General features: G+C 43.7%; 7 protein-coding genes and 1 long non-coding RNA gene across 10 annotated transcripts in view; 4 read left to right on the top strand and 4 right to left on the bottom strand.

Annotated features, from left to right (window-relative positions):
• Positions 1 to 1385, top strand: part of LOC147240934 (uncharacterized) — a 9500-nt gene extending 8115 nt beyond the window's left edge. The window contains exon 18 of the mRNA XM_086192587.1: positions 697 to 1385. Within this exon, the coding sequence (XP_086048713.1) occupies positions 697 to 766 (70 nt within the window). The 3' untranslated portion in view covers positions 767 to 1385. The remainder of the gene's footprint in view (positions 1 to 696) is intronic.
• Positions 1386 to 1548: 163 nt separating this feature from the next.
• Positions 1549 to 5764, top strand: LOC147240933 (peptidyl-prolyl cis-trans isomerase FKBP14-like). Its single transcript, XM_086193941.1, has 4 exons — positions 1549 to 1877; positions 2554 to 2705; positions 3105 to 3232; positions 4039 to 5764. Exons 1-4 carry the CDS (start codon positions 1585 to 1587, stop codon positions 4195 to 4197), a joined length of 732 nt encoding a protein of 243 aa, XP_086050067.1. The 5' UTR covers positions 1549 to 1584; the 3' UTR covers positions 4198 to 5764.
• wipf3 (WAS/WASL interacting protein family member 3) lies at positions 4841 to 13801 on the bottom strand. 2 transcript variants are annotated; one of them, XM_086193939.1, is made up of 8 exons: positions 13672 to 13801; positions 11130 to 11224; positions 9958 to 10093; positions 9348 to 9509; positions 8596 to 9270; positions 7124 to 7258; positions 6325 to 6429; positions 4841 to 6233 (listed from the first exon to the last, which is right to left on the bottom strand). In XM_086193939.1, exons 2-8 carry the CDS (start codon positions 11205 to 11207, stop codon positions 6193 to 6195), a joined length of 1332 nt encoding a protein of 443 aa, XP_086050065.1. In that variant the 5' UTR covers positions 11208 to 11224; positions 13672 to 13801; the 3' UTR covers positions 4841 to 6192. The 2 variants fall into 2 exon arrangements, with proteins under 2 accessions (XP_086050065.1, XP_086050066.1); XM_086193940.1 differs by having other exon boundaries at positions 6325 to 6426.
• On the top strand, positions 7134 to 12457 carry LOC147240932 (uncharacterized). The gene is made up of 3 exons (XR_015111305.1): positions 7134 to 7270; positions 7409 to 7531; positions 11645 to 12457. It is a non-coding gene; the product is annotated as an uncharacterized LOC147240932 (long non-coding RNA).
• A 5057-nt stretch (positions 13802 to 18858) lies between the features above and the next one.
• LOC147240930 (uncharacterized) lies at positions 18859 to 20858 on the bottom strand. Its single transcript, XM_086193119.1, has 2 exons — positions 20468 to 20858; positions 18859 to 19645 (listed from the first exon to the last, which is right to left on the bottom strand). Exon 2 carries the CDS (start codon positions 19637 to 19639, stop codon positions 19259 to 19261), a length of 381 nt encoding a protein of 126 aa, XP_086049245.1. The 5' UTR covers positions 19640 to 19645; positions 20468 to 20858; the 3' UTR covers positions 18859 to 19258.
• A 7311-nt stretch (positions 20859 to 28169) lies between these two features.
• oxnad1 (oxidoreductase NAD-binding domain containing 1) lies at positions 28170 to 35820 on the top strand. Its single transcript, XM_086192826.1, has 8 exons — positions 28170 to 28306; positions 28697 to 28812; positions 29127 to 29190; positions 29270 to 29373; positions 31507 to 31648; positions 33700 to 33945; positions 34034 to 34142; positions 34229 to 35820. Exons 2-8 carry the CDS (start codon positions 28703 to 28705, stop codon positions 34384 to 34386), a joined length of 933 nt encoding a protein of 310 aa, XP_086048952.1. The 5' UTR covers positions 28170 to 28306; positions 28697 to 28702; the 3' UTR covers positions 34387 to 35820.
• Positions 35307 to 62087, bottom strand: rftn1a (raftlin, lipid raft linker 1a). Of its 2 annotated transcripts, XM_086192825.1 has the most exons (12): positions 61861 to 62087; positions 57322 to 57391; positions 55691 to 55820; positions 55238 to 55390; positions 47026 to 47209; positions 44744 to 44852; positions 40661 to 41390; positions 40375 to 40578; positions 39250 to 39359; positions 38037 to 38140; positions 37539 to 37614; positions 35307 to 37238 (listed from the first exon to the last, which is right to left on the bottom strand). In XM_086192825.1, exons 4-12 carry the CDS (start codon positions 55383 to 55385, stop codon positions 36837 to 36839), a joined length of 2067 nt encoding a protein of 688 aa, XP_086048951.1. In that variant the 5' UTR covers positions 55386 to 55390; positions 55691 to 55820; positions 57322 to 57391; positions 61861 to 62087; the 3' UTR covers positions 35307 to 36836. The 2 variants fall into 2 exon arrangements, with proteins under 2 accessions (XP_086048951.1, XP_086048950.1); XM_086192824.1 differs by lacking the exon at positions 55691 to 55820.
• A 513-nt stretch (positions 62088 to 62600) lies between these two features.
• Positions 62601 to 68980, bottom strand: dazl (deleted in azoospermia-like). Its single transcript, XM_086192827.1, has 10 exons — positions 68834 to 68980; positions 67472 to 67594; positions 67264 to 67355; positions 66591 to 66642; positions 66435 to 66501; positions 66200 to 66339; positions 65763 to 65843; positions 65527 to 65577; positions 64133 to 64205; positions 62601 to 63784 (listed from the first exon to the last, which is right to left on the bottom strand). The coding sequence occupies exons 1-9, from the start codon at positions 68834 to 68836 to the stop codon at positions 64161 to 64163; spliced, it is 654 nt and encodes a 217-aa protein (XP_086048953.1). The 5' UTR covers positions 68837 to 68980; the 3' UTR covers positions 62601 to 63784; positions 64133 to 64160.
• Between the last annotated feature and the right edge of the window lie 456 nt (positions 68981 to 69436).

Below are 69436 nucleotides of genomic sequence, written 5' to 3'. Positions count from 1 at the left end.
CTGCCTCAGAGTCATTGTAATTTTTGAATTAAATGACAAGCTTCAGAAAATTTTCTAAGCCTTGAAAAATGTTAAAAATAGTGTCGCTTACAAGTGGCGAAACGAGACTGCAGGGGATGCGGATATTAAATGTCAAAAATGGAAGAAGTTCAAAGCTCGTTGCAGTGACATTAAAGTCATGCATCTGTGGTGTAGTTCATTCACTGCAAATTGTTTGTTTTGAACTTATAATGATTGAATTTAGGCTGCAAAGTTGTGTTCATTTGTGCAGATAATCTTGTGGACAAACATTTAAGTCTCATAAAGGTTTGTTTGCCCCAACTTTATTTTCGGCAATAAAACAGAGTAGGAATCTTACTGACTTTCAGGCGAGGGAACCCATGCTAACAACAAACATGTCAACCCTGTGTCCCTCTGTCGTGACTGAATGTATCACAAATTTGTTCTAAAAGTATCAACTTTTTACTGTCTCTCCCTGTAAATCACACAGTAGCTGTGTTTATATCCTGCCCCAATCCTATTATTTTTCCACATTGTCAAGGTTTTTCCTTGACTAAGGGCCTCAATGGCAGATGGTCATTGAAAATCCTGGAGTGAAAAGTTTGTTTCTCAGTCAGTGGGGCCCCCAGAGGATGCTTGAGTATAGGGCCCGGGATTTTTGTGCTTGCTACAAATAACGATCCGTGTCTCTCGCAGATCCTTTGGGCAGCTCAAATGCACTGAATCCTGTCTCATCGATTCCACCGGCTGCAAGTACTTCACCTGAACTGAACGCAGGTTGCAACACTGCAATCAGTCTTTATGATGAAGGGGATTAAGATTTCACCTGAGGTCTCGTCTCCGCCCCCCCCCTCCCCTGAAAATAACAACTGGTCTGAGAGAGTACTAGGAGGAATCTTCTCTGTCTGCTCTGAGCCATGAAGGTCACGGGAGACCGATTTGAATGACTGTCCCATGGCGGGGTCATTGTTTTGTTGGCCTCAGGGAGCAGCTCCCTGCTACCGACACACATCGGCTGCAGCACTGTTATGACCACTGGTGATTGTAGGAAAACCTTTTAATGATTGTATCTTATAAACTAGTTAAAGAATGTTATGACTTACTGACTGTTAATGCAGAAATAAGCTGAGCTATGAACTTCTTTTGTAAAGAGGGAAAGGAAAAGAGATGATATATGTACTATATGCAAATCACAGTGTTTTATTCCTGTGCAATACATTACAAAACATATATTTATGAAGTGCAATGCCGTGTTACTGCATGTGAATATGCTCTGCTGCACAATAGACTGCGTTACTTGGTGCTGTAAATGTATTTGCCCATTTGAACTGAATGTACAAACAGAAAAATTAATGTCATACTCCAAAATAAAATAGCAATAAAGAATATGTGATGAAACAGTGGCCTGCATGGCTGAACATTTTGTAAAACACATCTTTTCTTCATTCAACGAATGCCAAAGGAATTTATAGGAGGGGTGTATGTAGGCGGGGTTTATGTAGCGAAAACAACCAATCAAATGAGCACTTCCTGACACCAAAACAGCGATGAAACGTCACTGCCACGTAGAGAGGAGCAACTTAAATGCACGCCGTGCCGCTGCCACGTTCCACCCAGGATAAACTTTTCTACTCACCGGTCTTTATCCCGCTGGGTCTCCGTGAGGTCGAGGGCATGGTGGTCACGGTGCTGGCCGGGTTCTCCTCCATTTTGCTGTTGCTGCTGGTGTCTGTCAGCGGCGGGAAGCTGCCCGAAGCTGAGGTCCAGATAGAAGTTCTGCACAAACCTTTCCTTTGTCACCGGAAGTCCAAATATGGGGACATTCTGCTAGTGCATCATGACGGATACTTTGAGAACGGGACCATGTTTCACTCCAGGTAGGCAGTTTAAAAGCTATAATAAGAGTCCAGCGTGAAAGTAGAAGTTAATTTCTTTAGTTTTACTCCTATGTAGATAGTCATAGACATATAAAGTTAATAGTCTAAACAGTTTCCTGGCATTGCCTTTGAGGCATAGAAAATTACAAAACAAATATTTCAATAGTGACATACAAAAGGTGTCGAATGTAAAACAAATGAAATGATTTTTTGGATACATTTAAACAATGAATAAACAATACAGTACACAGGGGAGATATTTCATACCAGTTGTCTAAATCAGCAACATTTCATAAAACGTTTGTAGTTTTGCTCCTCTTTGTAATTGCAAAAATTTCAAGAGCATTTAAATTCATGGGGGGCTTATTATCACTTCTGTCTCCGGACAAGTCACGTGTTTGAAGGCTAAGACTTGGTTTTAGGGTCGGGGTCAGGATTAGGGTCAGGCATTCAGTTGAGAGGGTGCTGGTAAGCAGTAAGGGAATGCATTATTGTCAGTGAAAGTCCTCACAAAGATGTGTGTCTGTCTAGTGTGTTGATTTAGGTGAACTGACCCTCTTAATTTCTCAGTTTAACATCAATATTGTGAAAAAATACTAAGTGTCCCAACAGAAAGATGAGTTGGTTTCACCAAAACGCCTCTCGTCCTCTCTCTCCATGTCCGTCCATGCACCAGTCGAGCTGAGGGGGACAAGCAGCCGATGTGGTTCACGCTGGGCATCAGGGAGGCAATCCAAGGCTGGGATAAAGGCCTGCAGGACATGTGCTCTGGAGAGAAGAGGAAACTCATCATCCCTCCAGCCCTGGCCTATGGGAAGGAAGGGAGAGGTACTGTAGCTTCTCCAGGTGTGAGAGGGTCTGTGTATGTATGTTGATGCCTGCTGCTTTACTTTGATATTCTATAATGCATGTGTGCTCTGAATGGCTCTCCAGGATTCCAGTACTGAGCAAAGGTCTCATTCCGTAGCCTTTTTCTCAACGTGGAGCACGTGAGATATCTATGCTTTGTCCTGGTAAGAACACATCCCTCACTAACAACATTCTAACCTTCGCCACAAAACACTGCTTCTCACTAACATTCACTTATTTACTCACAACGTGCTGGATTCGGATGTGGCAGCATTCAGGTAGTTCCTCTCAGTACTGCTAACCAAACCAATGCATGTGTGCAGGAGCCCCAGTCTCAGTTTTCCTCAGTTCTTGTCTTATTGTCTCATCCATGTTTAGGTAAAATCCCCCCTGAAAGCACCTTGACCTTCATCATCGAGGTGCTGGAGATCAGAAATGGACCGAGGTCCCATGAGTCCTTCCAGGAAATGGATCTCAATGACGACTGGAAGCTCTCCAAGAATGAGGTGACTTCCAGGCTTTCAATTTAGACATAGGAACTGGTTGCCTGTCCTGTTAAGATACTGGTTTCCAACATCTATGGCTTGTTACACATATTAGATTAGTGCAGAAATGACAACTAAAACCCAGAGGTAATTGGCAAGTCCAGATTTTTGAATTGTTTTTTGGTAAAATGCCTGGAATAAACTCTGGTTCAAACAAGCTTAAGATACTGAAACAGTTTTCTCTTCTTTATGAAATATGTCAGTAAATACGGCACTCTGCTATTGTTATGTTTATTAAAAATGGTGGTTGCTAACAATTGGCTAAACAACGCTACAGAGAATAAGTGGGAAGTTACTTGTTTTGACGTTGCTGTCACTTATTAGTGGTGTAGTTTGTCGTTAGCACAACGTTAGCTTTGTACTTTAAATGACTGCAAATTAAAAATCCCAAGCGGTATTCATTTGGGAAGATTGTTTTATGAGACAAAGCGTTTGAATCTCAAAAGCCTTTGTTTACCATTTACCTTTTGGTCAGGGAACCGGTGGTGATGCTAACTTCCTGGCTTGAAAGATAATCACCACTGCTTTGTAATATGAGAAGGATGATCAAAGATTGTTGATTAACAAAAATCAGTTCACGACATTTATTTTTTATCTTATACAGGACAATATTTCCAAATGTTTTTGGCTTTGTTTTCTGTTTCTCATCTTTATTTTAAATATGCTGTTTACTTTAAGCTTAGTGTTCTCTTTCTGTTTTTATATTTTGTTGTTATTTCTATTTTCTCTTCCTTTTGTAATTTAATTTCCTGCTCTCACCCTGCCAGGTGAAAATATACCTGAGGAAGGAGTTTGAGCGTCACGGTTACCCTCCCAACGACACCTTACACGAGAATATGGTGGAAGACATTTTTGCCAAAGAAGACGAAAACAAAGACGGTTTCATTTCCTCTCGGGAGTTTACTTACAAACACGACGAACTTTAACGCCACTTCCTGTCCTGCTGCTCCCATTCAGTGGCTTCCAGTGTTCATTCATTTGTGGTTGAAATATTTCAATGATTCTCTCAGGTCACGGTTGTGATTGTGTGGTAATATTTCAAGCGAGTGTTGTGAAAAAAGTGGCACAGTTTTGGTCATGTGTTAATTTTGCAATGATGTTTCATGAGCAGATCTTTGCAGAGAATTGTGAGTTTGCTTCTACTGGCACTGATGACTGGTGAACCAGCAAACCAGGACCAGAATGAGATTTGTAGCTTAAGAAATGAGACCAAGTAGGAGTTCCTTCTTCAAAACAGTACTCATTCAACAAATGCGCAAATTTGCATCAGGTTTCAGATCGCCACCAGGCTTTGCTGTCTGTCTGCAAGATTAAATTGAGGGATGAAAGAAGTCCCTTACTGAGTAAGAAGAAAAAAAAAAAAAGAACATTTCCTGAATGTCACAGAATCTCTGGGGGAACAGAGGAGAAGCCCATGCTGCAAGGAAAAACACGTTTAAGTGTAATTAAGTGTTAATTTCCTTGACACAGTGTCACCAAATTTGTGCGGCTTTTGAAGACTTCATTAGAAGTAATTAAAGTCAAGCAGAAGTCCTTTACAGTGACATTTTTACAATTATATAGCTGTCTTTATTTCAGCAGACTTGATGACCTTTTTTTTTCAGTGTGGGAAAAGCAGACGTAAACTAATGACAGAATGTTGTCCCGGCATGTCTGATGTTATTAGAGACGTCAGTCTGACAGGTCAAAATATCTGTGACAAAGAATTTCACCATTAAAATGTGTTTAATATTGAATAATGTAATCGTTGATGTAGTTTTGAACACTGTCCTAGAGGCTGTTCTGATTATTACAAACAAGTTCAAACCAGATAATTTCCCACGGCGCTGGCTCCAGTAGAAACTAGACGGTCCTGTTGTTACCTCTTAAATGAGAACATGTCAAGAACCAAACTCAATTAGCAGATGAGGTGGCACACGTGATCAATAAAGGTTTTCAAATAAACTACAAAATACTGGGGTTTATTTAGTGGTCACACCATGGTGTATTTGACACATTTAACCAGCAGGTGGCACTGTTGTCAGAGGTAGAAGTCCAAAAAGTACTCAGGGTAAACCTTTAATTTTCACTCTATAAAGATACGGGTGCGCTCTCATTATCCTCACAAGGTCAGTGGTCTCTATGTTATATTTACTGTGACTTTTATGGATTACTCTGGTTTAAAGGGGAAAAAAAGTCAAACAGGACAGTGGGGGATGGTTTCACCTGTCAATTTGGTTTCATATGGTTTGAGCTTAAATTAGAGTTTTGCTGCCTGCAAACCAGCTAAACAACATAGTCGCCTGCTATTATCTAATGCACAGAATTCCCCAAAACATCAGAAAGGATACAACTTGAGAGGATTGTCTTGCTTGAACTCCCAACTGACATTAACAAGGTTCTGTAGCATCATACGAAAAACACATTTACAGGCTTGAGGCTTCTATCTCCAAGTGTATTAAAACGATGGTTTTGAGTTTCACGCAGGCAAGACGGATCAAAATATCAGACCACAAGTCTCAGGTGAAATAAAATTCTGTGCTGTAAACAGATAATGAAATGTTTGGACTGTTACAAACTGTGTCAGGAGAAGAGGAGTCTGTATGGAGCCTCAGAAGATGAGTAGGGAGAGCCCTCCTCTCACACACATTCAAAACATTCCATAGCAGAAAAGGTCAGAGGTCACAGAGTCACAATAAGGCGGGACTAAACTTGACACATACAGCCTGCATCCAGACTTCAAGTCCTTGGGTGCCACTTGTCTGTCTCAGCAGGATTAAACAAAAACTGCCATGATGATCACATCACATAAACTTGCTGGAGGGGTTTAGAACGGTCCAAAGACAAAGAACACGCAATATAAAAAAAATGCACTTTTTTAAAACATGGATCTGTTCCCCGATAGCATTTCTTCACATCTAGGAAGCGAGTGGGAGGAACGCTCATCGGAGGTGTGTCCTGACCCCTGGGGGTTTGGGGTTCACTGTTGGCAAGGAGAGAAAAAGACAAATCATGAGGAAAGGACATCATGCGAGGACTATTGAGACGACTCTCAATACTCCCATCTCTACCACCTCTGGTTTCTTTGCTGGGGTAGACGCGAGGGAAGGGCTTGAATTCATCAGGAGGGGGAAAATCTTCTATCGGGTGGAACTGGAACTTGGACTCAAAGTCATCTGCTAAGAAGGAGAGAAGACTCAGTCATAGGTGGCCAACAGCGGTTAGAAGAGTTCTCCGACAAGAAACGTCCCAGTAAATACCAAACTTTAACCTCTTCCTTTATCTGATCCCAAAATTAAGAACTCTTTCCTGAAATAGCCCAATAAGCATTTTATTAGTCCCTACAATGGTGAAAATGGCAGAGCTCCCACAATAAACAACACATAGTACACGCAAAACAACACAAATACTGTTAAACTTGAGATGAAATGCAATCAGCGATGGGCTGAAGGACATTATATCGACAATGTTGAACATTTTCAACACTTAAAAATGTATATCCTTAAAAAGTTCTCGTGTGCTCTAATCCCATGAGATTAGAGAGAGAGAACTAATTAGTGAGAAATGAGAGTGGCATGAGATCTGGTTCATAGTCTGACGATTTTTTGAAATTTTTTTCATTTCATTTTATAAATTGTAGTTTTGCAAATTAACATGTTATAGCTGCTATTAACGTTAGCTCATGAGTGGCCCAGTGTTGCTATCTGGTCAAAACAAGCTTGTGTGGTATGCGGCTTCTCTTCTAATGAAAATATACAAAGTGTATTTGCCAAAATTTTGACCTTTTCTTGTAATGCAACAGTAATGTTTTAGTTTGAAGACCTAACTTTAGTCATGCTGAGTAACTTAAGCGTTTAATAATGTCCGTCTCACCCAAGCTGTGCAGGTGTCCATTCCTTAGGCTGGATGGGGGCAGGGGAGGCGGTGGAGGGGGAGGAATGCGACTGGACAGCTCAGTATTGGGGGAACGTGCAGGAGGAGCCGGCGGAGGAGCCAGTCGACCCACACCTATTAACACAGGTGAGCAGAGAAGTGCCAGTGATCAGTAATATGATGATAGTATGAAAAATACATTTAACTCTGATGTGTTATTTTCTAGTCCCAACTTGGTTGACACCAACAATTACTTTAAATATTTCTTTTGTTTTCTTGGTGTAGGTGCAAATGCTCAAGTACCTACACCAAATGAAACATTCTCTGCTTCTATTCCTTCGCGTCAGTCGGATTGAAAAAAGGCTGGTTTCCAGGGTTAAAGCGACATGTCACTAAAAATACTGCAAGGTAAAATGTTTGTATTTCGCCTTTCAAGTACTTGCAAATAGGAACCTCGGTTCATGTGGCACATGAAAATATTCCTGTATCACCTCATTTTGACCGCAGAATGCAGAGAGAGCCAGCCGCGTAAATGTAGCTTGAAGCTAACGGTGACTGAGGATGGTACATCAATGACGGAATGTAATAATGAGAAGTTAACAGACCAAAGTCATAGCAGCTACACAATAATAAATATGCTTGTCAGGGTAGCTGGCATGAGAAATATAGTCTTTTAGAAGTGACGTGAAATCCTGCAAAATGGAAACGAGTCCAAGGCTGTTTTGTCTGAGGATGGAAGAAAATGTTTTCATCAGAAGATGGTGGTACACAATCATACACGTGGCTGTGACAGACAAAGAAGAGGTTGTCCAGTGTTGCTGTCTGGTCAAAACAAGCTTGTGTGGTATGCAGCTTCTCTACTAATGAATATATACAAAGTGTATTTGCCACAATTTGGACCTTTTCTTGTAATGCAACAGTAATGTTTTAGTTTGATGATGTAACTTCAGTCATGCTGAGTAACTGAAGTGTTTAATAATGTCCGTCTCTACCAGTAAACAAATGGGGCAGAATAACTTTAAGCTTGTTCAACTAATATGTTGCTAATATGTGCCAGCTTGTATCAGCCATGTTGCATGCTGTCTTCGGAAAAAAACAGCTGGTCACATTCAAGCTTATTCTAAAAAGGCACAAAGTACCTAAAGCAAGCATAAAAACTTGCCAAAAACTAACCTGAATTTTTTTTTTTTTCAAAATTTTGCCATTTCCACCAAATTTTCCCACTGTAACACTTAAAAATGTGCATCAAAATACACAGACACACACACCATGACGACTGGTAAGGCTTATGGTTGTGCATCATGTTTGAAGGTGAACGTCACATTTATGTTCAGATTTGAAAATTATTAAAAAAGATATATATTTCCACACTGCCAAAACATTGACCAAAGATGATTTTTTTAACCATCTAAACTTGCAGACTGTCTGTGTACCATCATGCATTGTGCATAGAGATGAAAGTTTATATTCACCTGCTCCCCTGGGTATAGCAGGTGGCCGCCGGGTGGGAGCGTTGCAGGGGTATGAGGGCGGCAATGAGCGCATGGCTGGAGAGGGCACCGGGGCAACCTTGGGTGGTGGGGGAGGCATCATGGTTGGACAGCTGGGGGTGAAGGAAGCTGGGAGTGAGGGGGGAGGAGGTGGGGGAGGAGGTCCAAGAGGGCTGTCTCGCAGGATAGGGAACCTAGAAGGTTCTGAGTGGACTGGGGAGGGGGGTGGGGGGTGGAGACACCACGAGGAGCGGTCCCCTGGGACAGAAGAGGCAGGTATGTAAGGAGGAGGAGGAGGAGGAGTAGAGGGCTGGGTGATGGTTGTGTGGTGAGAGTGCTGGATGGGTAGCCAGGTGGGTTTCATAACCTGTGATGGAGGGGGAGGGGGAGGGCAGGACGGGAGAGGCGGAGGCTTGTTAGCCTGGCGGTCCTGGAAAGCTTGAGGTGGGGGTGGTGGGGGGGGAGCAGAGGGAGGGGCAGGAGGGGGTGGAGAGGGAGCAGGGAAGGGAGGTGGGTGCTTGCTGCTGTGAGATGGGGAGGGTGGGGCAGAGGAGGAGGTGGGAGCAAGTGGACGCTGGGTGGTGCCTCCACTGGAGTCTGGTGGCGTGGGGGGGTTCCACTGAGGCTTGAGGGACGCTGATGAGCTTGAGCGAGACACTTGGACATGGACACACAAAAAGATTTAGATGGACTCAATGCTGAAATGATAAAAACACATAGCATTGTCTACCAACCTGGGGTCTTGCCAGCCAAATCTCTTTTAGTTATAGGCCTGAGGGTAGGAAACCCCCCAGCAAAGAGCCCACCCAAGGAAGGACCCATGGGTGCCATCCCTCCTGATGACCCCTGAGAAGCACCAACACCGGTTGACCCATCTCCAGAGGTGGCCTTGGGCTCTAGGAAGCAACACACACTCCGTGACACCATCCACCACTTCATCAACACTCCAAACTGTTTTGGGGTGATTTACTTCAATCAGTGACATTATTCCTGCGTTCTTTGGTCATTTATGTAACTTTCATGATGTGAATCCTTAAAACTCAAAGCTGCTCAGCAGAGATACAGCGTGTGCCTAATGCTCGACTGTGTTTGCCACTCCAGCAGTTTCCTATTCTGCCCGCATGCTTATCTGCATCCTAAGGGCATTCCTTCCTCAAGTGTGCACTTGTGTACGTCAGTGCTCAAACACACAACTCTTTTCTCCTTTTTTCCCCCCTCATTGTCTCTCATGTCCTTCTACTGCATGTCAGGATACAAATAAACATCGTAGAATCCTCCTTCCTGCTGAGAGTGAAACTGGACCTATTGTCTCTACATATAGAGCTGAGGCTGCTGCTCGCTTACTATCCACAACAGGGGCACTGCGGTCGTTGACCTGCGTGACTTTCCTGAGCCTGGTTCCTTTCTGGATGTCGGCCAACAGGGCATTCCTTCCACCGCCGCCTCCACCAGACTGGAGCTTTGGGGGCTCCGCTGGACACTGTCACACAGAGAGAAAGAAAAAACACTTTTATGTTTCTTGCTGTTGTCGTGTCTATACTTTGGATCCCGTCCTGTCACCACAGCATAATCACTTTCCCTCACATTGAGGGAACATACTGACATTTTATGAAATACCCTTATTGTTCAGCATTTTAGTACAAAACAAACAGATACGCTCCTCTCCTCTGTGTGTGTGTGTTTGTGTGTGTGTGTGTGTGTGTGTGTGTGTGTGTGTGTTATACGGAGCTCCAGACCCCCACCTGATGGCTGACTGCTACTTAGCTTAGCTGCAACTTTAGGAGTCTGGAACTCCATAAAGCATGCTGAGAGAGGAGAGGGGTATTCATCTGATTATCTGATAAACTTTTTTTTATTGTTATTGTCCTATTGTTTGTCTCCGTTTAACAAAATGCCAAGTATCAAAAAAACATAAGACACACCAAAAAATACACAACTCATCATCCCTGTCGACAACATTAGCATTGCAGTCCACAAGAGAGCTGATACGGCTCCATCACCCAGCCTGTAAATACACGCCCATACCTCATTTCCCTTCCATGGCTTTGTAATACTTTATTAACTGGAGCTTTGGGAGCTGGATCCACAGACCCCCACTAACAATTTGTCAAGTTTCAAATATCTAAATGTATTAGACCGGGAAATCTCACCGACTCTAACGATGCGCTTTTTCCAGCCAGACAAAAAGGAAACGTACCAATGCGAAACTCTGGATTGAACACAAACAGCGAGACACAGAAGGTACATGCGGGGTAGACAAAGACACAGAGAGACAAATGCACAGGGAGCTTCTCTCATGAAGACTTTATGAAGCACATTCAATCATGGACACGTCCAGAGCTGTTTCTGCTGAGCGAACTCATTTAACACAGGGACACTGTGCACCTGCAGAGGAAACCAAACACTGCCATGCTGTTAATAATGCAAACGAGCTCCTGGTGTTTGGTTGAAGCTCACAGAAAACAATGACAAGTGCATGAGAGAGAACTCGAGAAAACGAGGAAAGTCCTTCTTACCTGTGGCAGGGCAGTGCTGGGCGGGGGCGGTGGTGGAGGGGGTGCCAGCGGAGGTGGAGGTGGAGGGGGGACTGACATGCCAAGGCCTCAGATACCTGAAGACAGTCCATACACACACACACACACACCAACACTGTAACTGTGGGCAGTGACCAGCTTGCTTGAAGCTGCTACTGTGTAAAGGAACATATTTGTTGACCTCTTGCCTGATTCTCTGAACAGGAAGTGCTTTCACCACCATACAGCACAAAACAGGAAACAGAAAGCACTCCATCCTCTCCAGAGAAATCAAACACATCCCCCACCATCCCCTGTCCTCCTCTTCTTCCCACAATGCCCTGTAGTGAGACTTGAGCGAAGGACAATGGTGTGTGTTGTATGAAAAGTAATAGAACCCTGTCCTGCGGTCACTCAACGGACCCAAAGATCTTCAGTGCAGCAATGTGGAACACACAAAGGGACAGAAAAATGCTACAGCATGCAGACATTGTTCTTTTTCTCTTTTTATTTTACAGATAATACCGAACATCTACATGAGAAGCGCTACAACAACTTTCCAGAAACAGAAGTCTCCCCCTTGACGGCACACATTTTTTCAAAAAACTGTCCAGGACCAACGACCCTCTTTTTCTTCTCGACTCTTTTTTTGTATTGTAGGATTGAGCGTACTCAGCTCGCGGTGAAGCATTTGCACATGATCCTCCTAAGAATTTCATTAAAAACACAGAGCCTGTTTTTGTATCTCTCCCTCTCCTCCTTATTTTCGTGTACGCTTCACGCCTCCCCTCTCAGCGACTGGTAGACTGTCCTCCGTTACTATTTCTAGCCTCATATCTGTGTCAAGCATCTGCGTAACACTGCCAGTATGGATTTTTAAATGGGCCGAGGCTAGCCACCAGTTAGCTGACCTCCGGGGGAACAGGTGGAGCATGAAAGCAAGGCACCTCTTACTGCAGTTGCTGTTCCTGTTTTTAACTGTTGTTCCCTAAATTAAGATCATCTGAACAAGCACTTTTTTGGGCTAATTCACAAAAAAGACGGCAACCAACACGCAACTTTGGTTTCAGACAGCAAATACAAATTCCTTGTGCAGTTTGAAGTTCTGTCTCCTCAACGTGGACTTTTTTTCTGAGTATGTGGTTCTTCCTGCAAAATAAAAGCTTTGTAAAGGCATGATTAAAAGCTGCAGCATCAGATCCCGACACCCTTCGTTGGGCATCAGCTACATCTGATTATTTCTGTTATTTTGCTTTGATGTCATTGTTAGTCATTTGTTGTCAGATGTCACACTGAGATTTCCACATAACGGATCCCTCATGGCTTCTGCTTTACTGGAGACAAAATCCACCGGTTGTGTAAAACTGGTTCTCCTTTGGCTTTGGCTTTTAATTTCTTGTGCATCACAAACTTTATGCTTCCATGATATCTTCTTTATGATGTCATTGATGTAATATGGACTGTCCAACACTTGTAGGTCTCAAAAAAAAAAACAAGGAAAACCAAGTCGAAGCGTCTCTGTCTCAGGTTTTTATCAATCATCCCAACCTTCATCTCGTCTCTGTGCGTGTCAGCAATCATTTTCGGGGACTTTTCATAATCATCCTTATCAAGTCCGGTGGTGTAAACTCTTCTAAAACACATCGCTGGTGACAGCTTTTGAATTGATTATAGCCAATCATAAAACATCTGATCTCCAAAGACACGATGGCGGATAGCAAACCGGAACGGAACCTATAGCTCCTGGACGATGGACGACCGCGTTCCCTCTTAATGTCCGGTGCAGGCTACATCAGCGCAGGACCAATAATACCTTCGACAAACATGATCATGCAGCTTCTCCTGATCCAGCTGAGCCTTCATGAGTAGCTGCTAGAGCCATGAAAGCAGCTCTGTTGGCTTCCTCTATTTTAACGTGTGCTGGATGCTCATGCTGTCTTTGACGCATTAGACACAATGTCCCCTCATCCTCATGTTGACTAAACCCATAAACGGCCTCCCTGAGCCCCTCCGTCTCTTCATACTCTGACCTTCATGGCGGAGGGACTTATTCTCCAGATTGAAGACATTTTTATGAGTCCACTGGAATCTTTCAATCTTCCAACCTTCCTTTCACAACAACTTTGATTGTGGAAACTGGAGATTCAGAGCAAAACACTTATCTGAGGTCCAGGTACACGATGATATATTTAAGAGAATTTACTGTATATAGCTAAGTGCTGGTTGATTCACTGTGAATTATTACATTTACGCATGTGGATGAGTTTAAAAAAGGTTTATCACAAGTTATATGTTCTACATTGTATATGTTTTGGTGATTTTCGTCTTCAAAAACTGGATTTTGTATTATATTTTATATTATATGAAACAAACAAATCAAACGAATACAAGAGATCGACATCTCAACGTCATTGGCCAAAAAAAATTGAAGATGCTGTCAGCTCACGTGATGCAAAAAAAACTTTCTTCAAAAAGACATTTTTGTGGGGAATGTTTACAACTAGTGAATGTCGGACAGACGTGATACATCCAGAGATCACCTTACCTCCAGTAAACAGCAGATGTCCACCTGTTTCCAGAGAGCCTCAGCGAGGAGCCCCGCGGTAGAGTCCGCTCATAGCGGGGCAGCGAGAAAGTTATTTTTAGTCAAATGGGGAGAAGACTAGATCCGAGAGCTTGGGGGGGGGGGGGGTGGTTAACTGAAGATAAAACTCCTAAAAAAAAAAAAAAACTTTCTGGAAGTGTCTATTTTCTGTGTCCGTATAGGAGAAGAGTGAAAGCACGCAGCTGCGGACCGACACAATGGTGTCTTTATGGCTCCGGCTGTTTACGGTTTATTCCCCTGGGAGGGAGCGCACTGACCGAGCTGCAGTGTAACGCCACACCTTACCGGCCCACACTCGCCCCGGGACACACACACACACACACACACACACACACACACACACACACACACACACACACACACACTAACGTTGGTCCTTGAAACTATTAACCGGAAATTATCAGTTAAACAACGACGTCTCTCGGCTTACTAAAACAACGATGTGGTGATGTTTGAGGTGAGCGGCTGCTATATTTGGGAATTCGAGTATTGATTCCTGATTACTTGGAGACACCAAGAAAAAGGTGGAATAACTTAAAATGCTCAAGTGGGAAAAGTCACTGTCTGAAATAAATGTCCTCTTTTTTGTTGTTGTTTCAATTGTCTAAAAGCGTTTCTAATTGCAGATATTTCATGTGACTTTCTACATTGTAGATACATACTGAAGACATCATAAATGTGAAGCAAGATATACTATGGAATTGTGCAGCAAAGTAAAAATTGTTAAATAACTGTAAATATGTTTTATATTTTAGATTCCTCAAAGTTGCCTCCCTTTGCTTTGTTGGCAGCGCTGCAAACCCTTGGCCGTCTCTCGCTGAGCTTCATGATGTCGTCACCTGAAACGGTTTTCCCTCCTCAGGTTGGCCTTGTCAGGGTTCACTTGTGGACTTTCTTGCCTTCTTGACGGGTTGGGACCATCAGTTGCGTTGTTCAGAAGTCAGGTTGGTACACAGCTGACTGCCCTGTCTGACAACTGTTAGAATTCATATGTGGCAAGGACCAATCTGCTAAGTAAAGAGAAACCACAGTCCATCATTACTTGAAGAACTGAAGGTCAGTCGGTCCGAAAAATTGCAAAAACTTTGAATTTGTCCCCGAGTGCAGTCGCCAAAAAAAAAAAATTTAAATCAAGCAACGACAAAGCTGGCTCACGTGAGGACCTCCCCAGGAAAGGAAGACCAAGAGTCTCCTGTGCTGCTGAGCATGAGTTCATCCAAGTCACCAGCCTCAGAAATCACAAGTTAACAGCACCTCAGATTAGAGCCCAGATAAAAGCCACACAGAGTTCTGGTAGCACACACATCTCTGCATCAACTGTTCAGAGGAGACTGCGCCAATCAGGCCTTTATGGTTGAATAGCTGCTAAGACACTACGACTAAGGAAAAACAACAAGCAGAAGAGATTCGTTTGAGCCGAGAAACACAAGGAATGGACATCAGACCAGTGGGAATCTGTGCTTTGGTCTGAGGAGTCCAAATTTGAGATCTTTGGTTCCACCACTGTGTCTTTGTGCAAAGCAGAAAGGGTGAACGGATGGTCTCTACATGCATGGTTCCCACCGTGAAGCACGGAGGAGGAGGGACGATGGTGTGGGGGGGCTTTGCTGGTGACACTGTTGGCGATTTATTCACAATTGGAGGCACGCTGAACCAGCATGGCTACCACAGCATCCTGCAGCAACACGCCATCCCATCCAGTTTGGGTTTAGTTGGACCATCATTTGGATTTCAACGGGACCCCAAACACACCTCCAGGCTGTGTGAGGGCGATTTGACCAAGAAGGAGAGTGATGGGGTGCTGCACCACATGACCTGGCCTCCAGTCACCTGACCGAAACCCCATCCAGATGTTTGGGATGAGATGGACCGCAGAATGAAGGCAAAAGAGCCAACAAGTGCTCTTCAAGACTGTTGGAAAACCACTTCAGGTGACAACCTCATGAAGCTCATTGAGAGAACGCCAGGAGTGAGCAAAGCAGCAATCAAAACGAAGGTTGGGTATTTTGAAGAAAGAATCTAAATATATATACAGTATATATACAGTATATACGTATACATTTATATCATTCTTTTTCTTTTACTACATAATTCCATGTGTGCATTTATATATATATTATATATACAGTATATAAATATACTTATATATTTATGTCATTTTTTTTATTACATAATTCCATATGTGTACATTTGTTGTTTTAAAAAGTCATGAAAATAAAGAAAATCCATTAATTGAGAGCGTGTCCAAACTTTGGACTGGAAGTGTATCTAATCAAAGTAGTAAGGTCACATTAAAAGGGATGTGACTCATTTATCTGGTAGTGATATGCAGTATAGATATTGAGTCACTAGAAGCTACTGGGAAAAATGAATTTTCCATTAAAATACTCCTCATATGAGCAGTTTTGTTGAAACAAAGTTTTGTCCTTTGTTAACTTTTCTTTCTTGTGGATTTCATCTTTTTCTGTTTAGTGTGTTTTCCGTTTTATTGTGAAAGTACATCCTGTTTTACTTCCTGTCAAATTTCCCTCACGCTTGATTACTTGTGTACATGTGTTTGAGTACCTCACTGATGTCCGTCAGCCTCCCGTCCTTTTGTTTCATCTCTGCTGTCTCCTGTGTCCGATTGTCTGTCTTGTCATTCTCAGGGTGCTTTGCTGTGTGTTTCATCGCTTCGTCTTTAGTTCTTTGTGTAGTTGTTTGCACCTCCTTTGTTTTGTTTCTTCCACGGCCGGCCAAGCCACCTGAAGCTGAAGCTGCAGGTGCTGGTCAAGCCTCCAGGGGCCCTTCACTCTCCTCCAGAGGGGTTCCCCTCTGTCTCCTGGCACCGGCCTGCTCCTCAGTCTCCAGCTACAGGTTACAAAGGCACCTGGATCAAATATGTCACTCCTTGTAACTTTATACACGCACACACAAAAAAAGAAAAAACAAACACTTGGTTGTACGATATTTCATGTTCTTTTCATCAATCTTGTCAATCCAGCATTTGACTTCTAATCTTAAAATAACTTTATAATTTTACTGAATGAATTATTTGATTTGTTGTGTTTTGTTCTCACTTACTGCATCTTTAACACTTCTGATATGATCTCCTCTCCATAATAGTCACACCCTCAATTATTCCATCCATTTTCTTCCACTTGTTCCTTTTAAGGGTCGTGGGGGGTGGAGCCTATCCCAGCAGCTATGGGCGAAAGGTGGGGTTCAACCTGGACAGGTCAGCAGTCCATCTCAGGACCAACACATAGAGACAGACAACCATTCACACTCACAGTCACACCTACAGTCAATTTAGAGTATCAATCAGCCTCGTCCCCTCTTGATGTCTTTGGACTGTGGGAGGAAGCTGGAGTACCTGGAGAGAACCCACGCAGGAACAGGGAGAACATGGAGACTCCACACAGAAAGATCCTGTGCCAGAGTAGGGACTCAAACCCGCAACCTTCTTGCTGTGAGGCCACAGTGCTGACCACTGCACCACCGTTTTTGTAACTGCACAGGCACAACTGTTCACACCAGCATATCTGTAATCATATCCAAAAAATAAATATCCACATTGTTTGTTTGTCCTCCTGGTCCGAGCTCTCCCTGCTGATGGTTTATTGTTTTTAAATCCTTGACTTTCTTTTTTTCATTCATTTTGCTTCCTCCTTTTGATATTTAATGTTATTTAAATGAAATTCTCACTTAGTTTTCCCATTTGGAGCACACAGATGTGACGTTTTGTTGGGAGTTTCCCGTATCTACGACGCTGCTGCCACCACGTCGCCCTCTTGTGTTCAACAGGTGACACTGCATGTCATCCCAGGGCAAACGTCAAAGACTCCAGTGCACGTTTCCTCCGGTGGCATGCTCGTCTTCTTTGAACATTAAATGAGATTTCATCGACTAAAAGGTTTTTAACAGCGACTCTTCATTTACATATACATGAATGCTGCAGGCGCAGACGCACACACCCCAGACCTTCTCGAAGGAATGCAGTGATACAGGCATGTTCCTCCCCTTAACCAACAGAACATTCACTTCAGGCCTTACTTTGACCCAACAATCAGTCCTTGTAATTGCTTTTTTTTTTTTTTCCAAATGAGAATCATATATTATGCTCACTAGTTGCAGTTAGGTGAAGAATAAACAGGAAACCCAGCTGATAGGAACCCAGTCAAGAGGTGACCCTCAAGACCTTGCACCTTTTGGTCTTGAGGAGATCCATGTTTCTATTTTTATTTCCTGCAGAATCTCTTTAATTAGCTGCTGAACCCATCTGGAATCTCGATGATTTACAGGCTTTTGTCTCCTTTTCCTCTGTAAGATGTTCTTACTGTATTTCATGTTTTCTTACATGCGGTTTGTGATTCCACAATTTGCCTGACAAGAGTTTTGATACTGTATAACAAACCCATTAATGACATCGTTTGCTCTCTCTTATTGAATCTGTATCTTTTCTGCGGTTGATCAGGTTTCACTGGTTGTCTGCACCTGTTCAACTTTGTACATTTTTGACCCGAAGCAGCAGATGAACCACAAAGAAAGCTGCTGAAATATTATTTAAAAGCCTCCTTTTTTTTTTTTTTTTTTTTTTTTTTAAATCAAAGCTGGAGTGTGACACTGTTTTTTACCAGCCTGTTACTTCCGTCACTACAACTCTTAGGATCATGAAGCATACACACAACCAAATGTAGTAATTATCAGATTTATTTCTTCATATTTCACCTTCATTTAAGTATTGACAAATGATCTGTAATACAGTCGTCCTACATACCGTACAAAGAAAACTACAATTACATGCTTCCTTAGCATATCGTGGCCATTTTTCATTCATTTAGATACATTATCTTCATTGTCAGAACCTTTGTTTAGAACCAGTAGAACACGCTGGATTTCATCCTTCACAAAATTTAAAAAAAAAAAAAACTTTCGACATTAAATGTTTCTCGTATCATTCACACCCTCATGAGCATCCTTCTTATCGTTTAGAATCAACGGTTTTGTAAAAGCGTTTCCAAAAAGCACATCCTTCATTCATCAACATATATTCATCTCAAAGCATGTAAACGTCTCTCGAACAATATTGTCTGGAAGCTCATTATTTCAAGCACTAATGAGAGAAAATGGCGTTGGAGGAATGTGGGTTTTCGTTTTTTTTTTTTTTTTTTAAAGGATTGTAGGTCAGTTTAGGAGCTAAATGACACTGCGGGACATCATAGTTTGGGCAAAAATGGTTCAATAATCATCATAAAGAATAAATACGTGCTCCATTTTGAAGGCTCTTATTGTTTCTGTGGACTTTTAAGGTGGGCGGCGATGAACAAACGTCCAAATTTGCAATCAATCTGGTCTTATTTAAACAGCAGCGTCACAAGTGTACCACTGGACCTCACTCCCGCTGCATCGTCACGCTCGTCATCTTCATCTTCCAGTTCACCTCCTCAGAGAATGAAGCCTCTTCTTGTACCCACATGCTCCTCTTTGTAAAAGTTTTTGAACTTCCTCATCCTCCATCGCCGCCTCCTCCTCCTCCTCATCCTCATCACCGGACGTCCTCTTTCCCCGATGTCACCTGCTCTGTGCCTTTCTCCTCTATCGGCAGGCTACCACGCACCCTCCTCTTCTCTTTAAATCGACCTGAACGGGACACCCTCATATTTCTGCGACACGACTGCTCGTTGAAGACCGACTCCAGTTGGGAGTCATCATAGGTGTCGTCGCTGTAGATGCAGGAGCCATTGTTGGCGTCCTGCTGAGACTGGTCGCCGGTAGTTTTTGAAGGCGCCGTGGGATCTTTTGGCTTCTCAGGCTTTTGTGCAAAAGGGTCAAAGTCTACATCAAACACCTGGGATGTATTTGTTTCCTTTGGGTTGCTGCTCTTCTTCCTGGAAGGCAGGAAGGCCTTCCACCATTTCTCTGTCATCGTTGACTGTGGAAGTGGAGCGGACAGAGGTGTCGTCAGTGATTCAGCTGTAGGAACGATGTTATATTCCACAGTACTACAGTACGTGAGGGATTGTCCCCTTTAGGGTCACTCCTCAATTTGCTGGTACAACACTGATTGCACTCAAAAAGCTTGGCCTCCTTCATGAAATGTTCTTATTCACAAATTTGTTCTTACGCAGTGTAGCCATTGAGTTAAACCCCCGACTAGGTCTTACAGGCAGGAAGAAAATCTGATGGCTGTGTGTAACTACTGTCTCCTTGTATCTATTGTGCACCGCTTGTAACTGGCAATCACTTGGCTCGCAAAGACTTAGATGTTACAGGAAGGACACAGTAGCTGTCAACCTTAAGGAGACAATTAGACAGTTAAATAAACTGACACTTAAAAAAAAAAAAAAAAGACGGGAAAATTCGTGTTCAAGAATAATTCCAATGTCACGGCCCAGTGTCAATAAGACCACAATTTATTTTTATCATATTGTTTTATAACCTAAAACATCAAAATTCGCGTAACCCATCCTGCTCAGCACCTTTATTTTTGCCTTCATAATCATTATGAATCCTATTTACAATTTTTAAAAAAAAATACCCGTTAATCCGAATCCGAATTATTTGATTGATATCTAATTCACCCCTGTGATAACAATGCTTAACAGTGAGACCTCTTCTTACTTACTAATCCCACGAATAAGCAGCATTTAGCGTTTTGGTAAAACTGGTTTAATGAGTCGTGAGAACGGAAGAGCAAACCCAAACCGTGATTCACAAGGGAACAATGCGCCTAAAAGCTCCCACGATTGCTTACCTGAGAAAGTCCAGGTGATGTGGACGCTAATCTTTTATTAAAAAAAAAAAAAAACAACCCTCAATTCAAGAGAAGATTCTCTACTTGCTGATATTTAACGCAGAACAGGACAGTTGGGTGACTCCTTCGTCGGTGGCGGTGCACATAAAACAAGTGTGACAGCAAGTCTTCAAAGCGTCGGAGCAGAGTCCATTTTACGCACAGGTAGGCCGCCCTGTCTCCTCATATCTCCACCCTCCCAAACGTGGATTTAGCTCCTCTGTTACTCCTCTCAAGTACCATGACTCTTCTTCAGTAAGTCATCGGTAAATTGACAATTTATAAGGAGCGGTTTTCTCCCACTGAACCAGCAGGTTTCTTTCTCCAGAAAAGCTCATCTCGGAGCACCTGTACGCGCTCCTGATTGGATGATAGCGCAGAGTCGGTCACGTGAGCACCGCCCAGGTGTATTTATTGCAACAAAAAAAAAAGGAGGTGGAGCTTGTGGTTACCCGGCAACATACCCCAATGGGAGCGTGCACCTCTTCAGTGACAGATAAAAAAAAAAAAAAAAAGTCTTTTGTATCAGTACGCAGTGAGCCAATTATGATCCGGTTCTGGACGCCCTGTAACTTAGGCAACAATAGCTGGTGAATTCTCATGCAAAGGAGTGGAACGGGATGGTCAGGTGTTTATTTTGGCTAATAATAACTGGTCTTAAGTTCCCTGAACTGAAATTATTTCAAGAGGGTGTGCTGCAGGCAGAAGACAGGAGTCTGCTCAAGTGACAAGACGTGCAATTGTCTTAAAATTCACATTAACTGAGAGGAAACAGCTTAGCCTGGCGTCGGTTTTGCTTCACATGTTCAAGATGCTTCTGCTATCCTGCAATTTGAACTTTTCCTATTCTTTTTTTTTTTTTTTTACCTATTTATTCTTTTTTGCCTGTTATTCAACTTTCAGTGCTACGAAACAGAACACACTGACTCAGTCTTAATCCAGGCAGGCCAAAAAATGTCCAGTACACAGACAACATTTGATAGGTGCCTTTCCCAACAGCCATTTTGACTCATGATTATACAGGTTTAATTGATCATATTAATAATGGCCCTGTTCCATTTAGATCAACCAGGGTTCTGGTGTTATACATGCTGCCTCCCTGGAATGGCTGTGACCCACTCAGTAGATTTGGACCATAATTAAAATGATATTTAACTTGACTTGTAAAGCGTTCAAGTACTAATTAGTCCTCACAAATAAGTGTCTTGAGGTCACAACGCTTTGACACTTCTGTGTAACTCCAGAATGCAGAAAGAGCCAGACACATACTGTACAGTATATTTAGCTTAAGGCTAATGGCGCCCCATAGACACCAGTTACAAACAACAGCAAAGCTGTCAAATCATCTCGTTGGTTCTTGTTTACACACTTTAAAGCTCCCTGTCCAGTATAATCCATGTCTTCTTTGTCCTGGTAGCGCTAAGTGTTACTAGCCGGCACACCATGCTCATTCATTGAAAGCAGAAGCAGAAGGGTTAGTTAGCGTGTAGCTGAAATCAAAGTGGCTATGGATTACTGAGTGTAAGGCTGGATATAGAAGACGGGGTTGATACCTCACTTGAGAGTTTATAAACAGGTGATTTTGGACACTTTTGCAGAAGTTTGTTGTTGGTGGCCAGGGAGTCCATTAGCATCAAGCTAAATATATAAGTGGCTGGCTCTTACCGTATTCTGGGGTCACAAAGACGTGACAACAAACGTCTCTGTGAGCCCAAGACACCTATTTGTAACTACAGTACACTTTGTGGGTGAAGAATAGCTTTAATAGAATAGAGTTACTATCAATTAGCACAAGTTAGAGAGTTAGCATCCAGTGCATTAATAAGGCTCATAGTCAACTATATAAACATAATTGCCAATAAATCCTTCACAACATCACGTGTTCTTATATTTATTACAATAATCCAAGTAGTTTGCGGCTGTAAATGTTAATGGTTAATTGTATTGAGGTACATTCGGAACTGCCACATACTTATTATACTACTGGAGTATTCCTATTATTGCTGCTTCATACTTCAAGCATTAGCAGCAAATAAACCTCTGAAACATGAAGTAAATACAACCATACATTTATATTTGCATACTTATTGTATATTTCTTACAACGTGCTCATAGTTTGCTTCACCAGAAGCAGTAATGGGGTACGATATTTAATCAGTATTAAGACATCTGTATTAACAATTAAATTACTAAATATTCAATTATATGACACCAAAGGGCTTGTTCTTTGTGCTCTTAATAATTGTGTTTTAATTATTACGGTTAAACTGTTGTATTGCAAGTTCCCCAATAAGTAAAATATCAGTTGGTTGGTAAGTGGCGATTTCAATGGGAGAGGCTTTTTTCTCTGACAAAACAACTTTTAAATGGGTTGCAACTTACGAACGGAACATGAAAAACTCAGTCCAACGCATTAAGGGTGTCTTATCAGAGAGTGCTGGACTTGTGTGCTTGGAAGCTTGATGACTGTGGTGAGTCCATAACTCATATCAAACAAATACAATATGACACATCACTTAAGTTTAATTTCAATATAATTGCCTTCTAAAAGAGAACGCACACAATTCGCTGAACATCAACAGTAAATGTCTCCTCCGTTCCACCCATGAAATCCATCAGTAATCGTTTTGCTGTCTTTTTAGTAAAAGCCAAGTTTAAAGTGTCTCTGAAGAGATTACATCAAGATGAAGTCAGAGATTATCTCGGTATTCCAAATGGTTTCTGTGTAAATTGATGCCAACTTGGAAACCACTGGAGGAAGGACTCAGGGAATGCCTTGACTTTGTTTCGCTCCACCAAATATAAAGTGAGAGTGGCTACAGGAATGTGAAGCACTCTCTCTCTCTCTCTCACTCTCTCTCTCTCTCTCTCTCTCTCTCACTCTCTCTCTCTCACCTGCATACCAGGGGGACTCCCTCTCCTCCCATCCCAGTCGAAACTCTGCCGTGTCATTTCCTCGCTGTGCTGCACAGCCTGCTGCCCCTGGTTGTATTTTAACCCTCAACACACGCACAGGTGACCACAAATGCACCGGAAACACAAATCACTGATGATGCAGATGATCCTGCAAAACTTTGTTCTTCATGTTGACTGCGAAAATTTGTATCGTATCATAATTTTTTAAAAAAAGAAAGTTAAAAAAGAGAATTGGTCATAGTTTCCCAGAATGTCCCAAATTACACCAGTGTGATGTTGATACAGTGATGCATATACTGAAATGGAATAAATAAATAAAAAGTCAAAATGTTTTAAATTGTGAATTAAAAATGTATTTATTTAGTAACTAAAGATGAAAGCACAATTGGAAAAACAGGAAGTCCTGATATTCGTGAGGCCACAGGCGACAAACATTTGACATGTGTGTTTTAGTAAAACTGATCAAAACTTTTGTGTCGACAGTTTGACGACTCCTGTTGTCACGACTTCATTTCCTTTCCCTCCAACATCCCACACAGATGCAGAATAATTGCAAGGTTTGATTTATCACATCACCGATCAAGTTTGTACTGCCAGCTCTGTCTCGTATCTTCTCATCTGGCTTCCATTCTGTTGATTACAGGCAGTCTCACTGAGAGTTGATCATTAACTTCAACCTGAGCAGATCAGGGCGGAGGTTGGTTTTCTTGTTGTTTTTGTTTTGTAGATAATAGGAGCATGAATCTCTAAGTAGAATGTATTTGTCATGACTCTGTGGTTGTGCTCTCCATGGCTTCTGTCTTTTTGTCTGTCAGCAGAATGAAGCAGAAACAATGAGGCTGGGCTACAGCAGATGTGGTGGAGGGGTCTAGACTGGGCCAAGGAGGAACCAAGTACATTTTTGGGCAGATTCATCATAGTTCCACTTGGTGGCAACAGGAAATTACATCCATCCATCCATCAATTTTCTTCCGCTTATCCTGTTAAGGTTCACAGTGGGGTTGGAGCCAGCTTTTGGGTTTCACTCTGGACAGGTCTCCAGTCCATCACAGGACCAACACATAGAGACAGACAACCATTCACACTCACAGTCACACCTACAGTCAATTTAGAGTATCAATCAGCCTCGTCCTCTCTTGATGTCTTTGGACTGTGGGAGGAAGCTGGAGTACCAGAGAGAACCCACACAGGAACAGGGAGAACATGGAGACTCCACACAGAAAGATCCTGTGATGGAGCCGGGACTTGAACCTGGAACCTTCTTGCTGTGAGGCCACAGTGCTGACCACTGCACCACCGTGCAGCCCGGAAATTACGTGTTTTGGGCTTTTTTTTTAAACCTGATCCCTCAGATTTGGTTGGACACCATGTAAGAGCTTTGTGATGGGCCACCGTGAAGACTCTAAGTTTGTGTTAAATAGCGTTACCATGGTGATATGTCCACCTGTGACGTTTCACCATAGAACAGGCAGCTGTTGTTGTCAGGTCTCCTCCCAACTTCCCACGTTTGATGAGCATCCTGACGTGAAGAGACCTACAGGCTGGATTTCAGTCCTAACGTAATCCAGTGCACACAGGAAGTGATATTTGCTCTGCAGTTCACATATTAGTCTGCTCCTTCATGTAAAAATTCAAATATCATCAGGTGTCACGTCTAAGGTAGAGCCACCAAGGCAGGTGAGAGGGCCCCCTCATCACTGCTAGCCACATTAATTAGGGCCCGGGCATGGAAGCACCAGGAGATGAGGGCTCACCCCGGTGGGGCTCTCCACTCTCTGGGTAGCTCTGTTTGATCATGTGTTCCAGGTTTGCCTGGTAGATCTTCTTGAGGTGGGTAAATCGTGGGGAACGTGTTCATAAAACAGGAACATATCGATACAGTGACGGTTAATTATTGGCCCTACACACGTCCGTCTGAACTGCCTAGTAAATGCTTGTTTTGTTCCCAGTATAAAACACAAAAAAAGAAAATGTTTGGAGCGTGAGTTATGATGAAGGATGGACTTTAACAGACAAACGATCTACGACGGCTGCAGTCAAGACCTTTAATGCTACTTTCATTTCTATTCCTTCATCACATTAAGACGTGACACACAATTGACACACACAATAACTGGAAAACTATTAGTATGAGCCTGTAAATAACATAATTAGATGTATCTATTATTTGCATGTGCAAAGTCAGAGGTTAACACACACACACACACACACACACACACACACACACACACACACACACACAGACCAAGGTGATTATTCAGGTGTGGACAAATATTTACGTTGTCTCAGGGTTACAGTGTCTGTCTACGTCTGTGTTCTAGTGTGTGATGACAGCGGCGTCTGCGCACCGTTCATGTGCCGTGTGCGTACGAGTCTGGCTTGTCATTGTGAAATGGTGAACCTGAAAGCGTTTGTTTTTCCACCAAGCAGAACTGAACAACAGGTTGAACCGAGGAGTGCTGATCATGGGAACGAGGAAGGCAGCCAGTTGGACAGGTAGAGTCAGCTAACAAAAACATGTCAAAGGAGGCAAGCGGCTACTGTATCGATGGATTGTAATGACACACAAAAGCAGACCGGCCCTCTCAGACAACACAAACATTACGGGCCCTTTAAAAACAGACCATAACTCAAAAGAGCAAAAATGTGCGTGTGGTTCACAGCTGAGTTTTTTTTTTTTTTTTTTTTTACAATTCCAACAGCAGAAGTTATGACACCTCTCCAAAAAAATAAACAGCTGTTGCCTCTGGAGTATTTGGGAGGAGTGGGTCGGGCTCTGTTCTTGTAAATGAAGTGTGTTTCAGTGTGTGTCGCCGAGCGTTCAGTTTGGTGATTGCATCATTTAGCCGGTTTGCTTTTGGGAGTTATTAGATTGTGGGGAAAAGAAATACTTTCAGATGAAACTGACAAGCTCTTCCCACACAGGAGATGAAACCTTCTGGAATGAAGAAGGGAATCCAACAGTTCCTATTTTCTTTGCCATTTTGTGTGTGTGTGTGTGTGTGGGGGGGGGGGCTTAAGTATTATTTGGAGCATGGAGCATGGATGGATACACAGACTGAGTGGCTTTTGTACTTTAGAGGACAGTATTTAGTACACAGAACCCTCATATTTCAAACGTGTCATGAATGCTCAGAGGTAGAGTGGCTGTCTAGCAAACGAAGGGTCGCTGGTTCAATCCTCACTTGCCTCGGTGACCATGTCCAAGTATCCTTGAGCAAGATACTGAGACCCTAATTGCTCCTGATGGCCCTGCAACAGACTGGCAACCAGTCCAGCATCCAGGGTAAACCCCGCCTCTCACACAGTGTCACCTGGGATAGGCTCCAGCCCCCCCCCCCCCGACCCTTGATAGATAAGCAGTATAAAAAAATGGACAGATGGACAGATGGATGGATGGATGGATGGATGATATCATGGATGCATCCTTAAACCTGAAATCAGTCTTGGGTTAAAAGTGACTTCCTCACTGGATCGTTGTCTCTATAATTCTACATTTCTTAGAATGTCTTGACAAGGACAGAAGTTCAAATCTAAAAAAGAATTCCTCCAGTTGTTAGATTAAAAAAAAAATTCAAATCAAAATCACCATCTGTCCCCCCCCAAAAATATCCCTTTTAATTTTCAAAGTTCAATAAAATCTGTTTGGCAGGCAAATGATGACTTGGTGTTCTATTAGGAAATAACAAACATTTCCACTGTCACGTACAGTGTTGCATTCATTCCATTATGACGCTACCTTGTTTCACCAAAGACACCAATTTCATATTCTCACATTTCAGACGTTTTGGTGTTAGCTTGTATGCAGACAAAATAAACAATACAATCACACCAAAACAATGCCATCCAGCAGGAATGAAGCACAACATAAGGACCTTTGTGTGCCGGTTGTGCCGAGAGGAGTTCCTCATATTTGTCGTCTGAATTCAGTTTGACTAACCATTAAAATAATTAATCCATGTATCATATGAATGTTGTTGAGGTTTTGTTTTTTTGGTTTGTATTCTAGTGTGTTGGCGCACTGTGTCATGACAACCAACATTTTTTTTTCCACCAGTGTTGCCCTTCACACAAAACCACTTTGGCAGTGCATCAGGTAAACTGGGTATAATTAATGAGGCTGGCGTCATTTGTTGTCGTTGTATTCTCCTTTGAGAATTTCACAGGTGAACTGAAACGGAATAATTAGTGGTGAATAAAAGCATTTTCTCTACTCAAAAACATCGGGCATTCCTCACAGTCATTTACCAACTTTTCTATACCTTGAACAATAATAAACACATTGATCTGCAGCAACCCAAACATTTCATGTCATTTGAAAGGAAAACTGCTTCAGAATGTTTCAATTATTGATCCAGGACAAACCGATAATTGAGAAGATTCCTGCTCTTTAGTGGTCCATTACACCTAGTTAGTTTTATCTGTTGATAAGTTATGTCTGTGATCACTTGGAATGATTTCATTGGAATGACATCAGGAGGAAAGTGGCTGAGACGATCCAACAATACCCTTTTTTTTGTAGAAACAATGCTACAAGATGAGGGCAAGTGGCCCTAAGGAGCACTAGTAAAAGGTTAATTGTTGAGTGATTAACTACCAGTTGTTAATGTAAACTAATTAGAAAATGTAACCAGGAACACTAATTTGTTAAGTAAATAACATGAATCCACAATCAGTGGTCCGAAAGGCTGTTTGTCAGCCGTCCAGAAGAGGGCGCTCTTGTAAACAGCGAGATGCAAAAGCGACTCGACATACGAGAGAAGAAGAAGTATTCATCCGCGTTCACGAGCAGGATCCTGTGCTGTAATCTAAACAAGGTTATCCCGAAGACACTGGAGCAAAAACATGAACAGCACTTGACAAAAACTGTGTCTTATCATCTTGGTAAGAATAATAGTCCAGGAGGTCATTAATGGCTGAAGTCTTATTTCTTTTATCGTTTTTGTTTCTTAGCTTGTAGCCTAGCTAAGGTAGTGAGCCGCATGACAGATGAGGTCAAACCAAATTCTCTCAAAAATTATTAAAATAACCTACCGAGCAGAAGAGTAACGTTTTATACTTGACAATAAGTAGTAAAGACTCAAATTGTTGCTTCGGGGCTTGTAGTTTGTTCGATAACATACCTGACGTAACGTCACTGGTGAGGAGTTTGGTTACCTCATGAATGAATTTCAACCTTAAAGAAGAAGCTGAACAAAGATACTAACGTTTATATTCACCCGAGTGACACCTCGGCTATGGCGAAATGTTTTTATCCTTGTGATTCCGCCGCAGGTCGCGATGAGCGTCCCCAGCATCCTGTTAACGTCCGCCGGCCGAAGCTTCAGTCTGCCGCGTTCCTCCGCCGGTCTGCTTCGCTGCCGTCAGCCGGTCTCCCACTCCATGACAAGGTGGGTTTACTAGGAGTTTACCTGTGTCTTGCGGACAAGTCACCAACGTTGTGACTTTCCGTTGGGTCAAGTTTCCACGTTTTGCACGTGTTGTACTTTTATACTTACAGTAGCACGACATGTGTAGCCACCTCACGTCACCTCAACTTCAGAAGTGAGTCCACACCATTAACATCTACATTTGAGTGTACTGGCCCTTTAAATTTGGTCAAGTGCGAAGTTCACGTTTCAGTGTCATAGCCTCTGACCACATAAGGCTGTTTCTCCTTCGTCTGCAGCGTTCAAGACAAACGTATCTCCTTTGTTATTTGTAGAAATATGGCCTCCAAGAGACAAATGGACCATCTAGAAAGGACGGCAGGCAACAACAGACAAAATGTAAGTTGATACATTCTTCCCTTATGGTGCAGTATGGCATGGTGATAAAGCAGTGAACTTGTACCTGAACGCTACACAGGATCTGTACCCAGCTCAAGTGTGCGGGATCATCAACGAGTCAGAGACAGTAAGACGTTTGAGGATAGCCGTCCATCCAGACTTCAACTTCAAAGCAGGACAGTGGTGAGTAGACACACATTGTCCATCTCATTCTGACAAATTCTGGAAATTACAGAAAAGAAGTTTTAGAGGGGCCGATGTTGTAGTTCTCTGAGAATTAACAGGATGTAATGATTAAAAAAAAAGAGACCAGCGCTGTGATGTAATCTTCAAGCAAATAACTCAGTCTGGCTGTTGATTGTTTACCGCCAATGTTTGCCCTGCAATTGTCACATTCCACTGCTCGGGTATCATGAATATCATGAATAGACATGCCGACTTGCTGAAGAACATCAGCACAAAGAATATTTATTTGATTTTACCAGATTAAAGGTCTGTTGCAGTGTGAATTCACAATATTGAGCTTAGATAACAGAGATTGAACAAATCTGCGCTTCCAAGTTTTATTCCAAATGAAACGTTGCTTTAGCCTTTAACAACTTCAGAAAGTTGCTTCATTGAATATAATAAGATGAATGTCAAGGAACTCACCGACCTTTTGAGGAAACACAAAAGTCCTCCATCTTCCCAAGAGTCGCTGTGAGCATCACAGAGACCGACTGTCCATTAGCATAGCACGATGAATGGCAGTGGAAAGGAAGTGTTAGCATGCCTCTGTTCTAGTTCTCTGCTCTTCTAGTCATCAACAAATGTTCTGTTTTGTTTGCTGAAGTTTTCAAGGGGATATTAGTTCTGCTCATGTATCTGATTCTACTACTGTGTCACAAAATTAGAAATTGTTATTTCATGAGGAATGTTGTGTATTTAAATGTTATATTATTGCAGGCGATGACCTTGTATTCGATTTTGCTAACACTTCTCTCCCATTACTAATCTTTGCGCTAAGCTAATTAGCAGTCAGCCTCTTTCCGCGGGTCTCCCTAATACCGACACAGAGGAGAGAAGAGTAGTTATCTGTGTTCTTATCTGGCTCTGCGGAGGGTAGATAAATGTATGTTCCAAAAAGTTGTCGTGTTCCTTCTAAAATATACCCACCGACCTCTCTTACTGAACTAATTTCATAATGGCTGTAGTGCTTATTCACACCACAAGATGGTGGCATTGTGTGATTTAGTAGTGGACCTGGAGGCTTTCACAACGAGTGAATTCCAATCTGATTTATGAATCTATATTTAAATCAGCTGAAGAGTGTGTGTTGTTGAGCAAGTCAGGCGAAGCGAAGGATCTGCTCAAGATCTTGTAAATGATTTGGGAAAGAAGAATAAGCCAAAGAGTTGAAGGGGTCTGAATGTGTTCAAGTGTGCGCAAAGTTTTGCGTTGAACAACAGGGTTTACGTCTGATAGTGGCTCTGACTTGAGGGGTACCTGTTGGCACACGGTGGCTTGTTCTTCAAATATTTCCAGCTGACTTCATGTGATTCCCATAAACATAAAATGCATGCTAAGTATTAGTAAGAAAACAAGTTCTGCCTTCATCAAAGTGTGTTTTTCTCAAATATTGCCGCCGATGTGAATTACTGTATGATGCTCATGTGGTCCATGTGCACAAGCCCATACTGTCAGTGGGCGTTGGCAAGATATAAAACCAGCAGCCAGTTGCCCTGCAGCGACTGCTAATGAATGTAAATAGATGGAAATCCGGAGTTTTCAGTGTTTTTGAGAAAAGGGTCTGTTGAGTTGTTTGTCTCCAGGTGGGCGAGGAGGAGGAGGAGGAGGAAGTGGTGGGTGGAACATATGTGTGCATCTTAGCAGCGGATCCATATTTATGATGCCTCTCAGGGTTGTGCAGTGACTGTCTTTCTAGTGTAACAGCAGGTCATTGTTTCAGTGGAAGCGTGGCGTTCATCCTGTCCCCTGCTCTACCCAGTGACGGACAGATGACACCATGTTGGGTGTGAGACCAGGACAGGACACTAACCAGCAGGCAACATTCCGTTTGGTTTGGTTTTGTTGCCTCTGTTTTCTAGAACATGCTGACTCCCTAGCCGGGGTCAAAGAACACGTCTACACACAATCACACTTTGACCTTCAGTTGAGTGTGTTTTTACTCTTCACTTAGCTATTGTTTAGGAATGCGAACAGCCGGGTTGGTTCTCGTGTGTGCTGTGGCATTACAGCGGAGAAGAGGAGCAGTAGCTGGTGGGGAAGTTCACAGGTTGAACTGAAATGATTGTGACAATGGTGTTTTGTCTGCAGGGTGGATTTCTTCATCCCCGGCGTGGAGAAGGTGGGAGGTTTCTCCATGTGCTCCAGCCCAGGTTTGCTGCAGAGGGAGGGGGTTATCGAACTGGCTGTCAAATACACCAAACACCCCCCAGCACACTGGGTTCACACCATGGTGAGTGGGATAGACACTTTGAATTCTACACAATGCCCAGAATCAGTCGGGTTTTGCACCTTAATTGACACCATGCCACAAAAACAAGAGACGTGGTTATGTAACACATGTCAAAATCAGCAGTCAGGAGGGTGTGAGGAAGTGAGGTTCTACGTACGGTTACACTGTTAAAAAGTTCCACCAGTGAAGGGGCTTCTGTTTGGGTCCCAAACTGCATGAGTTTTAAGGGACTCACCTGTATGAAATTACCTGAATTGCTGTTTGGAGGATTACTTTGAGTTGATCGTGAAACTGTTGATATAATAGCGCTGATATACTTGCATTGAAGGTAGTAAGTTGGGTTTGAACTGTATAGAGGGAGGATTCCGGCTCAGTGTTTGAGCCTACATAGTTGGTAAAAGTGGGGAAGAACAGGGTCCCAAAACTTGGAGGTCAGCGGGTGTTCAATTAAGTGCGAGAAAGAGAAATGTGTTTCTGTCCGATGGTGAATCAAGCAACAGGAATTCCAAACTCACATAGACGCTAAAATCAAACCAAAGGTCCCTTTCAGTTTAACAAACAGATTAAAATGTCAAAAACTGCTCCAAAACAAAAGTGAAAGCCACAAAATTGCTCTCGCAGCTGTGAACTCTGTGTGACCCAGTAAGAGGCTGTCTGTGTATTGTTGCCACGGAGACAAGTCCCGGTCAGTATATCGGGTCGGGAAACCTCTCAAACCTCCCTATGGCCGCCATGCCTTGATGTGCCGACCCGACCAGAACACACAGTGAAGGAACAACAGTTCGGGGGGCCGTCTATTGAGCATCGCTGTGTTACATTATTAGTTGTGTTTTTCTTGCAGAGCAAAATGTGGAAATGTGGAAACCCTCAGGGGGAAGCTGTGGTAATGCTAACGCTGGGTTAGCCTGCAAAAACATGTCTCCCCTGCAGCACTACAGTTCACTGGGTTTGGCATCAACTTGTGGTCACCAAATGTTTCATGTACGCTGCGCCCTTTGTCCACCGTATTGGGAGCCTTTGCTGATGCAGCGCAGCAGTTCCACCAGCGTCCGGATCCCTTTGTACCTTTAAGTTGGACATGGAGTGAAAACCTGATGTCACTGTCAGCTCAACAATGCTAGGCCTGCTTTAGCTGCTAACTTGACCAGCAGGAGAACCAGAAAATGTTGAACACGACACATGAGCATTTGACGCCTCAACTGATCGGGAAGTCTCCGTTGTTGTTTTTTTTCATCAGTAACAATTTCGACAGGAAGCGCGACAGCCCGTTTATCGAAAAGCTAGACGTCGTCGTTGCTCCATCTGAGAGGACAGTGGGAGAAGGTGATAAATGATTGTTTGATATAACCCCTGGACTCAAATTTAGGCCAACAGTTGGGTGGGCTTGGTGGTAAATATTAGTCCCCGGTTAAGTTTGCATTTCGTCACATTTCATCTTTATTGTGCCCTACCAAGAATATAATCCATTAAATCTTCTTTTCTGTGAGTAGGTGTTGGAAAATGAACAATGTATCCCTCCAGCTCCCTCTCTGTGTTTAATGATGGGTCTTAATAAATAGCTCTGAGCATCTACCGAGTGTGTACATAGCAGAAAAAAGTGTGGTGTGTTTTGAGACTCACAGCTCTGGGATCGTTTGATGATCCTTTTCTGTTTGATATTGTTTTCTTCTCCGAGCAGGAATAGTGTAGGGACCATGATAGCGGATTGTGTGTGTGTGTGTGTGTGTGCGTGTGTGTGTGTGTGTGTGTGTGTGTTACTGTGCTCACAGGCTCTCTCTCATGTGTACAAAAGCAGAGGAAGGCATATTTACTGCTCCTTTTGACTTCAAAAGACGTTGTGTGTAACTTGGTGTATCACAGGATTGTTGTGTGCATGGATCGTGGATTATCAGGACTTCCTGCGGCGAGTCTTAGCGGCAGTGGAGTTTGTTTACTCTTTTCATTTAAAAAAAACAACAACTGGTGACCTGCTGAGTCATGTCAGGAGGTGAAGCGTCCAAGTGTCTGTCTCTATTTGAACTGTCGTTTCCTCTCTCCTGCCTTCCTCCCAGTGCACGGTGGGCTCCCAGGTGGTCATGCGTGTCGGCGGGGACTTCTTCTTTGACCCATCAGTCTCCGACCCCTCTGTGGATTTGCTGCTGGTTGCCGGCGGCGTCGGGATCAACCCCTTGTACTCTATTTTATTACACACGGCAGATCTGCTGCATCTCAACCACGCGTCTGGTGGGCGGGACTACAACATAGGCTCTGCGCATCTGTGTTACAGCGCTAAGAACACCCAGGAGCTGCTCTTCAAGGTGTCCTCTTACATTCTGTTTCTGAGTGCCACTGTTGGCTGAACACGCAAGAAGAAATGTCTTCATTTCCAACCCTCTGTTTCCCCAGAGCTCAATCTTGCAGGCGTGCAGGGAGTTTCCCGACAAGTTCTCCTGTGAATTCCATGTCACACAACAAAGCACAGATGTCGAGCCGGACCTCCAGCCATTTATCAACTGTAAGTAACACACACACAAACGCCTTTCCACTTTCGTTTACAGTCTGTGTCATCGTGTAGTAACTGATCAGCTTTTCTGTCCTCAGGCAAGAGGGTCACCGAGACCGAACTGCGCACTCATGTGGACCCACAGAGGACTTTGTGCTACCTCTGCGGGCCCCCGCCTATGATTGAAGCCATTTCTAAAACCCTCATGGACCTCGGCCTCTCAGAGGACAGAATCCTCTTTGAGAAGTGGTGGTAGAGGCTCTTCTCAGAACACTTCAGGGCTGGATCCTGCTCCCCCCTTCAGGACGAGGAGGCCTCGGATGTGACGAGAGCGGAGCGAGATATTTGCAATGATGTGGACTTTTACATGAGTGCGCAGGCGGTTGAGTGACCTCATCCTTCAAATGCCTGGCGATACTCTGCTGGGACCCTGGACTCTTCAGCTAGCAGCTGACTCAGAAAGGCGGTTTTACGTCTTCGAATCGATGAGAGCTCAAGCGTTTCAGATTCAAGTCCCAGCTTATTTCTGGTCTCAACTTGCCTGACTGAAGTGCTGCTTTAACATTATTGCTCATATTTAGATCTTTTTTCGTATCTGAATCATTGACCTCACCCATGCAATCATTTGTTTTTTTGGAATGACCACTATTTGCATTCTAATTGTGCATTGACGCACTTAATATAAAACTAAAAACATGCAGAAAGAGCTGTAATAAAACCCAGCTCCGGTTAATTTAAAAGACATTTTAAGTTTGATTTACACACAGAACAAAAGCTTCAACTCTTCTTTTAAAGGCTGTTTGAGTGCCTCATTTCTTCTAACAACATACCTCGGCTTATTGTGTTTATTTATTTGCTGATTTTACTCATGCAAACCTTTCAGGGGGTCAAACACTCCCACGTGTCGGCCAGTCGCTTGTTGTTTTTTAACTCACTGCCTACATCACACTTTTCCTCCATCACACACATTCACATAAACAGTTTCTCATCTCACGGTGGAGTGAATATCCCATGGTGCATTGTAATGGAAACTCCAGGTGGTCTCTGATTGGCTTGCATCACTGAACAACCCCTCAGAGATGGTCGCACGCGCCTTACCGCCTTCTGTCGGCGGGGGGGGGGGGGTTGCATTGTTGATTCATCTGTTTACGCTGGTAACGGGATATTTAAAGGAAATAAAGGAGATCGAGAATCTGTTCGAAACACTTTATTTACCTCTGTTTTTATGTGAAGACTTAACATGTTACTACACACAACACTGGTGGTCCAGAAAAGAAGCCAGTTTACCTAAACGGCCCCTTACTCAATGATATGTAAGCGTTCAGTCTGGAGAGGTTGGAGGCTTCCTCTCCTGTTCCTCATCACAAATTCCTAAACATCAACAGCAGTCCCAGCTACTCCCGGTATTCCACACAACACGCATGGGATAATTTATTTGGCAGAAATTTGTTCAAATAAATCAAATGAGGTCATTTATCCGGCGTGACTTTGAGATTTTCTGAAAAAAATTCCAACTCTTGAACTTTATGTTGAATCGAGCTGTAACAAATAAACTCGGCGTCATTCTACCGGAGAGGTTTCAGAGATTGATAAGCAGGCTAAAACCCCAGAATGGCATAACTTCATGGCTAAATACCATTAAGTTTAAGTGATGCCTCACCCAAAGAGTTGTTTTTTTCCCTTTCAAATACTCTCAAATAGGTGTTTTAAGCTCATGTAGCGTTTTTCTCTGCCGCATCTTTGAGACTCCAGAATGCAGGAAGAGGCAGCTACGTGTGTTTAGCTCAAAGCTACTGGTACAAAAACGAAGCAAAAGCATTCACTTTCAAGCTTCTCCTCCGGTGTAACCCCCGTCGTCTTTATTCAACCGTACGCTCAGTAATCCATTGTCACTTTGATTTGAGCCACAAACTAACCACCACACTTTGCCACTAATAGCATGAATGAAAGAGCTGGTTTGAATGATTGTGCGAGCTGGTTGAGCTCAGTGAACAAGCGCAGAACTACCAGGGTTCGAGTTTCTCTTTAGCTTAAATCAAGTCTTTTTGGATTACTAGGAATTCGGGTGGGCAAAAGAGGTGTGGGTGATGTGCTTCAAAGTTTGTCAACTGACATTTTTGGCAGTTGTACTGGTGTTAGCGGTCAGTCTCCATTAGCTGCAGGCTAACTACACGGGGCTGGCTCTGCTGTCTGGGGTCTCAGGTGACACAGGAGGGAAAGACAACTTTGTGAGCTCTAATCATCGATTTAGGAGTACAAGAAAGGCATCGCTTTAAGATTATTTTGTAATGAGGGAGACGAGACCCTCCGACTTAGTACACTATATTCTCCACTAACATTCACATATAAAAGTACAACAATCCTGGTGAAATCAGTATTCCCAAGTAATAAATAGGACAAAGAGCGTGAATGTAATACTTGTGGCTTGGACAAGAGACTTGCTCCGGCTTGTGTCGTTTAGCTTTGTACACTCTTTTCATATTAAACACATTTAATAGCAACACTGAGCCGAAGCAGCGAACTGCACAACACTGCTTCCCACTTACAGGAGCAACAAGCTCACACACTCGCTAACTCCCTAAACAAAGCAGACTGACGTGTTAGCAACAGTACGTGATATGGATACGCCGTTTTTATAGTCCACAGAGAAACTACGGCTCGACCAAACACCCTTCTTGAAACCAACCAGCTCTTTGTTGTGATTTGTCAACAGACGCCCGAAAACAGCTGCTGTTTGATGCGCTCCTCTGTCTTCACTTCATCTTTGACCCCTCCAACATCTCTCTGACACACATCTGTCCATCTGACTGACTTTTCCTGTTTGGATGTTAGAATACTGTCAATATCAGTTTCCTCTTCCTCTACAGAAGCCCTGCTGCCTGAGAGCAACGAGAGGCCCTTTTGAAGTTGAGGATCCCCTTCACCTTCCCGAGGGTTCACTCCTTCACTCCTTCCGTCGGCCCAGCTCTCCATCACTTCGACCTCCTCCTCTTTTATGTGTCTCCTCAGCGTGTCCATCTCCATATCAGGGGACTTGTTCTCCCTCTCCTCCATTGCTTCTCCATTAGAGGTTTTTTTTGCCTTGTTTCGACCCCTGAGGTTCAGCATCTGAAATCAAAAAGATGAGTTTGACAGTTTTCACGCTTTGTGCCGCGTCTTTATCCTCTTCCTCTGCCGACACCTGACAAATCACATCAAAGCGTCTCTCATTGACGCCTCTTTCCTGTATGGTCTGAGGCAGAACGTTTGCCTATTATTAGATTACAACTATCTGAGGGAGTTTATATTTGCTGTACATCCCATATTTAGAAACATGACTTTTTAATGGCACCTTCCGTGACATAAAGTCACAAATTTTAATGCCACAACAAAGAGAGGCGACAGATTTGTTGCAGAGAAGGAACAAACCTTGAAGTCTTTTCTCTTGCGCTGCAGAACAGGCCTCTGAAGGAAAAGGATTTGCTTAGTCGACAAACTCCCGTCACTGCAGGAAGAAAAAGAGCAGTCCCCATTTTTTTTTTTTTTTTTTTTTTAAGAGTGAGAATCGCAGGAGTTGGCACTTCGCTACACGTATTGAAATCAAGTTTCTCTTTGCTGCGGTTTGAAAAGTGACAGGTTACAAGACAAAAGCGCGTCAGCAGCTGTGTTTCTGTTCGCAGCTCCGAACAGATTTCAAAAGCAGTTTCATGTTGAGATGAGCATATGATCATGGTTTGTCAGATCTTGAACCATCTGTCGGGTGTAGATAAAGTTTTCCTGTCAGTCCTAATCCAGGAACAGAATGAGACAGGTAACAGAATAATTCTGGTTATTAGGGAAACAATAATTAGGCCCTGTTTGATGGTATCCAAGGTGATTGAATGTAGAGAGGCTGGTAAAGGGAAGGTGCGAGCGGTGCCTCTGTACCTGTTGGTCTTGACTATGGGGGTGGGTAACACACACATCAGCCTCCATCCATATGGAGCCAGGGACTGCAGGAGAGGGATGTAGTCCGTCTTTACCACCACTCCCTGGACAGAAGTCAGAAACAGAAGATTCCTCTCACGCACGGTAACAGCAGCTCTTTGTCAGCAGAGGCAGATATCGGCCATTTCTTTCCGTACATAAATATTGCTCATCATCACCGACTAATTTAACATAACAGTGATCCAGTCAGAACCTGATTAAACGGATAAGTCACCAAAAAAAAGAGGATTCAGCAAGGCATTACTTGGGTCTAGTTTTAGGAACTTGTGACCAGCCGCATGGAGGCGTTCTCTGGATGTATTATGGGTTCATTCAGATGTTTGTAAATCAGTCTCCATTCGCTTCCATTCTGGGAGAAAATCTTCTGAAGACTTCACCTGTTCTCAAGTTGGCATGAGGGTGAGCAGATGATGACTGCAACTTCATTTTTAAAGATCCACTTAAAACAATAGTCTTCTTTTTTCGAACAACCTTACCGTGAAAATGGACAGAACATCGTCGAAATTAAGACGCGGACGATTCTGATTTGAGTTGCACAGCTGAAGTGCGTTGTAGACTCATGTACATCCTCACTGCGCTATGAAGGGCTACCGACGTCCTGTGACACGTGCGGCGGTCCAGCTCCATCGTGGCGCAAGGCCCAGCTTCCAGCCAGCGTCATCAACAAGGCTCTCAGCACAGTGTTTTGCATTATCAGCAAGAAAACACTCACAATGTGGCACAGTTACAAGATGACAGGAAAAGTTCTGAGTCAGATTCTGAAAAGAAGGAAACTGACAGGGCGCAATAAAGTAATGTGGGCCGTTGTCCACAATCATGAGTTGGAGTAAAATAAGTGTGTGTGTGTATATCTAGAGAGAGAGAGAGAGAGAGAGAGAGAGAGAGAGAGAGAGAGAGAGAGAGAGAGAGAGAGAGAGAGAGAGAAAAAAAATTGGAAAAAAATATGAAAAAATAGCTGTAAATCCAAAAGTCTGTGTCCCCAACAGGTAGGATTTTACATGCATGTCAGACGGAAGCCTGCACAGACACCATCGGCTTTGTGAGCGTAGACACATTAACTTCATCTCCTCTCAGATGAAATGTCATATTGACAGAAAACTGCTTTAAGCCTGCAGCCACAAAGGCAAAGAGTATTAAAACCTCAAAGACCCACATCAACAACAGTCCACTGCTCAACCACGATAGCGTCGTACGAGGTGTTGGTGCTCTCCTCTGCAGAGTTGTGGAAGATGAACACGCTGTCCACAGATGAGACGCCATTATCTGGAGAGACCAATAGGATAGTCAGAGAGACAGAGAGAGAGGATGGATGGGTTTCAGACAAGCTCAGCGCACTATTGATCCCTCCTCTCCCTCAGGCTTAAGCCCACTTATTCCATGGATGGCTGAACAGTGATTCCTGGTGGAAGCTGCAGACTCGCGGCTCAAAGCACCATGCATGTCGTGAGTTCCAAGGACTGCCTGCTACAACTTGAGCAGCTTTCTCCTTTCGTTCAAGCCACTCAGCCGAAGAAAATACCTCGAGTCAGTAGCTAAGCTGTAATTTTGGACCAGTTTGTTTTTCTATTTTTATCTTACCCTAGTCTACGTCGGCGTGATTATAAGCAACAAGTGCAGTTCTTCAAATAAACACAAGGCGGAGCACTAATCAAGACCGACGTGATGACACCAGGGGTGCGGAGGGCTGCAGGAGTGTCTTACCTGTGCCGTGAATAAATGGATAACAGGATCCAGACATATAAAACACGTTGGACGTTTGTTTGCTGTTGATCCCAGAACACGTGTCCAACACAAGTTCACCCTGGAGTGGGGACTGTTTTTAAAGTGAGACAACGTGGAATGTGTTTTAGAAAAGAACTATATCTGCCTTGTTCTCTCACCGTCACTTCAACTAAAGTGAACCAACTACAAGAATTTGTCTGTGACTTTGTTTAGAAAAAAAAGGGGGGGGGGATACTTGGACAATTGGTCATTTTACTCAAGTGTCTAGCAAAACAGCACACGTGTTCCAACAGCCTGAGAAATGTGGGTTGTTCTGCTTTCGGAACATCAAAACAGCATCTTTGGGAATTGGGACTGCTTTTCCCCCCTCCAATCTCATCTGGTTCTGAGAACTCGTGTTAAGGATATTTAAGACTAAATCATTTATTGACTCATCGGTTAATAAATAAATCAATTCACAAAGAAAAAAAACTGAAGGAGAGATTGAAGTTATCGCGATTGTGTGCAACAGATAAACTTCCAACCACCGTCTGCTTTTAGGGTTTTAAATACCTACCATTATCGTCCCTGAGGTGGAAAAACCCGTCGATGAGGTGAGCGCCGCTGGTGAAATGCTGAGTCATGTGGTCGAGCCAATGTGCATCGACTTCGGTAACCAACCCTGCCTCCTTCTGGACTTGTAATGGAACCCTGAGTGAGTAGAACCTCGGGGAGGAGTTCATCTCCCCGCAGGAGTTGTACAAGGCGAACAGCTGCATCCCTGCGGACAAACGCAACACATACCATACATCGGATCACCTGACCATAATGGTGATGAGTCAAGCAACGAGCAGGTTACTCACTAGCCTGTCCTGGCGCTGGCGGTTCACTCAGGTCTTTCTCAGAGTGTTTGACCCGGATGTGGTTGTTGTTGTGTGTCATTGCTCTGCTTTGACCCTCTGCATAGGTGGACCTTTGGTCTTGTTCAGCACAGCTGAGCCGGCTCTCAGAGGCCGACTCCCGTCTTTCTCTGCGATTTGGAGGCTGAGGACGATTCTTGGGGGACTCTTCTTGTAGTTGGACTGTATCTGGAGCGCTCGGACGTAGCCGCCCCCCCTCGGCCTCCACTGGGTTTTGATTTTGATGACCCTGAACTGCATCAGCACTGGGCTTTTTGTGATCTTGAGGCGACCTCGTTATTTGGAGTGACCCTGTAAGGCTGATCTGCGAGGTTTGAACGTCTTCATTAGACGCCTCTGGGCTGAGCTCTGAAGCTTGGGTGGGTTTCAGAGGGCTGAAGTCTGGTTCTGAGGGCAGCGAGGGCGTGTGATCCCGCGAATTACACGTTAGACTTTTATGATCAAACCTTTGTGGTTCAAAGGGGGAACAGTCTGGCTCTGTGTCGTTATGGTGTGGTTCTGCAGAATCTGTTGGGCTGGTGTTGGTGCTGAAGGGGTTTCGATGGATGGGGGAAGGGCTGGAATGCAGGGAGGATAAATCATCGGGGTCCAAGTTCCCGAGGAAGCAGGGCGCTCCCCCTGGCTGCTGGAGAAACCCCACAAACGTCACGCCTTGCTCTGCTACATCTTGGATCTGTAAGAATAACACACACACACACACACACACACTTATAAGCAACCAAAACTACACTACACTGCTTTTTTTTGGAACTCAAACATTCACGGCACCTAAAATAAATCTGCACCCTCCCCGTTCCCTTCATCAGACAAACAAAGCCTCATTTACACCAACCAAGGCTGACGTATGAGGAGTAGATATTCGACTAAATAACAACCTAGCTAATCATCTGCAAAGATCAAATATTCTAATGACAAAAGGACCTCATTATCTCCACGCATCCGTGTGCGCTTGTGTTACACCCCCTACCCCACTCCCCTCCCCTCCCACGGAGCTCTGGTGGTTAATTGTCAGTTGATATTTGGGCTGACAGGCTCGACGGGAGAGAGACATGACTGCAAACTACTGCCGAACAATAATGAGACACATCCTCCTCTATTACCCACCTTTTATTTGACACTTCACTCAGACATACTCACATGTTTGAACAATCTTTCTATAACCATCCAGTCCACACACACACACACAAAACTGTATGACTATGTGTCCGGGGACAGATTGAGTGTGGGTGGGATGGCGAGTGCTTGGAAAATGAAGTATATGATGACAAACGTGAACACACACACACACACCCCTGTCATTCTGCCTGCTCCAGGATCCTTATCTTGAACTCTGGCAGCTTCTGATCTGATTGGTTATTCATGTCACACTGCCGGTGTCTATCACATTCTACTCAGTGATGTGCATTTCCATCCAATCAGGTTTCCCTTTGTGCTGGCTGGGTGTTCAGATGCAAATCTATTCAATAGAGCACATTTTCATTTCCCATTGTTAGGCTGCTGCTGAATTTATGAGCAGAGATACTAAAAGGGAGTTTTGCAGCAGATAAATGCCAGCGATGACTCTGTGTTTGGGGGATCTTGAGGTTAACTCTCACTGGTTTACTCTTCAGGATTTGTTTAGGAAGGAGAGAGCCGGATCACAGCAGATGCAACTGGTGGAAATCCACGATGGACTCCACCTATATTTTCTTTCTTTCTTTTTTTAAAAATTGAGACCGCTACAGTATATAAGGGGCAGTATGAAGTACTGACGGTGCAATACTGTATAATACCAGTATTCCTCCTGCACCAAATATTATTTAATATAAACAGCTGTTAGAATTTACCATTTTGATTTGAAATTCCTCTCAGGCAAATGTGTCAGCTCTTTCCCTGCTTGCATTTTGGAACATTTTCATTCGTTTTCTAAGACCCTCAATGATATTTAGTGCTACGACTATGAAAAAAACTGGATATACCAAAAGCCTCTATTTTTAATTCAGAGGAAAAAATAATCACTTAAAACAAAAACCTGAGAAAAATGCTTTTTTACAAAGGAAATCATTATCAGGCAGAAAACTGATTACATTTAATTTATTATTTGTCCCCTACTCATGTGGTTACTTCAGTTGTGTGCTACGGGGGAAAAAAAAATCGGTTCAGTGTCACAGGCCCCATAAAGAACCTTAACATCTATTTGCCTGCTACAACTTCTGGTTTCTATCGCTTCTTCTATGCTTGTTTTAAAGTGGGAAGTACAGTACGATTTCACAGGGTGTCCAACAGTGCCCTCTATCGCCAATGAAGGAAAACATTTTGCCGTAAAGGGCGGCACGGTGGTGCAGTGGTCAGCACTGTGGCCTCACAGCAAGAAGGTTCCAGGTTCCAGTCCCGGCTCCATCACAGGATCTTTCTGTGTGGAGTCTGCATGTTCTCCCTGTTCCTGTGTGGGTTCTCTCTGGTACTCCAGCTTCCTCCCACAGTCCAAAGACATCAAGAGGGGACGAGGCTGATTGATACTCTAAATCAGGGGTGTCAGACTGGTCCAGTAAAAGGCCGTGTGGCTGCAGGTTTTCATTCCAACCAAGCAAAAGCAACACCTGATCCAACCAATGAGCTGTGTGGACGCAGCTTAGTTGATTTAAGTAGAATCAGGTGTTGCTTTTGCTTGGGTGAAATGAAAACCTGCAGCTACACGGCCCTTACTGGACCAGTCTGACACCCCTGTTCTCAATTGACCGTAGGTGTGACTGTGAGTGTGAATGGTTGTCTGTCTCTATGTGTTGGCCCTGCGATGGACTGGTGACCCGTCCAGGGTGAACCCCGCCTCTCACCTGAAGGCTGCTGGGATAGGCTGCAGCCACAACCCTTAACAGGAATAAGTGGTAGAAAATGGATGGATGGATGGATTTTGCTGTAAAATTGTGCAAAATCTCATCAACGGTATGGAATGAGTTATAGAAGCATTCAACCAAGACTCTGAACTTTGATGAAAATGGTTTCAACTCAAATTCTGTGAAACTCCCCCACCGCCCGTTCAAACCCAGATTCCTTTTCGTTATACTTTTTTTTCCTTCAGTTTTTTCTCATGTAATAATTCAAAAGAGTGCATCAAAATAGGTTGATAGAAACCTGGCGACAGATGAACAGCCGTACAAAAACAAACGAAACTTGTTTAATCAATTATAATCTTTCCAATCGGGCCCATTTGCTGTATTTGAAATGACAAAAAGCTCTAATCAAATTTGCTCCATTTGATTTGGAGAAGCGCAGCTCGTCAGGACCCGAGGCTGCCTCGCCATATGGCACGCACAGTCAATTATCAGCAGTCGCCTGTAGCCTTTTGAGCTCAGTTATGTTTCCTTCGCTGTCACAGCAGTGCTGAGCCAACCTGAACCACAGACACACAAACACACACAGCGCAACAAGTACAGACACAGAACACTACTTGCTAAACGTTTCTGTGAGTCTGACTGAAATGAAGAAAAACAGAGACGGGAGGGAAAGAATTCTATTCTATTCTTCTATTTTGAGGACACAAGATATAACTTGTTCCCTCAATTTGGTTACTTCATGGATGCGAGATATAAAGCAGGGAACAGGCGACATCTTCAGGTTGTAAAAAGAGCTAAATTGTGGGCAATAGGTTATATTTTTTTGTGCCAAAAATTGAATAAATTGAGAGAACAAGTTATATCTCATGGAATCAAAATAAATAAATAGTGGTATTCATCCACATAACATCCCATGACATGTTTTCTTTTAAATTAGAATCAAAATTCTAGGAATATGAAGCATCAGTGCAGGGTTGACCCCCCCAGGTGAAGCTGGTGAACAGAGCTTGATATTAATCGCCCCGGCAGCAGATTCAATGGATCACAGATGGAGATGTGGAGGTGGATTATCAGTGATCAATGAAATGAGCAGGATTCCTCTCCAAACAAACCTGAGTGCAGTTCTGCAGCCACAGAGGGAGGTTCGCGATGGGTTTTCGAACCGCGCTGACAAAAATCTAATCCTGAGCTCCAGGCATCGCAAGTAACTCACCCTCTTGACGTAGCTCTGAATCACTTCTGGGTCGGCGGCCTGGTGACCCGCCACACACACGTCCGTCTCCAGACGATGTCTCGCCCATCTCAGCTGGTGTTTCTCAGAGCTAGAGAAACAAACGAATGTTGAGAATAAAGCAAAAATCACGTCTTTTAGTTCTGTTTTCCTTAGAAAATAAAAAAAAGTTGCTGGTTTTATCATTAGACGAGCAGGTATCTCCTTTATATCCCCTTGCTTACATACAAAATCAGGTCTGAGGCCACGAAAAGTTATCTGAAAGAATAAAACTTTAATCCACCTGTAATCCAGGTATCATTTTATCGATTGGAGGGTGTGAACTGTTTTGGCATTCTCCAGTTTACTGGTTCACGCTCACATGGATCACACATCCCTCCTAAGATCCACGAGCCAATACGAGCAGGTGAGCTGTGGTGGGAAAAAACCACCAGCAGGTGAGAGCACACACACTTTTATAAATCTGATTTTTCTTTTTTTTTTTGGTGCAAGCCAATGCCAATCTTCTGCCCGAAGTATAAAAAGAGACCCCTGGACCGTTTCCTTGAGTTTCCTTTTCATTATCACCAGCAGTTCCATTATCCAGCAACATTACAGTTCAAACGAGCCCCGGCTTTATAGATCCTGGCAGGCTCTTGCTCATGTTCATGGGCGCTCATTGAACCAGAATGATCACAGCAGCAACCTAATGTCAATTCTGGTACAGGGTGAATTTTCCATTTACGGAGCCGGCACATTCAGTGCAATCACAATGGAGTTATTAGACAGAAAAAGGGACTGAATTTCCTCTCCTCCGACTGCAAGACGTGATCATAAAAGCAACATTCAGATACGCCTCTTCATATTTGGAATGAGGTCAGTGGGAAGGCCGCGGTAATATCTTGTGCTCTGAGGCGTGAGTGACATTCTCAGCTAGATTTGAAACAGTTGATCTGCCACCCTTTTTTTTTCTCCTTTTCTTTTCATTTTTAGAGTTTTTGATGAAAGGGGATGGTGGTGACGGGGAGATAAAAGGGCCCGGTTGAGGGGACGAAAAGGGCGAGGAGGACAAAAGAAAATGGGGGACAGCCATCACGGAAGAAAGCAGATGAAAGGATGTAGAGATGGTTTCACTCTTTCAGTGTACCGTTCCCCTCTGGCGAGCGTTGATGATGCAATCAGCCGTCTCCACGGTGACAGGTGCCAGGAAGCAGCAGGACCACTTGGCAGGAGGGGCATCAAAAGCCCAGCACCTGCCTGTATACTAGAATGTGTGTGTATGTTTCTGTGTGTGTGTGTGTGTGTGTGTGTGTGTGTGTGTGTGTATAAACGGCACCCAGTTGCATAAATTCACATTAATAAAGCGCACTCCCACCACAGGAGGGTTCCTCAAACTGCAGTCTTAGCAATTACAATGTAAAGAGTTAAAAAATGGAAAGCTGTGTAGATCCACGCTGAACCGCGGGGTGCGGATATATGATGAAATCTAAAAATAGTAAACAGCTCATCCACAAAGTGCCACTAAAACGTGACCGCCATCAACGACTGAGGTACCAGGTTGGCTTTCCACAGCATGAAGAAATCCTCAAGGCCTTCCCGGGATATCGCATTACCGGAAATAAAGGTGATGATCATCTCGCTCTCTGACCAGCAACATCTTTTCAATTCGCCGTTCCAATTGTGACAATTCTTTTTTAATTCAATTCCCATCACGAAGCAGCAACGTCATGATTTATCATGAATAAGTTAATGAACTAAGTATAACTGGGTTATAGACACTTACAGTCTGCGGAGCTGTAGGTTATATTAGCATGTAGACTCAAAAGTGAGAGAACTAGGACAGGCGGCTGAAGTTGCATATTCCACATGGTTGATCCGTTCAAAGTTGATTTCACATGAAGGGACCAAGGTGAGGAGCAGAACTGTACTTGAGGTAATGGCTCTCGATCAGCGTGGGTGGCAAACCAACCCAAGTCAAATATCACAAGTTTGAAACAATTCTCCTCTTGATTCCATGAAAAGGAATAAAAGCTAAACACAAACATGAACTGAAGTTAATCAATGTTCATCCAAAGAGATTTTTTGGAGTGGAACTAAACTACACACTCGAATCATCAAGTGTTTGTGAAGCGCATTTCCATGACTTTGAAAGACATTCCTGGCTGTGTTCATTTTTTTAAGGAAACTTTTCCAAGCCTGGCTTTTTTTTTTTTAATTTTGGGGGTTTTCTTGACCGCGTGAAAGCTGCATAAAAACGATGCTGAGGACGCGTTAAGTTCTGGTACCTTGGCGTCTCTCGCACCAGCACGGCCCGGTGGAGCTGCCGCTGGATGTGAGCATGACGAGGGCCGCAGGGATGGACGAATGGGTGGACGGCGACCAGGACAAAACCCTGCGCATAGAGATCCCTGACCTGGATGGGTAGCTCTCTCACGGAGGAGAGACAAAGCACCGACGACACTGGCACCTCTGCAGGGAAAAACAGGTGTGTGTATGGGGGGGGGGGGGGGGGGGGGGGGGATGGAAGAAGGGATAATGGGGAAAAGACCAGGAGATGTCAGGCTGAATTAAAAAAAAAAAAGAGAGATATTTGTGAGTTCTGAAAGAAAGAGGGAAAAGGTACAAGAGAGTGCGAGGGAACAAAGAGCATGTTTCATTATGATAATTCCCACCGAGCAGCAACAAATGGCATCTTCACGCTAAATCTGAGACCAATTCCAGCAGCGCTATTAGGCTCCATCATCACCGTCATACATGCAAGAGCTGCATGGGTGTGCAAATACATACACTCTTATGCAGGAGATCCTTCAAAGTGCTCTCTGGAACACACACTTGTGACACTTAAATGCAAGCGCGCGCACATCAAAAGGTTTTAAAGACAATGCTATCACAGTTGAGCGTACGGTATTAGCAGCAATCACCAACACGAGAGTCGGATCCCTTATTACAGAAACACAATGACAAGAATACCCTTCACTTCAGTGGGATTGGTTAGCGGAGCTTATCGTACGCAAGCAAACTGTCACCGCAAATCCGCAGAGGGACGTGCGATGTTTTCGAGAACCGCCCTCTTGGGGTCGGCGCATTGTAAGTGAGGCTCTCTCTCTCTGTTCGAGGGGTTTTATGGGAATGTGAGATTGTATGGCTGTGTGAGGCCAGGTGTGAGAGAGAGAGAGAGAGAGAGAAAGACAGAAAGAGAGAGAGAGAGAAAGAGAGAGATATGAGCCTGTCTGTTTGTGCCTGAATGCTTGTCATCCTTTCCCATTCAATCTCATTTGCATGGGTCTGGAAAAGAGAAAATAACCTGAATAAATTAACTAGACACACACAAATACACACACACAAAAAAAAAAATGCAAGCCATCTCATTTTCAATTTGTTCTCCATCATCTGGTGTGTTCCCAGACACACACACACACACACACACACACACACACACACACACACGCTGATACAAACTGGCCAGGATTCACACGTAAGAACACACTTTCAGTTCAACAATGGGAGAAGTCATCCTTGAGAAAATCCAGCAACCATATTATCCTGGCGTGACTATTTGGAGCAGCAGGAGCCTTTCATCAACCAAACACTTAAACTGGTGTCTGTGGGGACTTATGAAAGGCAGTACAGAGATGATAATAATAACAGCTGGAGACGAGGGTGGGGGTAGGGGGGCTAACAACGATCCCGTCACTGTAAACAGTCATTAGCCATCATTAGCTCTGCACGGCTGGCGCTCAACCACCTACGAGAGGCAGTCGAGGCGTCGCAACTAATTCAGGCGATGCATACAGAAGTTATTAGGATGTTGTGTGGCACTTTTGGTTGGGAAGCGACTTTATTTATACAGTCTGACACTGTGGGATTTAAAGAGGCTGCAACTTGCCTCCAGACAGGAAACATGGGAACAGATCTTTACTGTGGCAGGGAGGGTTAGGAGAGCCGGGTGCTGGAGACGGGCGAGCCTGGGACGAAGAGCGGAGACGTGAGGGTAAGGATGGAGAGAAGAGTGGGAACCACATTTTCCTCCCTGATACGGATTCAGATTCAGAACTGATCTGTTTGTAGTGTGTATGTCTGTCAGCAGGATCGTGCCAAAACTATGGGGCCGATTTTCAAAAAGGTTTGGTGGAGGGGTATGAAGAAGCCATTATTGGGCAGATCGGTCACAGCACCACCTGGTGGCAATAGGCGCTGCAGATCACTGCTTCATTCTTTAATCAGGGGCCAAGAAACCCTGCGTGTGTGTGTGTGTGTGTGTGTATGTGGAAACAAGAAGTTGCTGTTGATCCTTACTATTATTTCCATCTCATCCCAAAGCTTTGACCACTGCGTGTTGGGAGCATCCCGTCACATTCTAGATTTCCCAAACTGTATGTGGAGTGTGAGAGTCAGCCACCTTCCTCTGGCTGCTTGGAAGGGTTTATTAATTCCCTTGATATATCCTTGAATTTCTGTGTGTGACTAAAGCATAGTTTGTAGCGTGTGTGTGTGTGTGTGTGTGTGTGTGTGTGTGTGTGTGTGTGTGTGTGTGTGTGTGTGTGTGTTGTTCATTTACCATAGTACCTCTGAGAGGCCATCTTTGTGTTGTCTGAGTATGTGTGAGTTTGTACTAAGCCTACTAGGTGATGCATGAGGATTACGACTCAAAGCCACCCTCAAGGCTTATCCCTCTGCTTGCTGGAGGTTCACGTTTATTCAAATAGCCCCTCTAATGACTTGCAGAGGTTTCAGGCGAGGATATGTGCCCAAACAGTGACTATAAAATAATCAACTTCCTGGAGTCGGGAGCTCCCCGCAGTTTGGGGAATGAAACCGTAGGCTATGTTAGTCGTTGGTCAGCATGAGAGATTTGTCGAACGGGGTCTGATCTCCAAAGAGTGCCCACGTTACAGGAAGAGGTTCATAAAAAATATCTGGGAGAAAAAGGCAGCTTTGGTGTGTTGAGAACAGTGTGGAGCTTTAAGCTCACACAGTCCAATGTACTTGTGATGCTGTGAATACCAGGCTGGCTCACTTTTGACACATAGCAACGCTCTGCCATCTTTGCTGGTGATCTCTCCCCTGACTTTTCGCCAATCAGGCGGCATGAAAAATGTATCCGGAAAGCCGGGGCAGACTACGTCAGATCAGCATTTTTAACAATCTTTCATAAAAATGGTTCATGTGTTTACTTGACAAAGTGCACGAGGCAGCACGGATCCCTCAAACTGATGGATTGAGCTTCACCTGCACTCTGAGCCAAATATATCACGCAGATTCTGGACGCAGAGATAAATCATGTAAGGCAGAAAGGATATATCACCTTTTTTCAACAGGAGTCTATATCTATCATAGGGTGCAGATTACACAAACCCCCCTACCAAAAAGAAAAAACCAAACACTGCACTGCAAACACACACACACTGCTGAGCATTAGCCACATGTTGTAAGTTTTAATGAACCGAGTGGGTCTCCGTCTCTGCAGGGCGGCTGAAAGTCATCAGCAGAGTTCAGCTCCTCGCTGTCTGCTCCAGAGCCCAGCGTTAGTCACACAGCCTCACACCTAACTTCCTCCCTCACACATCCTCCCGTTCCTGACTCCTGCTCGTTCGTTCGCTCACTCTCACACCTCTAACTCACTTTCTGTCGACTCTCTCTCTCCCTGCATCAACCCTGACTAATGCTTGCCGTGTCTCTCGTTTTATTCGCTGTTCATTCTCTCGCCCTCTCATTACATCTTCTTGACTTTATTCTTTTCTCCACTTTTCCCCCCTTTTGCTTTCCTTTTCGTCTCCTCGCGGTTCTTTGCTCTCACCATTTCTTCTGCTCATTATCTGCACTGCTCTGACACAAAGGAGGCTGGGTTAAATTGTCACACCTGGGTGTTTCATTTCATCCCCGACAGTCACACTGACATTTCAAGGTAACAAACCAATGTTATAATGCTGATAATAAAGATGGGGTGGCTGATGTGATAGGGTACAGATTGGTGATTAGAACGTTAGCACATGGGCACCTATATTACAGCTCTAGTCTTAAGGGCAACCCTATTGAGTTGCCTACAAACATGGAGCTGCGGGTGTGGTTCCCCATGCCGCCCCTGCCATGGTTTGGCGTCCATACAGACAGGATTTCTCATTTCTGTGGGCGGCTGGCCAGATGAGTCTTGGGCCCTACTTTGATCATGGCCTAAGCTGGCGCTCAGTCAAGTGCAAGAGTTATTGCCAAGTTTGAAGCTGCTGAAGATGACGTTTTCCCACCTTTACACATTTACACCACAGAGCAAGAAGAGCCTGGTGTTTTAAAGGGCGCATCAATCAGACGAGCAGATGCGTGGCATTTCAGCGTGGTTCTGTTGATGCCAGTCAACATGGAAACGCCACCTCTCCCCAGGCCTGTTTCCCCTTCGATGGCTTGGGTGATGCCTGCTGCTCCCATACATAAAGATAAGACGGGCTCGCGCGCCTTCCCCTGGCACATGAGGAGGTCAGCTTCTTCAGATGAGAGCGCTCACTTCCCCGCGGTTTGCGCTCTGATTACCTGCCCTGTAAATACCAAATGAGGTTCAACACGCCCTGAATGAATGGCCCACACATGGCGCCATCCACCAACCGCCTGGCACCATAGATCACTTAAATAGGGCCCTTCATATCCTAGTCGCTGCATTAGCGACACCACTGGCCAGCCAGACAAAAACAACAGCTACTTCATCCAAAGATACACGCCAGCAGCGATGTGCAGGAAACACACGCAGTTGCTGATGTAACTGAGGGTCTTGGGTTCACCAAACTGAGCAGGTTTAATGAGAACATAATAAACAGGACAAAGAGACATTCAATGGCACAATGGCCGTTGACGGTCAGCCAATGAGGACAGACGATGGCATCGATCCTGTCTTACCTTCGACCGTCAAACTTTTTTGTTAGTTCATCCTTGAAACCCAGCAGTACTGGACTGTATTTGATGACATTTCTCAAGGCTTTCCTGAGATATTGTGTTCATGTGAGGTTTAAAGAGGACAAATGGACCTACGGCCTACAGCGTTCAATGTGGTGGAGGCACAACAAAAGAAAAACTTCATGTTTCATGCCTGTCCCGACATACTTCTCATCCTCCCTGGATTCACAGCCGGGTTGCGTTGACCCAGCGAGACCGAGTTGAGCTTAGTCACACGGAAATATTTTTTCAACTCCAGCTCTGCTAGCGTTAGAGCAGAGCTCATAAAACAAAAGCGGACACTATGTTATCAGCAACACTGTGTCTCATGAGTTTCATCATTCTCTGATCAAAGGTCAAGTTAAAAACCGCTCCATACCAGGCTGAACAGTAAGCTCTCATCCCTGTGAACGCTACTGAGTTGAATAAACAGACGCGCATCTCTGAGGGGCACCGGCCAACATATTAGGTTTTCATTACTGTGTAGGAGTCATCAAGTCACACTGGCAGGGAAATGTTATTATTAATGGAAGCCAAATTGAATTAAAGCATGCATTTGACCGTGGGTTTCCTCAATGTCATGGACTGACATACAGATTCCTATATCGGCCTCCTACACACACGCACGCTTGCGCACACACACACACCCAAATACAAATAAATCCCTTTGCTGGGAATGAGGTCTCTCAATCTCCACAAACAATCAGATAATCCTTCACTCCTCTTGGTCTCTCTATCGCAACTGGAGAGCGCGGGAGAGAAGCGAACATGCACCCCCTCACAATCACACACACACACACACAAACACAATCAATTCATAACAGCTGTGTTTATCCTAAAATAGAGTATCTTAAGCAGCTCAGGTGGCATCAGTGAGTTTACCATATAAATGACCTGCCTGTCTGTTGAAAGATAACAGAAACTCTGTTGTCTAAGTGCAATAAAGTGTTTTGCGTGAGCAGCCATGGTTTCTTGTATGAACACAGTAAGAGTGTATGTGTGTGTGTGGTCTTTTCTGTATCTGAATGTGTGCGCTACTGCCCATGCGATTGACAATTCATCTGCTACTTCCTTTAGCAGTGAGAAAGATGAGCGGTCCTCATGTCTATTGTCCAGTTTTGGTCATTTCGGTTTGCCAAACCTCTTTCAGTTCCAGCAAACACTGCAGGCTAACCCGCGTGCCAAACATAACGGGGGCTGGCTGAAAATGAAGCAGACTGGCAACCGGACCGGTGCCACTTGGCTTGGACGTTGTTGCCTGCTGTCTGTTACACTGTTGCATTGGAAAGTCCTGTAAAAAGGGACTTCGATGTGCTACTTGCACCTGCTTCAGTTTGTTATTTGGTTGGGGTGCCCAGCGGGTGCTTGTAGAAAACATTAGGCTGAGAGGAAAGGGTGATGATTATACCCGCTTTAACGGATTCTCCTCCTCGCTTCTCTTTTCACTCCTCCCCTCTACCGCTCCACAGTCCACACTGTCACCACAATAGCAGAGGAAGTATTTTTAGAACGCAGATTCATCTGGAGGGTTCTCACCAAACATTCTCAAGACTCTGTGAGGACATTATTAGATGCCCCATTTTTCATATTCACAAACTGATGCACCAAGACAACCCACATCAGCTGGAGTGCACATCATTGTGTGGGGGAGAGGCAGGGGGAAGTTGGAGGGCATGACCACAGCGAGCGCAATACAGCTGAATCTGAGAATTAGAGAACTCTTTGAACTCCCTGCAACAGGAGCCACACACACACACACACACACACACACACACACACCACAATAAGCCACTTTTTGCCCTTAAGATACAACAATATGGGGGGGGGGCAGCTCTGCAGAGTTTGCTGACATAAACATTTCATTTAACTGGTTAAGCTTGGACCAACAACTGTGGCTGTTTCATGAGTGGAATACAGAGACACTGAAAGAGTTGAGGATGACAGAAACACTAGTTTCACCGGTACAACATGTACTTGAAAAGGGATCAAGGTAACATGTAACAAGAATTTCCTCTTAAAGGCTTTGGCGTATAACCAGTACATTCCTTGGAGCCGGTTTCCTCCTTCAGACAGCAACTGGGAGAGATTTGAATCAGATCTGAATGAGTCCTGGCTCTGACGGCTAAAATTTGTTCTATCTGAAACCACTTCCTCTGTCGCTCATTGACTCCCTACATAATACACGCTCGCCCGCAATAGCGAGATCATGCTGGCAATCCTGTTAGCCGCTGTTGCTCACGGATGTACCCGTTAGCCACCGAGCAATAGGAGTATCCTTTGCGCTCAGGTCCGCTCACCAGCTCCTGAGGGAAATATGTGGTTCTTCAGCTACCTGATACCACTGGAAGTAAGAACGGACTGCTTGGATTTACACAACCCTGCAGGCGTCGAGGATAGGACGAGGCAACATGCTGTCCATGCGGTCTGGCAAGCACTGCCATTCAAGTACAGAGTTTCTCAACTGGAGGTTTGCCACATAATGTGGTGGAAAAAAAAACAACAACACACTTTTAGACAGGAAGTAATTTTTTTCCACTCTCTCACCTGTAAGTTGACTTGGCACAACAATGAAAAGTAGTATAGACTATAAACGGTTCACAAATAAGATCTCTAAAACGAGTGGGCTATGCTGCTATATTTCTACGGGGGTTGTCAAAAATAACTGATCCTTTTCAATTAATTCATATTAGCGAAAATAATAACATGATTACAAATAATCACACCCTTATCACTTGACCCAATGTGTGGATTTAGCTCATAAATGAAGAGCTGGGAAGAACCGGCGGAGGGCAGCGATACAGCTCGGCTGCAACTACTCTCACAAAAAAGAAGAAGAAAAAGAAAAGGAGGAGGAGGAGAAGAAGACCCCATGTGTCATTGAAACCTCGTTACTGACGTTGGAGTTGTGGCCTGAGATCTCTGTAGGTCATATTTCTGGTTGTTATGGCCTTCAGAAACACTAAAAAGTGATCCTGATGGTGGGAAACAAAAATAAAAAGAGCGGATCCATTCATTTATTCACACACTAAAAAAAACCCTACTTGAACTGGCATGATTAAAACGCTTGAAGTTGACTTGATGTGTGGGATTAATGTAGATTAACTACTGCAAACATTAATTAATTAGATTTGTTTTAACTGCTTCACAGCCCTAAAATTAGTGAAATCACCAAAGACAAAATGGATTCATTCTTTCGTGTGCGGGCAAAAATGTGCAGGAGTGGGCCAGGGGTTCGGGACTCAACAGGTTTGGTAACCACTGGTTTGTTTTGCATGACAAGGACACAACCTGATAATAACACACAAATACACACCAGGAAAAGGGTTCAAATGAGCGAGCAGAACAAAGGAAAACAGCTGCAGGGTAGCGCCAAATCGATGAAACAAACAAAACTAAACACACTTCCTAATCCCACCGATCCCCGCTGACTCACTTCTGTAGAAAACAGGTGGAAGAAACAAAAGATAACAGCATCACATCCTGAATAGAGAAGTGCAGGGCAAGATGTGTCATTTCCATGAGCGCAAACATCAGTAAATGAAGAAGAAAGGATGGTTGACAAGAAAACGGTCTCCATACCTTCTTTTCCCAGCAGAAAATCGAGGAAGTGGTAAGTGTACGCCACGTCTACTTTGGTCTCCACCTGAGGCCGTCGCAGGGTGGAGTAGATATTACCTGGGCTTCGCCTCTCCTCTGCTTTCCGCAGCTTAGGGAGCCTACACCCCATATTATCTTGGAGAAAGAGGAGAAGAAGAAGAGAGGGGGATGAGCAGAGAAGAAGAGTGTTCAATGTTGAAGTGTGAGCCACAGCATTGATAGAGTTTCTAAATATACAGAAACACATTAACACTTCCAAAAAAGCGTCATAATCAAACATAAAAAAATAAAATTCTTGCTTAAATGCAAGCAGGAGCAGTGGGAAATAATGTGTCTAAGTCTCACTCACACACACACACACACACAACAAATACACACTCACACACCTACTCACACTCTGCAATAATACTGAAATATGAAAGTGTCAGCCATTACCTGCTTGGTGGGCTGCGATATGGGCATCTCCTAATCAAATGTGGCTGATTGGGAGCGACATGTTTGATCAGAACGAATTAAAGCAGAAATGAGACTGATTTCCTGCCCTGTCAAGCGGAGCGACACAAGACTAGACAGACAGAGAGAGAGAGGAGAGCTGAGATGTTAAGCATGTTGTACTGCTAACCAATTTATATGTTGATCCGGGGACAGTTTTGACACACACGCACGCACGCAGAAATCGTATCGAATAGTTGGAAATTCTTCCCTCCCTGACTGAGCTATTGGGATGGAAATATTTGAGTTATATTCAAAAGATGAAAAGTAAGAGGAATGACAAATGAGGAAAAGATGCAAACAGACAGAATGTGAGAGGGTTAAAGGACAAGGAGAGAAAAAAACGGCTGTTGCCAAATACTGTCAAGCTAATCTGATGTGACAGCGTCGCTACCCTCAAACCATCGCCACAGTTACACTTAATATCACTGTCTGCCACGGCATGTAAGAGCCACATGGTGAGGTGCATATCTTCTCGTCTCCAAGTGTGTGTGTGTGTGTGTGTGTGTGTGTGTGTGTGTGTTCCCCAAAGGCAGGTCTATATCTGTATCTGTTTAGGGAGCATGACACAGTTTCTCCCATCGGGGCCAAGTGCATGGACATTAACTCAGCTAACGATCCTAACAGACTACATTAAGCTGGATAGTGTGTGTGTGTGTGTGTGTGTGTGTGTATACGCGGTAGATGTGACTGCATGGTACGCATGCTTCTAAAGGTTAGAAACTTTTCATAAATCATCCGTCCTTTTAATTCTTTCCAGAAAAGAGAAGCAATAAAGAGTAGATGTGCTCGTTCATGAGGATGAGACAAGAAGAGACGAGGTATTCTCAACCTCCTTCTCTCTCACCGCTTTCATGCTTTTAATTGTTCATGATTTTCTGTCTGCTATTCTTGTTTTGGACACCTCCATTTGCTCTCCTTGTTACAGTCAACCATTCATTTTGCTCATTCACACTTTTTCCCCACCCGATTGCAAGATTTTTCCCACCGTCTCGCTCTCATTGTCAGTTTTATTTTCACTCCACCCTTCCAGGTTCCTAGCTTCCATCCTCTCTTGCTGTGTAAATCCCCAAATCTCCCCCTCGTTTCCATTCCTACCATCTTCCGTCCCGGCTGTTGTTACATCATGTTACATTACCCTTTTTCTAACGCTGCCTTCTTAAAATTTTCTTTTGGCCCATACTCTCTCTCTCTCCATCCGTTCAGTCCATCTGTCTGGTGGCTCTAAGAGTTCCCGCAGCAGAAATGATCCCCTGCTGAGCCTGTTAACTGCCATAAACTATTACAATGTTTCGAGCCAGCCAGCCAAGATGTCCTGGTTTATGACTAATTTAGAGCATGCAGATCCACTCCCAAACATTACCCTCTGGGGCTGGGTTTTAATACACTTTGTCTGCCACAGAGACAAAGGCAGGTGAATGCGGGGATTCTCAGCAGGCTGCTTTTCATTATTTGTGAGGGTGGGGGAGGCGGGGTGAAGCACAGGTTAGTGGAAGGAGACGCACTCGTATTGATAAGTCCAGAGAGGATTTGATTATTGGCTATAAGGTCGTAACTATCTGAGGTCGACTCACCTTGATGGAGCAGGATGTGAATCAATGGAATCTGCTCCTGTAAAGGCCTCACGCTCTGTAGAGGTCAACCCTGTTTTAAGAAAAACAGGTTCTATTAGTGATCTCATGAAGAATTACTATACTACCCACAATCCTTAAGTAACAGCTGATTGGTGGAACTTGCTGTCGCCATGGAAATATTTGCCAAACTTGTCACAATCAGCCATCGTGAGTTTCAGGTTTTCCAGCGGTGTTTGAGAAGAACCTGGCGACAGAGTATTTGATTTCATACATTTATTCACATCCCTGATGAGTTAGCTAGCCACAAAACTGGTCAGCTGGTTACAAAATGTAGTTATTTTAAACAACGCCAGATTGTAAGTATAGTTGGTAAATCCTTATGGCGTTTTGGAAGTTAAGCGAGACTCGGGTATGCAATCCCGCCCATCCACTCCCATTCATCATGGTAAGCTAACTAGCATACCGGCTAATCCCTGTGGGTCTTAGCTTCCTCGCGGACAAACAGTGGAGAGAGATGAATCTATGTTCTCATCCAGTTCTGGAGAGGACAGCAAATGAGCATATGACCCAAAATGTTGGCGTGTCCCTTTGACGTACGCATTCTATGCATTAGAATTGTAACATTTTGAAATGGTCACAGCAGTACTTTGTTAGCGGCAGTTGGGTTTATTGTCCTCGGAACATGACCGGGTTAAGTATTGCTACTGACTAGCACACAGCTCTACTGTCTGATCCACCGTCTCATCATTCTTTTCATCCTGCTATTTCAAAACAAAGGCCTCACTTTAATAGATGAACTCTGAGGTTTAAAAACAGATCTCTGTAATTGGACACGATGATAAATGAAAAAACCAAGGTTGTTGTAGGAGAGAAATTCGAGGAAGTTCGAGACACAAGGCCTTTTTTTTTTTTACTACATACGAGTCCTTTTTCTCTCCATGTTGACTTCAAACAGAATCTCTCACTTGCTCTCACACAAACAGGCAGAAAAGGCCTTGACAGCCAAAAACAGCCATTAAACATGAAGAGACAGGAGAGAGAGACAGATAAAAGGCTTGAAAAAGAGAGAATGGGGAGAAGAGGAAGACGAGTAGCAGAGGGCTTCTCATTAGAGAATCTCTTGTAACAGAGTTTAGAAATGACAGCGGATTTACACGAGAGCATAATCCGTCTGTGCGATGCCACGGCTCTGCTACCTGCCGTGCCACTCAGGGGGAACGCTGACTTTTCAAGGAGCAACGTTCATCCGATGCAGAGGGAGAGCCAGGCCTGACGCGACGAGAGAAAAATCATGGTAAACAGAGATGGAAACACTGGTGAGAGTCTCCAACGATGTTCATATTTTTTGCCTCTTTGGACTGAATCTCTCATCTTGTGTAGCAAAGACAAACATGAAATTCCAAGGATATTTAGGTAGCTGCACGGTGGTGCAGTGGTTCCTCCCACAGTCAAAGACATCAAGAGGGGACGAGACTGATTCATACTCTAAATTGACTGTAGGTGTGACTGTGAGTGTGAATGTTTGTCTGTCTGTATGTGTTGGTCCTGTGATGGACTGGTGACCTGTCCAGGGTGAACCCCGCCTCTCACCCGTTGACGCTGGGATAGGCTCCAGCCCCCATGACCCTTAATGTAGGAATAAGCGGAAGACAATGGATGGATGGATATTTAGGTATTAGCTACTCTGATGACCGTTCTATGTTTACTACAGTTACCAGGTAAAAAAAAAACGGAATATTCCCCAGACCCCTGACCACTTCCATCCATATAAGTTGATTTAAGAGCTGTTGGTAGTAAAATGTAAGTGTCAGTTGTCCTTTTAACCTGTTACATATTCTGATCTTTGACATAATCTTTGTATAATACCCAGAATATGCAATCACAAGATGGTTGAAACGCTTTTTGCTTTGAGACGCCTGCACCTGTGGAATATCCACGCTGGGTACTTCAGAGACAGAAAGGCTACAGAAGAGGAAAACCCTGTGGCTTAGCTCACTTATGGCCTGTTAGCTTGTTTATGCTAGCGCAGTGTTCAGTCCCCGCCAAACCAAAACCCACGTACGGATGCCTGGAGTGTGTAACTCCATATAATACATGAGAGGTTGACTTCCCTTCAGAGAGCTCTTTGATGATCTTGATGTGTTTGCGAAGCGCCTCCTTCTGTTTGTTATCAGGCCAATATCTGCCCGGAGTAAATTTGAAGTGTTTGCAGTGGATTTCTGCGACGTGCAAAAATAAAAGAGCTAATGGACCACAAGTGAGATAAAAAAACAAACCTGCTCTCTCTGAGATCTGATAACAGCATGAAAGAAAGAAATAGGCGCTCCACACGAAATCCTCGATATTGCACGTCAACATTTGTTAGTGGGATTTTCCGACGTGAAACATTGTCGCATTGGTGACATTTTGCTTGCTCTGCCCGACTATTGCTATATATTGGTAATCAATACTTCTTTGCTTTTCAAAAACAGGAGTTCCATGCACGAGCACAGCACAACTTCCAGCGAAGGTTTTTGAGCAGAGAAGAAGAACAGATTTGCTGTTTCCCGAGCCAAATAGTAGGGTCCCGTTTATGGGTGAATCAAATATGTGGAATCATCGCATTTACTTCTATATCTGTCAACACCCTTCTGTATTTTTATGTGGCACCACTGAAATTTCGGACACCGGTATTGGAATCTGAACAACTCTCGAACAAATAGAGAGCGTCCTTGAGTTACCTTCATGTGACAACGTGCCAACGTCATTGGGTTGTTTTTGGAGATGTGAACTAGAACATTTTGTTGAATGCTGATGCTGTTTTTTTTTTTTTTTTAAATAACTGCATCTTGTGTTTATTTAATTAAAAGTGTACAAATTAATATAAATATATTTTTTCTGCAGGCACCCAATATTATTATACTGCTTTTGAAAACCTATTTCATTTTACTTGGGAGTTTATTATAACTGCTTTTTATAGAATCCATTTATGATACACTGACAATTTCATACTCTGAATGAAGTCAGTTTTTGTATCTGTGTGATAACACAGGGGGGTCTCCATGACAACGGCTACATTAGTATAATTTTATATGTTATCTAGTCCACTGACTTTCAAAATAAAATGAGACTATCACTGAGTTGGAACTCCATTCTGTTTCTATTAGGAGGCTGATGAGCAAAGAGAGGGGAGTGACAGGGAGAGAGCGCAAGTGTGTTAAGTTGCCTGGAGGGATGTGTGCTTCCCTCCAGGTCACAATGTAGTTACCTCAGTTTTTAATGTGGCAGCTTGGGGGGGGGGGGACAACAAATTATGACATTGATAAATTGGTCTCACAGCCTCTTCTGTACCCTATTTAGCTGTAAAAAGAACAAGACTGTCTGGGGCATTAATGCACTAAATGCGTATGCGTCCTGGTTGCATTCCATCGCAGACACAAAAGGACTGAGAGAAACACACACACACACACACTTTTTTGTGGGGAAAACACTCAATTTCCACAATCTTTAGTGCCAGACAAGAAGATAGATACACCTCTCTCCTCTGTAGGAAGCTGAGGCACCATCTGAGCGCTAGTTATCTTAGCATAATGAATGGTAGTCAATGGGCAGGTTAGCATACCTCTGTTTTACTCATTCAGCTTCCAAAAACTGTTGGTTTAAATGGATAAACCTCCTCATCCTCCCGATTAGACAGTTTGTTTGGTGAGCTAAGTGACATTTTTTGAGGCGCTGCATCAAATCACTTCACCCGCTCAGGAAAATAATTCAGAGAATCCGAGTAAAAACATCATTTTCCAAAGATTCTTCACAGCAAATGTTGAACGCAACCCTTCTCCTATTAATGGGGGGGGGGGGGGGGGGGGACACATTTCAGGGAGAAGTATTTTTAATTACTTTTGAAACCATTTGTTAACCATCAGTGCAGCTAAGCTAACCAACAGTCAGCAGGCTGGGGCTCCCGATGCAAGCAGGGAGGAAAGAATGGTACCTCTGCTTATGACACTCCAAAAATTATGGGTAATGAATACGTTTTCCAAAAAAAAAAAAAATAAAGTTGACATGTTCTTTTCTTAACTTGTTTGCATGGCCAGAAGAATAGCCACTTTCTAGTAGGCAGTAACTGCTCCTGGGTTGAGCTGCATGTTTCTCCTTGCTGCACCCAACCGGAGCGCCACAGCACGTGGCTGCCGCCGCTAACGGAGCCGGTTTAGTGACCGGGGAGTAAAACATGACAGCTCCTCCTATTCGTTTTTGAAACACACGCGCGCACACGCACGCTTCCGGTACATTAAGTCCGTCACGCATAACATGTGACAGTATGAAGAGGGCTCATTGATTCACGAACATTAAATGTCGCATCAAATTTGCAGGAGACTTTTCTCCCCTCATCTTAGTTTAGAGAACACGACTCCATGTGCACGCCAATAAAAGTTTTTTTTTTGTTTTTCTTTTTGTTCAAAGCTGAATCGCCCCGAAACGTCAAAGTCAATGCTACTTTCAACTCTGCCGAGACTGAACAGAGATCGGCAAAGACGAAGTGTGAGGGGCGACACTCACCCGTCTGCTTGCTGCGTCTGAGGGGGCTGGAAGCGTCCGTCCGTCCGTGATGCTCCAGGGTCTGACCCGCGTCCCGGTCACTGCTGCTGAGATTAGACACAAAGCGATCCGATGGGGAGGGAAGGTGAACGCTCCATTGAGAAACTACAACTGAGGAGCTCCTGGAGATGACAAACACTCCCGAGTGCGCCAGCAGCTGCGATCAGAGGGAGGGAGGAGGAAGGAGGAGGCGGGTTACTCTCATCACCCTCACTGGCTGCTCCACGTTGGACACTTGAACAAGTAGTTTATGGAGATGAATCCATCATATCATGGAGGAGAACTGGTATTAGCTGAAGGCTGATACTTACAGTGCTGTTTCCAGATGTTTTGCTCCCAGTAGTCAAGTACAAGCACTCTTCTGTCTCTGAACAAGGTTATCAAGACTAGCTGGAGGTGTTGTGTTTCTCCACTTAGCGAAATTCATATTTCATAAGCAGCTATCCAGACTAATCCATAATTCAGAAACGTCTGACTGGGGGGTAGGTGGGGCCTGTGGGTGGCCATGGGCTGGACAGGGCACCCTGGGGAGCCCACCAGTCACACCACCAGACTGTGACAAAAACATAACGCCCTAAAGATGATGAGGCTTGTTGCCAGGGAAGACTAAACCAGCCAGACTGGGAACCAGAGGAGGTACTGGGAGCAGTGGATGTGCCCTTTAAATGAAGCCAACTCGAATCCTTCACAAGCACGACTGATAACACAATTAAACTTTTAATACTTCCAAACATGAATATTCAAACCCAGATGAACAGTGGCCCTAAATTCACAGTGCAGTGCTCAGGCTCTCTGAACAAAAACAAATTATTTTCTTTTTAAACCAGTCAATTTCCTGCACACCGGAGGCCCAAATAAATGTCAATATTAAACAGCAACAACAAACCAAGTCTCTGACCGACACTCTTCACCCAATGTGCATCTCCAATCACAAAAATGCGTATAAAAGTTTAAACTCAAGACAAATGGTGCACCCGCTAATGTGATGTCATAAAACGTTTCGTGAAAGATCACCAGCAACTCGATAAAAGCTGACAAAAAAAAAAAACAAAAAACAAAAACCCAAAGTGAACCATTTACATTCCTCCCCAAAGATGGAATAATTTGTTGAAATCATTTCCTTCATTTTCAAAGTGGATTAAAACCGTTTTGCGTTCTGAATATAAAGTTGATTCATGGAGGGGTGGGGGGAGAAAAAAAAAGGGAAAAAAAATTGATGCCGTTATTATCCTCGAGTGTGAAATCTGTCCGGTAACAGTGGAGAAACAGAATGGGACAGTTAAGGACTGCAACACACAGATGATTTATGTGCTGCTACAAGGCTGCAGTCTGATCCTGACAGGAGAATTCAGTGTCCAGAAATTGCTCCTCATAAACTGCCTTGTGACATAAAACAAGAAAAATAAATGAAATCGCTGGGAAATTAATGAAATGACCAAGTACCACTACATGCATTTTTCTGAGGGTGATAGTTGGATGTTGGACTCAAATGCTGAGATAAACAAAACCAACCCACCAAAAAAGCAGATTTCTGTGAAAGACATTGTTACAACATAAATAAATGTAGCTTATTTTTTTGTACAGAGAGCCCTCGACAAGGCGACAGAAGCCTCAAACAAGCACGTTTAAAATAATTCCAAAAAAATAAAAAAATAAATAAGCACAAAAGGTGAACTGAGGTTAAAAGTCTCTTCCATTTTCTTGTTGGTAATTAAAGGATAAGTACTGGTCAACGTGACTGTGATCAGACCAGTACTGGTGATGAGGACAGCTCCTGCATAGCTGAGGGAAGGGAGGAGAGGAGGAGGAGGAGGAGAGGAGGAGTATGGGAGGCTCCAGACACCAAGATGTCTGTCATCCAGTCTGCATGTTCACTCACTGTGGCCTGCATCCGAGAGAGCAGGAGACAGAACATCAAATCACTAATGAAGACTGGTTCTGAGAGGTCCAATCAATACGCTGAGATGTAGAGGAAAAACAGCACACATCAATTAAATGCTAATTCTTGTAAACTGTTTCTTGGTGGGAACGAATATAAAGAAGGCAGGGAGAGATCCTCCTGCTGAGTGAGTGGAGACAACAAAGATGATGGCTCATGCGAACCAGGACTACTCTAGGTTTTAATCCAATAAATGAGCGGGCTGATTAACCTCGTCCCACACTAACTGGTGAAGCAGCTGTTGTTATTGACGGGTAAATGGAGGCAATAAAACCCCTGATCAAAGTGTGGTACCTGGTCAATGGACCACAGCAGCTTTGAACTACAGCACCGTCAGCATGGTCTGGACTCCACAGTCCACAAAGCTCTGCAGACACAGATTAACAGGACTAAATGAGCATGCAGAGATAATAAAGTACCACAAAAACAACTTTGTACACCGGAGGAACAGAAGAATTCATTGTTGATTACATGGACAAATATTATGTTGGGAAGTAATACTGCCATCTAGTGACACTGGTTGTTATTACACATAGACTCACATATTAGAGGACTTTTTGAACTGTCATTATAGTCTCACAGACAGGAAGCCAGGCCGGGAGGTTGTTGGTTACTTGTTCATCCTCTCAGCAAAAGAAGTTTTAAAAATGTGGGCAACCCAATAAAAATCACAAAAATGTATCATTACATCAGAGATATTAAAATGACCCAAAGAGCACACAATGCGAGCCCACTGGTATCCACGGGCTCTTCCTGGGATGGGAATGAGTAATCTTTTCCCTGCTCAAGTAATCCCAGGGATTACTCCAGGTGGGATCCATTCCTCCACGATAAATCCTCTCTCTCATCTTTAAACACATGGCAGCACGAGAGAATCACAACGATCACAGTCACCATTTTATACAAAGAATTAATCCACAATTAACAAATACTAAAAAAAATGTTTTTTTAAAAAGGCATTAGGTGATAGAAGTATTAATTTAGCCGATACAGCCTCGACTATCAAACCGTCAGCTACCTGACTGAGGAGTGATATTCTCCTCTCAGAGCAGGGACGCAAACACTGGGCACATTCACGTACCTACAAGTCAACACGTCAGAGGTACTGCCAGACGTGTCAGTCCGCTTTAAAGGAACACGTTAAATGTAAACATTAATCACAGTATTTATCGATCCTCAAAAATAAATCAACTTTTTCCTTAATCCTGCAGGCTTAGCGGGTTGTATAACACGCTGACGCAAGAGCATCATGAAAACTAGAGTGCAGAGGCCAGGGTATTCCATGAAGCAGTAGGAGAGGTAACGTTAAGTCAGTAAAGAGAGGAGCGGGGAGAGTAATTTGTGTAAACATAATGTACAAGTATAATTAATGTAATGTACAAGTACAAAGGAGAGCTTGATGGTAGTTCAGCTACTGAAAACAAGCTGAGAATATTTCAGAGCAACGCTCACAAAACCGTAAAAGGACCGCAACAGGAATAAAGCTTTTCTTTTGAAGGCGCTAAAAGTAATTTTTGGTGGTAACTGATCCAGGATCATACTTGACGAGACTGAAAAAAAAAAAAAAAGAGCAAAAAGCTCCCCTCTAGTTTTTTCACAGCGCCGAGCTCTCACTTACTCATGCTCATCCCTTGCTCTCACATGAGTGACTTGCACTTAATTACTATTATTCTGAAAAATTCAGTCACCTGGTTGACGGGTTGTGTCCTCTGGTCCGCCATCCAGTGAGGTGAGGTGTACTGTGTGTGAGGGGAGAGGGTCAGCAGTCAAACAGGGAAAGAAACCAGAATTGCCTCTAGCAGAGGGATGTGGAACAGGTGGACTGAACCAGGCTGAGCCACCGTCACCATCTGTACAGGAGCACATGTGCAGCGCCTGGGAGACTGATTCATTGCTGTGTGGTAGCGTGTGTGCGTGCAGTCACCTGGTAGGTGTACGTGCTTGGGGCATAGTTTACTGGAACCTGAGGCAGAATCACCCCTCCGTAGTTGGAATAGGAGTAGGGCTGCAAAAGATCCAAAAATAATTCAACTGTTCAGACGCAATTGTCAGCTCTCTCACTGTTTCTAAGAAACTGACAGTAAACTGATTGGCCTCCACCTTGCTCCTCTATTCTCGGCTGTGCTAATGAGCCCATTTCCCCTGAGAGAAAGTGAGGTTCATTTACAGAGTGTATCAGAGAAAATGAAAAGGAGTGTTTGTGTGTGTGTGTGTGTGTGTGTGTGTGTTTGTGTGTGTGACAGGACGCAGCCCGTCTGCATGCCTTGATGAGCCTACCTGACAACTTTGTTTTCACTAATGCAATCTGCCTGCCAAATGAGGCAAAATCCCTGCTAGCTTGTGTGTGTGGGGGTCTGTTACCTGACTGTAGGGGCTGCCTCCATTCACCATGGGTGACGGCTGTGCCACACCCCCCCCAATGGGTGAGCAGCAAGTGCAGTAGAAATACTGAGAGGGGCTCATCCAAGGAGCTTGGCACACCAGACGGGGCCGCATGGATCCTGGAAGGAATGAAACAGAAGCCAAAGTGAGGAAATGCATGTTGGTACAAAACATCCAGGTGAAACGTGATCCTGTTGGGAAATAGAATACATACGAGCACTCCTTTCTTTCATGATGGCGGGGCCCAGCTTGAGTTTCCTGCCCTTAAAACTGATCTGTTGCTATGGCAAAAAATATCAGAGAACACATTACTTTCACGTGTAAACATGACACATAAAAATAAGAGTGTCCCTGACTCGCTTCCACTTACTTCAATGATTGTCTGAATGTTTACGTCTTCATTGAAGTACACAAACCCGTACCTACGAGAGATGACACAGTGACTTAAACACGCCAACTCTTTCGCCTGGAGCACACTGGAGATGTGCCACGCATTCCATCAGTCGCACATCGGGGGATTTTAGCCAGCTACACTGGATCAGTTTATGCTAAATTCCAATGTCAGATGTGAAAACAAAGAAGGAGTCTTTAGCTCATTCTATGAAACGAGTCAAAGAATATTCAGAAACACCAAAACAAACGACTGGCCGCACCCACAAAGTTTCACACAGACTAACATTTTTATGATACTCTTTTAGTAGAACTAACCTGATTCTATACATCAAAGCTAAGTCCATCTTAGCTAGCTACAGGGCACCTATTTCACTCAGTGTCCTCCATCCCTTCCTCTTCCTGCATGCTGCTGTTTTTAAAGTCCTCCCACACATTTTCATGAAACTTGCATACAGAAGTGTACAGCTAAACTGCACAACTCCTTTCAAATTAGTCAGGATAGTTACACTGTCACAATACTGCAGTGGAGTAGGACGTAAATGGTTTCATCTTCTCCTTTGTTTTTTTACACTCTTGAGCTGAAACACTATTGATGTGGCTACACATTGAAGTACTGCTGAAAAAAACAAGAGCCCGGAGAATAAACTCACCCTTTGCAGATCCCTCCATGGTATTTGATAATTTTCACTTCCTTAACAGCACCATATCTTGTGAAGAAGTCCCTCATTTCATTTTCATCCACCTTAAAATTGTAATGAATTGCCGTGGAAAAATAGCTATTAGAAAAAAGGTTTAGCTACATTCACTAAGTTCTGATCCATCATGACATACTGTAATACTTAACACATGTAATTCTACCTTCATGTCAATCCCGCCAACAAAGAGGGCATTGGGTGTCAGTTTGCCCTCTGGGAGAATGTAACCATTTGACAACTTAAAGGAAGGGGAGGACTGGTTGCTGCTCCTTGGCTTGTGGATGTCCTACAAAGAAAACATGAACATTTCATGAGGAAATATGACAAAGGATTAAACCTATTGATAGAAAACATCAAGAAACATGCATTAATAGTCAATATGCGCTGCATACAGAGCACAGAATCCACTGCAGTAAAATAAATACTTTGCTATCTGAGATTTATCTTTAACTTTAGCCTGAGAAAAGTAAAGGAAATTAGGGGAAACTGGCTGATTTGCCATGGAGTGGAAGAATATCTTAATATTCAGAAGACAAGATGACTCTTACATATTTTTACCAGGAAATTGACATCTTTTTTTCCCCATTTTTTCATGACCATACAACCTCCAATACAACGCACAGATAATAAACAAGATAAGGCAATATCAAAATTGATCAATGTACATATAACTTAAATAACCGACCAGCACTTTCACCAAATTAGATTTTTTTTTAACCATTTCAGGAACCTTTCCAACGTTTTCCTGTTTATAACTCTTTTTTCAAAAAACTTCCCAAGCCTGGAAATGTTCGAATTCTTTACACAGTCTTTTGTTATCTGATTCCACAGATGTGGCCAAGCTGGCCTGATATCTTCAGAGTTCCCCAACTCCATGAAAACGTCTGTCCCGAGTCATTTCCTAGTTTCTGACACATGATATTGGTACTTCCATCTCGAACCAAATAACCTACATTTAGACTGTTTCTAGAACAATGTCTTTGAGGTAACTAATGGTTTCGAAACTCTATTTAGTTCAGCCTCCCCACACCCTTGAACTGTAAGAGGTTGGTTCTTCCACATGCTAGAAAATAACGTTCTTGTTGGCTCGGAGGTACTCGCTTTAGCCATTGGTGCAATTTAAGCTAGAAGCTGGCAATTTCCAAATTTTAACGACTTTTTCCATCCCGTTTAAAAGTTAAACTTGACCTTTAAAAAGTCCAGAAAAAAAGTTCCAAGCATCGGTTGATTTAACTAGCAACCCAGACAACAACGGGACAAAGTTCTGTAGCACAGCTGCCGGCTAGTCCTGGCTAGCATTACATGCGACCCAGCGGTTTGGCCGGAACAAATATTATCAACAAGAAGCTTCTGCGCCTTTTTCTGATCCCTGGCAAGGCTGGCTAGTTAGCTTGGCTCGATTCTGCTAACCCTTATCAGTTTACCGCCGGCTTGAAAATGACTAAAATCTTCACTTTCAGCGCCTTTTTGTGGCTACAATGAGAGCGGAAAAAATCGTTTTTACATACAATCATTTTTAACTTACCATGGTTAAAATAATTAAAAGGAATAAATTAGCCAGATGATCAAAGCCAGGAAGTCGCGCTCCTTCTACCCAACAACAGCCGCCTCGCAGCAATGACGGCCACGCCTACTCAGTCACATGATCAGTCGTACAGCCTATCAAACGCCACTTATCTTCAGTCATTAGTTTGCGAAGTTAATGACCAGCTCTACCCACGCTGCAGGCCGCTGGTTGCTAGCCGCCTACCATATCTAAAGGACCTTTCTCCAATTCAGCTATGATGGCCGATTAAAGGGCAACAACACACGTTTGTTTGACACTTGACATCTGTAGTTCTATAGACCACCAGCAGAGGGCGTTGGTGGGCGGTGACGCACTCAGGTCGCATCAACCCATCAACCGAACCTTGCACTCTAATGAAATATAAAACGATGATGATTCCAACTTTAAAAAGTATTCGCAAAGTCTAGTGGTCATGGTACTGTAGCCATGTCCACACTGGAAATTTATACAGAGTCTGTCAGACATGAATGGAGATTAATTTCTTTTCAAAGTGCTCAACTAAGTGCAATGGCGATGTCTCAACACTATTGCAGCGAGTAAGACAGTCCATCCATCCATCCA

The sequence above is a fragment of the Aulostomus chinensis genome, chromosome 22 (assembly GCF_037954235.1).
Source record: "Aulostomus chinensis isolate RoL2024-O1b breed Wild chromosome 22, RoL_Achi_v1.0, whole genome shotgun sequence".
Taxonomy (NCBI): domain Eukaryota; kingdom Metazoa; phylum Chordata; class Actinopteri; order Syngnathiformes; family Aulostomidae; genus Aulostomus; species Aulostomus chinensis.
Note: the sequence above shows the minus strand (reverse complement) of the source record. Positions and strands in the feature narration are given on the sequence as shown.

Bases quoted from the DNA above. Each gene is read 5' to 3' on its own strand.
- LOC147240933 (XM_086193941.1), top strand. From the start codon at position 1,585: ATGCACGCCGTGCCGCTGCCACGTTCCACCCAGGATAAACTTTTCTAC. The intron at 2,706-3,104 runs GTACTGTAGCTT...ATCCATGTTTAG, and splicing joins CTATGGGAAGGAAGGGAGAG to GTAAAATCCCCCCTGAAAGC. The intron at 3,233-4,038 runs GTGACTTCCAGG...TCACCCTGCCAG, and splicing joins GGAAGCTCTCCAAGAATGAG to GTGAAAATATACCTGAGGAA.
- wipf3 (XM_086193939.1), bottom strand. From the start codon at position 11,207: ATGTCAGTCCCCCCTCCACCTCCACCTCCGCTGGCACCCCCTCCACCA. The intron at 6,430-7,123 runs GTGAGACGGACA...TCTCCTTCTTAG, and splicing joins TGGACACCTGCACAGCTTGG to CAGATGACTTTGAGTCCAAG. The intron at 6,234-6,324 runs GTGGTAGAGATG...CCTTGCCAACAG, and splicing joins CCCCAGCAAAGAAACCAGAG to TGAACCCCAAACCCCCAGGG.
- LOC147240930 (XM_086193119.1), bottom strand. From the start codon at position 19,639: ATGACAGAGAAATGGTGGAAGGCCTTCCTGCCTTCCAGGAAGAAGAGC.
- oxnad1 (XM_086192826.1), top strand. From the start codon at position 28,703: ATGAGCGTCCCCAGCATCCTGTTAACGTCCGCCGGCCGAAGCTTCAGT. The intron at 29,191-29,269 runs GTAAGTTGATAC...AACGCTACACAG, and splicing joins CAGGCAACAACAGACAAAAT to GATCTGTACCCAGCTCAAGT. The intron at 33,946-34,033 runs GTGTCCTCTTAC...CTGTTTCCCCAG, and splicing joins CCCAGGAGCTGCTCTTCAAG to AGCTCAATCTTGCAGGCGTG.
- rftn1a (XM_086192825.1), bottom strand. From the start codon at position 55,385: ATGGGGTGTAGGCTCCCTAAGCTGCGGAAAGCAGAGGAGAGGCGAAGC. The intron at 38,141-39,249 runs GTGGGTCTTTGA...ACTTCTGTCCAG, and splicing joins AGCAGTGGACTGTTGTTGAT to GGAGTGGTGGTAAAGACGGA. The intron at 37,615-38,036 runs GTACAGAGGCAC...TTCTTCCTGCAG, and splicing joins CCCATAGTCAAGACCAACAG to TGACGGGAGTTTGTCGACTA.
- dazl (XM_086192827.1), bottom strand. The intron at 67,356-67,471 runs GTAGAATTACAT...TACAATTTTAAG, and splicing joins TTGGCGGGATTGACATGAAG to GTGGATGAAAATGAAATGAG. The intron at 66,502-66,590 runs GTAAGTGGAAGC...TTTTTGCCATAG, and splicing joins ACATTCAGACAATCATTGAA to CAACAGATCAGTTTTAAGGG.